Here is a 72,089-nt window from a genome sequence, read left to right on the forward strand (position 1 = left end):
CATCTCCACTTCTCCTACCTTTTACCTTGGCCCTAAAAAACTTTTCCTGGCTAACCTTGACCTCTTTCCCCCCGATGAGCTCCCCCATCCATCTTCAAAGAGTCCCAAGAGCACCGCAGCCACCACCAGCCCAGCTTCGGGTGTCACTGTTGTGCATGGGCTCTGGAGCCCACCCTTTGCCAGCAGTGACACATCCATCAGCAGCAAGGACACGTCCAGCCCCCCCCCCGGCAAGAGGACCCGCAAAAACAAGGGCCGCCGTGCGAGGACCGACAGGGCTGCCCCCAAGGAGCAATGTGCGGCCACTTCACCACCCACACCATCTAGGGGAGGCAAGGGCCCGAGAGCCCCTTCAAAGGAGCGGAAGGGCAGCAGGAGCGCGGAGAAGGTGGACCCCACATGCCACATCCCAGCTGGGAAGGAGGACACTAAGGAGGCCAGGAGTCCGTCCCCGAAGGGTCCAGAAACGTCACGGTCCGAGGGCGACTGAGACGGGAGTCCAGGCCAGGTCTGGCTCCCTTGACCTGCTGGATGAGCACCGCTGAACCGGGCCCGTGGTGCAGAAGAGCACCGCTGAACAGGGCCCGCGGGGCAGAAGAGCACCGCTGAACAGGGCCCGCGGGGCAGAAGAGCACCGCTGAACAGGGCCCCGCCGTGGAGATAGGCACCGCTGAACAGGGCCCGCGGGGCAGAAGAGCACCGCTGAACAGGGCCCCGCCGTGGAGATAGGCACCGCTCAACAGGGCCCGCGGTGCAGAAGAGCACCGCTGAACAGGGCCCGCGGTGCAGAAGAGCACCGCTGAACATGGCCCCGCCGTGGAGATAGGCACCGCTGAACAGGGCCCGCGGTGCAGAAGAGCACCGCTGAACATGGCCCCGCCGTGGAGATAGGCACCGCTGAACAGGGCCCGCGGGGCAGAAGAGCACCGCTGAACAGGGCCCCGCCATCTCAAGCACCGCTCCGCTGGGCCCTTCATCTCAAGCACCGCTCCGCGGGGCCCTTCCTGTCATGCACCGCTCCGCTGGGCACCGCCGTCTCAAGCACCGCTCCGCTGGGCCCTTCATCTCAAGCACCGCTCCGCTGGGCCCTTCCTGTCATGCACCGCTCCGCTGGGCACCGCCGTCTCAAGCACCGCTCCGCTGGGCCCTTCATCTCAAGCACCGCTCCGCTGGGCCCTTCTTCTCAAGCACCGCTCCGCTGGGCCCTTCCTGTCATGCACCGCTCCGCTGGGCACCGCCGTCTCAAGCACCGCTCCGCTGGGCCCTTCATCTCAAGCACCGCTCCGCTGGGCCCTTCTTCTCAAGCACCGCTCCGCTGGGCCCTTCCTGTCATGCACCGCTCCGCTGGGCCCTTCATCTCAAGCACCGCTCCACTGGGCCCTTCCTGTCATGCACCGCTCCGCTGGGCACCGCCGTCTCAAGCACCGCTCCGCTGGGCCCTTCATCTCAAGCACCGCTCCGCTGGGCCCTTCTTCTCAAGCACCGCTCCGCTGGGCACCGCTGTCTCAATCACTGTTTATGGTTCACTGTGCCCACCATGCCTCCTCCTTGACCAGTGGAGACTGTCATCCACCTGATGGACTGTGGCTTTGCACTCCCCAGGATGGTACAGTGGGCAGCCCACCCACTGTAGAGACATTGAGAGACTGTGGCTTTGCACTCCCCAGGATGGTACAGTGGGCATGGTGGCTCCTCGTGGATCTGGCGTCGTGGACTCATGTGGCTGTGGTGCCCCCCCTTCCCTTCCCCCTGAGGTGCCTGTAGTTTTTACATCTGATGCCCCTGCAGTGTTCTCTCCAAAGGACTCAGGTCTCCTGTGTGGGCTTTGCCCTTATTTCTCAAGACTTTGGCCCACGGACATGATGAATTCGTAGGATGTGCAGGACTTGGTACTTCAGTTATACACTGATGTGTATGTCATTAGTTTTCTTGTGAATATCTTTCATGGTTGTACGATAATTTTCTGGAGCTTTTTGGTACATAAAAATTTATTCCAAATTGGATTATGTCCTAGCATTTTTCAGGGGTGTTTGGGTGGTGTCACTGTGACTTGTTGCTCTGCATTGGTGTGTACATAGTTGGGGGGGGGGGGGGGGCACATATGTGTGTGCCCGTAACCTTTCGTCCTCCCCCTCCCGTGTGTCGTAGGTGCAGTACTCACCGTTGTTGTCTGCGCCGGACTTCGTACTCGTGGTAGATGAGAGCAGGTAGGATGTTTAATTCGGCTTCCATGCTGTCCTCCTTCCTCCTGGAGTGCGTAGTGGTGAGCGTTTTCCCGTCCGTAGTCTGTTTCCGCCGTGTTTTTATCGGCGGTGCTCCCGCCCCGGAAAAGGTGGCGGATTGGTGAGTTGGAATAGTGTGGGCGGTACATTGGCTGCCGCCGGGCTGTTGGCGGTGACCGCCGCGCTGTTTGTTTGTACCGCCGTGGCGGTCGGAGTGTTAAAGTGGCTGTCTGTGTTGGCGGTTCCCGCCAGGGTCAGAATCCCATATTTTTTACCGCCAGCCTGTTGGCGGGTTGGCCGCCGCTTTAACACCGACCGCCAGGGTTAGAATCACCCCCTATGTCTTGTAACGTGACCATGTGAAAGTGGTCTGATTTTATGTAGGTATTTAGTGTTCTGAGATCTAGTATTGGTCTCAGAGTTTTGTCCTTTTTGGGTATTAGAAAGTACAGTGAGTAAACTCCTGTGTTTTCCTGTTGAATTGGTACTAATTCTATTGCGTCCTTTTGTAGCAACGCTTGAACTTCTAGTCCTAGAAGATCTATATGTTGTTTTGACATCTTGTGTGTTTTCGGTGGGACGTTTGGAGGGAATTGGCGAAATTCTATGCAATAACCATGCTGGATAATGAAAATGTCACTTACCCAGTGTACATCTGTTTGTGGCATCAGTCGCTGAAGATTCACATGTTGTGCATAGCCCGCCATCTGGTGTTGGGTCGGAGTGTTACAAGTTGTTTTTCTTCGAAGAAGTCTTTCGAGTCACGGGACCGAGGGACTCCTCCTCTTTGTCTCCATTGCGCATGGGCGTCGACTCCATCTTCGATTGTTTTCCCCGCAGAGGGTGAGGTAGGAGTTGTTTGTTAGTAATAGTGCCCATGCAATGGAGGGAATAAGTATGTACCTATTTAAGATTTAATATATTTACAAATGTACAAAGTTGAAGCTAACTTCCAAACGGCTACAGGCTCCCGGGGAGGTGGGTGGGCACATGTGAATCTTCAGCGACTGATGCCACGAACAGATGTACACTGGGTAAGTGACATTTTCAGTTCGATGGCATCTGTCGCTGTAGATACACATGTTGTGCATAGACTAGTAAGCAGTTATCTCCCCAAAAGCGGTGGCTCAGCCTGTAGGAGTGAAAGTAGTCTGAAATAAGGTTTTTAGTACGGCTTGACCTACTGTGGCTTGTTGTGCGGATAGCACGTCTACACAGCAGTGCTTGGTAAATGTGTGAGGCGTAGACCATGTGGCTGCCTTACATATTTCATGCATTGGAATATTCCCTAGGAAGGCCATGGTAGCGCCTTTCTTTCTGGTTGAGTGTGCCCTTGGTGTAATGGGCAGTTGTCTTTTTGCTTTAAGGTAGCAGATTTGGATGCACCTAACTATCCATCTGGCTATACCCTGTTTCAATATTGGGTTTCCTGCGTGAGGTTTTTGAAATGCAATAAACAGTTGTTTAGTTTTTCTGATGTTTTTAGTTGTCGATGTAGTACATTAGTGCTCTTTTGACGTCTAATGTATGTAGTGCCCTTTCAGCTATGGAATCTGGCTGTGGGAAGAACACTGGTAGCTCTACCGTTTGATTTAGGTGGAACGGTGAAATAACCTTTGGCAAAAATTTAGGATTGGTCCTTAGGACTACTTTATTTTTGTGTAGTTGGATAAAAGGTTCTTGTATTGTAAACGCCTGAATTTCAGTTACTCTTCTTAGAGATGTGATGGCGATGAGAAATGCAACTTTCCAGGTTAGGAATTGTATTTCGCAAGAATGCATAGGTTCAAAGGGTGGACCCATGAGTCTTGTTAAGACGATGTTGAGGTTCCATGAAGGAACAGGTGGTGTCCTTGGTGGTATAATTCTTTTGAGGCCTTCTATAAACGCTTTAATGACAGGTATCCTAAATAGTGAAGTTGAATGGGTAATCTGCAGGTATGCAGATATTGCTGCGAGGTGTATTTTAATGGAAGAGAAGGCCAGGTTCGATTTTTGTAAGTGTAGTAAGTAACCCACTACATCCTTTGGAGATGCGTGTAATGGTTGAATTTGATTATGATGGCAGTAGCAAACAAACCTTTTCCATTTGCTTGCATAGCAGTGTCTAGTGGATGGTCTTCTAGCTTGCTTTATGACTTCCATACATTCTTGTGTGAGGTTTAAGTGTCCGAATTCTAGGATTTCAGGAGCCAGATTGCTAGATTCAGCGATGCTGGGTTTGGATGCCTGACCTGTTGTTTGTGTTGTGTTAACAGATCTGGCCTGTTGGGCAACTTGACGTGGGGTACTACTGATAGGTCTAGCAGTGTTGTGTACCATGGTTGCCTTGCCCATGTTGGTGCTATCAGTATGAGTTTGAGTTTGTTTTGGCTCAATTTGTTTACTAGATATGGAAGGAGAGGGAGAGGGGGAAAAGCGTATGCAAATATCCCTGACCAGTTCATCCATAGGGCATTGCCTTGAGACTGCCTGTGTGGGTATCTGGATGCGAAGTTTTGGCATTTTGCGTTCTCCTTTGTTGCAAATAAGTCTATTTGAGGTGTTCCCCAACGTTTGAAGTAAGTGTTTAGAATTTGGGGGTGAATTTCCCACTCGTGGACTTGTTGGTGATCTCGAGAGAGATTGTCTGCAAGTTGATTCTGGATCCCTGGAATAAACTGTGCTATTAGGCGAATGTGGTTGTGAATTGCCCATTGCCATATTTTTTGTGCCAGAAGGCACAGCTGTGTCGAGTGTGTCCCCCCCTGTTTGTTTAGATAATACATTGTTGTCATGTTGTCCGTTTTGACAAGAATGTATTTGTGAGTTATGATTGGTTGAAATGCTTTTAATGCTTGGAAAACTGCTAGTAGTTCGAGGTGATTTATATGCAGCTTTCTTTGATGTACGTCCCATTGTCCTTGTATGCTGTGTTGATTGAAGTGTGCTCCCCACCCTGTCATGGAAGCATCTGTTGTTATCACGTATTGTGGCACTGGGTCTTGGAAAGGCCGCCCTTTGTTTAAATTTATATTGTTCCACCATAGAAGCGAGAGGTATGTTAGGCGGTCTATCAACACCAGATCTAGAAGCTGACCCTGTGCTTGTGACCATTGTGATGCTAGGCACTGTTGTAAGGGCCGCATGTGCAACCTTGCATTTGGGACAATGGCTATGCATGAGGACATCATGCCTAGGAGTTGTAATATCATCTTCGCCTGTATTCTTTGTGTTGGATACATGCGTTGTATAATCTTTTGGAAATTTTGAACCCTTTGTGGACTTGGAGTGGCTATTCCCCTTGTTGTGTCTATTGTCGCTCCTAGGTATTGTTGTACCTTGCACGGCAGAATGTGTGATTTCGCATAGTTGATGGTGAAACCGAGTTTGTAGAGGGTTTGTATGACCTGATCTGTGTGGTGTGAGCACCTTGTCAGTGAGTCGGTCTTGATTAGCCAGTCGTCTAGATACGGGAATACGTGTATTTGCTGCCTTCTGATGTGTGCAGCCACTACTGCTAGGCATTTTGTGAAGACTCTTGGTGCCGTTGTTAAACCGAACTGCAATACTTTGAATTGGTAATGTATTCCTTTGAATACGAACCTTAGGTATTTTCTGTGCGACGGATGTATTGGTATGTGGAAATACGTGTCTTTGAGATCTAAGGTTGTCATGTAATCTTGCTGCTTTAGCAATGGTAACACTTCCTGTAGCGTGACCATGTGAAAGTGTTCTGATTTGATGTATGTATTTAGTGTTCTGAGGTCTAGGATTGGTCTCAGTGTTTTGTCCTTCTTTGGTATTAGAAAGTACAGTGAGTAAACCCCTGTATTTGTTTGAGTATCTGGTACCAGTTCTATTGCGTTCTTTTGCAGTAATGCCTGAACTTCTATTTCTAGGAGGTCCGAATGTTGTTTTGATATATTCTGTGTTTTCGGTGGTATGTTTGGAGGGATTTGTAGAAATTCTATGCAATAACCATGTTGGATAATTGCTAAGACCCAAGTGTCTGTTGTTATTTTCTCCCACGCTTGGTAATACTGACTTATTCTTCCCCCCACTGGTGTTGTGTGGAGGGGATGAGTGATGTGTGAGTCACTGTTTGGTTGTAGGTGTTTTGGGGCTTTGAAATTTTCCCCTGCTTCTAGGGAATTGTCCTCCTCTGTATTGGCCCCGAAAGCCTCCCCTTTGGTACTGTCCCTGGTAGGTGGACGGTGTTGAATGTGAGGTACTGGCTTGTGTGGCTTGACCCCGAAACCCCCCTCTAAAGGTTGACTTGCAGAAGGTGTTGAAAGTGCCTCTGCTCTGCGGGGAGTAGAGCGCGCCCATGGCTTTTGCAGTGTCAGTGTCCTTTTTTAGCTTCTCAATTGCCGTGTCCACTTCAGGTCCGAACAATTGTTGCTCATTGAATGGCATATTGAGCACCGCCTGCTGTATCTCTGGTTTAAAACCAGATGTTCGTAGCCACGCGTGCCTTCGTATGGTTACTGCCGTGTTAATTGTTCTTGCTGCTGTGTCCGCTGCGTCCAAAGAGGAGCGTATCTGGTTATTGGAGATGTTTTGGCCCTCCTCAACCACTTGTTTCGCCCTCTTTTGCAGTTCTGTGGGTAGATGCTCAATGAGGTGTTGCATCTCGTCCCAGTGGGCTCTGTCATATCGCGCTAGGAGCGCTTGAGAGTTAGCGATGCGCCACTGGTTTGCAGCCTGTACTGCGACCCTTTTACCGGCTGCATCGAACTTGCGGCTCTCCTTATCTGGGGGTGGTGCATCGCCCGATGTGTGAGAGTTTGCTCTCTTGCGAGCTGCCCCTACCACAACCGAATCTGGTGGCAGTTGTGAGGTGATGAAAGCTGGGTCTGTGGGAGGTGCTTTATATTTCTTTTCCACCCTCAGTGTTATTGCCCTACTCTTGACAGGCTCTTTGAATATGTCCTTTGCGTGCCTTAGCATTCCTGGGAGCATAGGCAGGCTTTGGTAGGTGCTATGTGTGGAAGAGAGGGTGTTGAAGAGGAAGTCATCCTCGACAGGCTCCGAGTGTAGAGACACGTTGTGGAACTCTGCTGCTCTAGCCACCACTTGTGAATAGGCTGTGCTGTCTTCTGGTGGTGAGGGCTTTGTAGGATACGCCTCTGGACTGTTGTCCGACACTGGGGCGTCGTATAAGTCCCAAGCATCTTGGTCCTGGTCACCTTGGCTTAAGGTGGTGGGAGCCGGTGAATGTGACGGAGTCTGTGCCGGTGAAATGTGAGCTACAGGTGGAGGAGAGGGTAGAGGAGTTACCTTCTTCGCCAGTTTTGTTTGTGGTGCTTGTTCTTGTTGGAATTCAAGTCTCCTCTTCCCTCTAATAGGGGGAAGGGTGCTTATTTTCCCTGTTCCACTCTGTATAAAAATCCGTTTTTGAGTGTGGTCCACCTCGGGCGATTGTAATTCCTCCTCGAATCTATGCTTTCGCATTTGAGAGGACAGTGATTGTTCCTCTGAATAGGAACCGGTAGTTGGCTCGGTTGCGGGTCGTTTTGGCACCGAAACTATGTCCACGCTCTTTTTCGGCTCCGAGGCGACTTTTCTCTTTTTTGGAGTCGAACCCTCTCGGCGTCGATCCTCCTCTGTGCCGCTGTCTCTGCGTCGAGCAGCTTCGGCTCCGCTATCTCGGTGTCGATCTTTGCCGGCAGCACTATCTCGGTCCCGAGATGGCTGGGTGCCTGTGTCTCGACCCGAGTCGGACGATCTCGGCACTATTTCGGCCTTCTTCGGTGCCGATGGTCGGTCACCGATTTTATGGGTTGAGCCATGGCCTGATGGCAGTGGCGTCCCCTGGGCCTTGTCAGTTTTCTTATGTGCTATCTTCGACGTCTTACTCACTGTTTCATGGTCGTCTAATTCGTCCGAGTCCGATTCATGGATCGAGAAGGCTTCTACTTCTTCTTGTTCCTCGAATTCTCGGTGTCCTGTCGGCGTGGACGCCATTTGCAGTCTTCTGGCTCGGCGGTCACGGAGAGTTTTTCGGGACCGGAACGCACGACAGGCCTCACAAGTTTCTTCCCTGTGCTCGGGCGACAGGCACAGGTTACAGACCGAATGTTGGTCTGTATATGGGTATTTGTTGTGGCATTTAGGACAGAATCGGAACGGGGTCCGTTCCATCAGCGTCGATGTCACACGCGGTCGGGCCGACCAGGCCCCGACGGGGGATCGAAAACTACCCCGAAGGGCAACGGAGATGTTATCGTATCGATTCGATGTCGATGCTATCTAATCCGATCCCGAACGCAACAATACCAATGTAATTTTCCGATTTTAAGCTAACTTTCCGTTCCGAAACCCGGAGCGAAAGGAACACGTCCGAACCCGATGGCGGAAAGAAAACAATCGAAGATGGAGTCGACGCCCATGCGCAATGGAGACAAAGAGGAGGAGTCCCTCGGTCCTGTGACTCGAAAGACTTCTTCGAAGAAAAACAACTTGTAACACTCCGACCCAACACCAGATGGCGGGCTATGCACAGCATGTGTATCTACAGCGACAGATGCCATCGAACTTGCTAAGACCCAAGTGTCTGTTGTTATTTCCTCCCAAACTTTGTAAAATTGGCTTAGTCTTCCCCCCACAGGTGTTATGTGATGGGGGTGTGTGACTTGTGAGTCACTGCTTATTTTGAGGGGTTTTGGGGCCTTGGAATTTTCCTCGATTTTTTGGGAATTGGCCCCCTCTAAATTGTCCCCGAAAACCTCCCCTTTGATATTGGCCCTGGTAGGTAGGTCTTGTTTGTGAGGTTGTGGTTTCTGTGGGTTGACCTCGAAACCCTCCCCTAAAAGGTGTTTTCCGAAATGTGCCTCTGCTCTGCGGGGACTAGAGTGCGCCCATGGCTTTGGCTGTATCGGTGTCCTTCTTGAGTTTTTCGATGGCAGTGTCTACCTCCGGCCCAAACAATTGCTGTTCATTAAACGGCATATTGAGCACAGCCTGCTGGATCTCCGGTTTGAACCCAGAAGTGCGCAGCCATGCGTGCCTCCGTATTGTGACTGCAGTGTTTATTGTTCTTGCAGCTGTATCTGCTGCATCCATGGAAGACCGTATCTGATTATTTGAGATACTTTGTCCCTCTTCCACCACCTGTTGCGCTCTTTTTTGGAACTCTTTGGGTAAGTGTTCGATGAAATGTTGCATTTCATCCCAATGAGCCCTGTCGTATCTTGCCAAAAGTGCTTGTGAATTGGCGATACGCCACTGATTTGCTGCTTGTGCTGCAACCCTTTTTCCAGCCGCATCAAATTTGTGGCTCTCCTTGTCTGGAGGTGGTGCGTCGCCTGAGGTATGAGAGTTGGCTCTCTTACGAGCTGCCCCCACAACTACTGAGTCTGGCGTTAGTTGTGTTATAATATATATTGGATCAGTGGGCGGTGGCTTATATTTTTTCTCCACCCTTGGAGTTACGGCTCTGCCTTTAACTGGATCCTGAAATATTTGTTTTGAATGTCTTAGCATTCCTGGGAGCATGGGAAGGCTTTGATATTGGCTATGGGTGGAGGATAGGGTGTTAAAGAGAAATTCATCCTCAATTGGTTCTGAATGTAAGGACACATTGTGGAACTCAGCTGCCCTTGCGACCACCTGTGTATAGGATGTACTGTCCTCAGGTGGTGACGGTTTTGTAGGATAAGAGTCTGGGCTATTGTCAGACACTGGAGCATCGTAGAGGTCCCATGCATCGGGATCATCCTGACTCATCGTGGTATGAGCTGGTGAGTGCATCAGTGGTGGAGTTGTTGCCGGTGATGCATGTATTGATGGTGGTGGAGACGGTGGTGGGGTTGTTTTCTTTGCCACCTTTGCCTGTGGTTGCTTGTCCTTTTGTGGAAAGGCAAGTTTCCTTTTTATTTTGATTGGGGGAAGAGTAGTTATCTTCCCTGTGTCCTCATGAATATGAAGCCTTCTTTGTGTGTAGTCAGGCTCTGCAGATTGAAGCTCCTCTCCAAAGCGATGTAATTGGGAGGTTAATCCTTGTTCCTCTGTATAGGATCTAGTTTTCGGCTCCGAGGCTGGCTGTTTCGGAACCGAAACCTTTTCGGAAGTCTTTTTAGGCTCCGAAGAAACCTTCTTTGTTCTCGGCGTGTCTCGGTGCCGAAATTCTTCGGTGCCGCTGTCTCTGTGCTGAATTTTCTCGGAGCCGCCGTCTCGGCTCCGAGGTTGCTGTGTGGCGGTATCTCGACCAGAGTCGGATGACTTCGACACCAGCATGCCCTTTTTCGGTGCCTTGGATGGGTCACCTATTTTTCGGGTTAAGCCATGGCCTGTTGGCGGTGGCGTCCCCTGGGCTTTTGTAGACTTCTCGTGAGTCTTGATTTTCGACGTCTTACTCACGGTTTTGGTTGTTTCTTCGGCGTCGAGTTCTTCTGAATCCGATTCGCGGACGGAGAAAGCTTCTTCTTCCTCCTCGAAACGATCTTGACCTGTCGGCGTGGACGCCATTTGTAGTCTCCTGGCTCTTCGGTCTCTCAGTGTCTTCCTCGACCGAAACGCTCGACAGGCTTCACAAGTATCCTCCTTGTGCTCGGGGGACAAGCACAAGTTACAGACCAGATGGTGATCCATATACGGATACTTGTGATGGCATTTTGGGCAGAAACGGAATGGGGTCCGTTCCATGAGCCTTGAAGTCGCACGTGGCCGGGCCGACCAGGCCCCGACGGGGGATCGAAAAAACCCCGAAGGGCCACCGGAGCTCTTCAAAATTCGGTGTCGATTTGTTCTAACTAACCCTATACCGAACGCAAACAATACCGACGTTTTTTTCCGAGATTCTAACTAACTTTCCGACCCGAAACACGGAGCGAAAAGGAACACGTCTGAACCCGATGGCGGAAAAAAAACAATCTAAGATGGAGTCGACGCCCATGCGCAATGGAACCAAAGTAGGAGGAGTCCCTCGGTCTCGTGACTCGAAAACACTTCTTCGAAGAAAAACAACTTGTAACACTCCGAGCCCAACACCAGACGGCGGACTGTGCACAGCATGTGTATCTGCAGCTGCACATGCCATCGAACATATATATATAGTGTATTACTTACCTCCTAAGGGTGGGTCACCTGTCTAGTATTTTGTGGTGATTTCTTCCAAAAATAAAGTACCTTTATTTTTTGTCCAACTGAGTCTTTTCTTTCATTTGTGTAAGTGCTGTGTGACTACAGTGGTATTGCATGAGCTTTGCATGTCTCCTAGATAAGCCTCGATTGCTCATCCAAGCTACCTCTAGAGAGCCTAGCTTCTAGACACTGCCTATACCTCACTAAGAGGGGATACCTGGACCTAGTATAAGGTGTAAGTACCATAGGTACCCACCACACACCAGGCCAGCTTTCTACATTGGTGGTATGGCAGAGGGATAAGCACTTGCAATTGCCTTAACACTCTGTCACTTTCCACAGGAAAGACCACTTACTAGCTAGGGACATACACCTAGTGTCAGGACATAGTCTCTAGGGTTTGGGTAAGACAGGGGTCTAGGCAAAGCCCTTCCTCCAAACGTCTGTAAGAGAGACTAGAAGTTAGGGTGGTTAAGCACACCCTATATCACTCTAACATGTCTTCAGTACCTAGCACATCTCAGAACATGGGTTCTCACTATGAGGACCTTACCTTTCAGGAACTGAGGGAAATGTGTAAGAGTACGAAACTGAAGACAGGGAGAACCCTAATAAGTGTCTGCTTTTTGGACTTCTCCTCCAAGATGACCAGGAGGAAGGTAGTAACCAGGAGGAGAGGGATTAGGAGCTAGACTCTAACCGCCCCAGTGTTCGAAAGAGAGGATCTGGACACTGAGGAGGGTCCCTCAGAGGATCGCAGGGTCTCTAGTAAACCCCCAGTGTAGCTGGGAGCACTACAGGTAGATATGAAGGTGGCCATGTTAGTAGGCCCCCCTTTGTTCCCAGGGGACTAGTTCAGAGGATTACCAAACCTAGGGACGGATCCTCATCCTGCCACTCTTATGTCACCTCTGTATCTGAGGGAAAACACTGCTCAACTCCAAAAGATGACTCCTTAGATAGGGAACTTAGGGGGCTGGAGGAGGCCAAGCTGAGGCTGCAGCGGCAACAGCTAGCCATGGAGAGGGAGGCCTCTGCAGTGGGGAGAGAGAGAGGCAGGGATTGGGGTTAACACCCCATGGTGCCGGTAGCTTTGGTTTCAGAGAACATAGGGTCAGGGAGGACTCTTGATTCTATAAACCTTAGCAAAGTTGTTCCCTCCTACAAGGTGGGGGATGACATCCATAAGTGGTTCTCTACTCTGGAAAGGGCCTGCAAATTTCAGCGGGTCCACCAGAGACAGTGGGCTGCTATCCTTTGGCGCTCCTTCTCTGACAAGGGCAGGGGTAGGCTTCCTACTGCCAGAGAGGAGGATGCTGACAATTACACAGTTTTAAAGTCTGCTCTGTTAGATGGCTTTGGTCCTACCACTGAACAGTACAGAATTAAGTTCAGGGAGACCAGTAAAGAGTCCTCCGAAGATGGAGTTGATTTTGTGGACTGCTCTGTGAAGGGCTTTGAGGGCTGATTACATGGCGGCAAAGTCAATGATTATGAGGGCTTCTACAATCTGAATTTAAGAGAGCATATATTGAACAATTGTGTTTCTGATGTGTTGCACCAGTTCTTGGTAGACTCAGATCTGACCTCTCCCCAAGAATTGGGAAAGAAGGCAAACAAGTGGGTCAGAACAAGGGTGAGAAGAAAAGCTCACACTGGGGGTGACAATGACAAGAAAAAGGAAGCAGGTAAGTCTCAGGACAAAAGTGGGGACAAAACAACCAAAATAGTCTTCATCGGGCCCACAAAATTCATCTGTGGGGGGGTCAAAATCTTCTTTCTCTTCCCATAACAAAAAGCCTTGGTGCTATGTCTGTAGGAACAAGGGCCATAGACCAGGCAACAGCTCCTGCCCTAAGAAAAGCACCAAACTACCCACCACTACAACCCCCACCTCTACCACTAGTGCCCCTAGTAACAACAGTAGTGGTGGGTCAGGCAGTAATAGTCTTTCCAAGGGTGTAACTAGGCTCACTTTTGGAAGTATGGTGGGGGCTGGCTTCGGTAAGCTACTGAGGCTGTTTTAGTCTTAGATGGGGGGCATTGATTTTGCCACCCTTGCTGCTTGTCCCCTTAATATGGGCAAGTACAGGCAGCTGCCCTTGATAAATGGTGTTCAGGCAGAGACCTACAGGGACACAGGTGCCAGTGTCACTATGGCGACTGAAAAACTGGTGTACCCTGAGCAACACCTACTTGGTCATCAGTACCAAGTGACTGACGCCCACAACACCACTGTATGCCACCCCATGGCAGGTGTTGATTTCAGCTGGGGGGTGTACTGGCCCTAAGAAGGTAGTATTGTCCACATACTTACCTGTAGAGTGTCTCTTGGGGAATGACTTGGATGGAGACTTCAGCTTGGGCTGAAGTGGAGTTGGAGGCCCATGCAGCAATGCTGGGCATCCCAGGGCATATTTTTGCTTTGCCTTGGCCAGGGCTCAGGCCAAGAAGCAAAAAGAAAAAGGAATCTTGGATCTTGGAAAAATGGCCCAAGAGGCTCCCAAAGCCAAGGGTAGAAAGGGCAAATCGTTGCCACCTACCCCACCCTCCAGTGAGGAATTCCCTTTGAGGAGGAATCCACTCCCTTGGTAGAACCTACACCTGAAGCGTTGAAAGCTGACACAGCTGAACATGAAGGTGCAGGTGGGGCTGCCAGGGAGGAGTTCAGTAGGGCACAGCACACCTGTCCCACACTGGAAGGGGTAAGACAGCAGGCTGGCCTACAGGAAGCAGGGATGTCAGTGACACCCACAAGGTGTATTGGGAAGACAACCTCATACTCTGAAGCAGGGGAAAACAAACCTGATACCACCAGGAGGTTGGTAGTACCTCTGTGGTATAGAGAATTTCTGTTGACCCTTGCACAGGACATACCCCTGACAGGTCACCTGGGGCAAAGCAAAACTTGGGACAGACATGTCCCACACTTTCACTGGCCCCATATGTCTGAAGGTACAAAGGAGTTTTGTCGCTCCTGTGTCACCTGCCAAGCCAGTGTTAAGACAAGTGGCACCCCAAAGGCCCCCCTAATCCCACTACCAGCAGTTGGGGTTAACTTTGAGAGGGTTGGGGTGGATATTGTTGGCTCCCTTGACCCACCCACTGCGTCTGGAAACAGATTCATACTGGTGGTGGTGGACCATGCCATCAGGTATCCAGAGTCTATACCTCTAAGGACCACTACAACTCCTGCAGTGGCAAAGGCCCTCTTGGGAATCTTCTCCAGGGTGGGCTTTCCAAAAGAGGTGATATCAGACAGAGTTACAAACTTCATGTCTGCATACCTTAAAGACATGAGAAAGGAATGTGGTGTTACTTACAAGTTCACCACCCCTTACCAGCCCCAAACCAATGGTTTTGGTTGAGAGATTCAATAAGACTCATCATTATGAGACTCTGAAAAACTCAGGGGATGGGATGTCATATTGCTATGCCTCCTGTTTGCCTACAGGGAGGTTCCTCAGAAGGGAGTGGGCTACAGCCCCATTGAACTTCTGTTTGGTCACCCTGTTAGGTGTCCACTTGTAAGGGAAGGATGGGAGCAACCTCTCAAGCTTAGCGCTATAGTGCTTAGTACTCCTTTGTTGGGCACTGATCACTTACCTACATGGTCAGCAAGCTACATTCTAGAGGGTGTGTTGTTGGAATGGTGTTATCATTGTTTTGTGATCTTATGTGGGAAGTGTTTCTATGTCATGCATGATGATCACTGGGGTGCATTTATCATGTAATGGGGTGTATCATTGTGGTGGATGACCAGATATGAGAGCCAGATGTGCAGTTTATGGTTTTCAGTATGCTGGTAGCTTTGTACAGCTCTGCAGATCCCTAAATTTTCTTATGATTGTAGTCTACTTAGCAGGTGACTGCAGAGGTCAGGATCACACAATTTGTTGAAGAGGGAAACTGGGACTAATGCCAGGTTTTCTGGTTTCATGTTGCGCATTGTATACACTGAGGCCCTGAGTTATACTTTTTGGTGCAAAACTGCACTAATGCAGTTTCACACCAAAACGTTTAGCACCAGCTTGCACCATTTCTATGCACCAGCCGGGCACCATGTTTATGGAATGGTGCAAACCGGTGCAAAGGGTAGGCTAGCATCAATAAAAATGGCGTTAGTCGGGTGGCGCTGGTGGTAGGCAGGTTAGAGTCAAATAAAATGACTAACCAGATTAGCGTCATTTTCTTGCGCTAAACCTACCATGCCACATGACTCCTGCCTTAGAAAAGGCAGGAGTCATGCCCACCACCCCAATGGCCAGCACAGGGGATAAGGGTCCCCTGGGCATGGCCATTGCACCCTGTGCCATGTATGGGGGCCCATTTCATTTTAAATTAAATACCTACCTGTACTTACCTGGAATGGGGTCCCCCATCCTCTGCAATCCATCTGGTGTGGGTGCATTGTGGATTATGTATTTGGCCTCAGATCCAGGATGGCTGGGTACATGAAAAAGGCCACTAAAAACCTTCATGCCAGCTAAGAACTGCAAAAGCAGTGGCATGATCAGAAGACTGTCCTAACTTTGTACCAGCCAGGACAGAAAGTGTGAGCCCTGGAGCCTGTGGCTCCCAGGGCACTCCAAGACAAATGGAGTGGTCCCCACACTTTAGTGTAGAAAAAGGGTGAGGTCACCTATTTTGTGGACCATGGCACTCCCAGAAGCCCCCTCAGGGTGCTTCATGTGAACCGCCTTAAGCCCTACTATGACGGGGCTAATCTCACCCTGCTCATAGCAACTGATAAGGGACAAGAAGAAGAGGGTGACCCTCTCCCGGATCTCTTCATCACCACTGCAGCTGATGGCTCAGTGGATGGAGTGGTCCTAGCAGACTGCCTTTCTGAGTCTCAGAAAAAGGACTGCAGGAACCTCCTAGGCCATTTCTCTGAACTCTTTTCTCTGAAACCTGGTCAGACACCACGGTGTGAACACACCATTGACACAGGGGACAGTTTGCCTGTTAAAAGTAAAATTTACAGGCAAACTGATCATGTTACGGATTGCATCAAAGCTGAAGTGCAAAAGATGCTTGACCTAGGAGTGAATGAACACTGACAGCTTCTGGGCTAGCCCAGTGGTGCTGGTACCAAAACCTCACTCCCAAAATGGGAAAAAGGAGATGAGGTTCTGTGTAGATTACGAAGGGCTCAATACAGTCACAAAGACTGATGCTTGCCCTATACATAGGGCAGATGAGCTGACAGATACTTGGCAGATGCCAGTGTATCTAAGCACCTTTGACTTGACTGAGGGATATTGGCAGATAAAATTGTCACAGGATGCAAAACCAAAAACTGCATTCTCAACCATTGGAGGGCATTATCAATTTACTGTTATGCCCTTTTGTTTGAAGAATACACCTGCCACTTTCCATAGGTTGGTGAATACAGCCCTCCAAGGTTTTGAAGTCTATAGTGCAGCCTATCTCGATGACATAGATGTCTTTAGCGCCACCTGGGATGACCACCTGGTCCACCTATGGATTGATTTGGAGGCCCTACAGAAGGCAGGCCTCACTATCAAGGCCTCTAAATACCAGATAGGGCAAGGGAATTTTGTATATATGGGTGACCTGGTAGGTAGAGGCCAGATTCAACCATTGCAGGTGAAGAGCCAGACTGTCTTTGAATGGACTGCCCTCAACAACACAAACCCAAGTGAGAGCCTTTCTAGACCTCACTGGGTACTACAGGAGGTTCATAAAGACTTATGGCTCCATTGTAGCCCCTCTTAATCACCTCACATCTAAAAAGATGCCAAAAAAGTTTTATGGACAGCTAGCTGTCTGAAACTTTTGAGGACCTTAAACAGGCCATGTCCTCTGCACCAGTGTTAAAAAGCCCCGAGTACTCCAAGACATGCATTGTCCAAACTGATGCTTCAGAGGTAGGGGTGGGGGCAGTTCTTTCTCAGCTCAACACTGAGGGCCAGGATCAACCAGTTGCTTTTATCCACAGAATGTTGACCGCTAGAGAGAAGTGTTGGTCAGCATAAAAAGGGAGACCTTTGCTGTGGTCTGGGCCTTGAAGAAGCTGAGGCCACCCCTGTTTAGCACTCACTTCATAGTTCAAACAGAGCACAAGCCCCTTTGATGGCTCAAACTGATGATGGGGGAGAAACCCCCAATTTGTTGAGGTGGTCAATATCCCTACAGGGAATGGACTATACAGTGGAACATAGACCTGGCAGTAACCACTCCAATGCAGATGGACTCTCAAGATATTTCCACTTAGACAATGAAGACACGTCTGGGCAAGGTTAGCCTTCTTGTCCTTCATTTGTGGGGGTTAGGTTATGCAAGAAAGTACCCTCTTTCTTGGCATGGTTACCCCCCTTTTTCTGCCTGTTGTTAAGTATGTTTGACTGTCTCTACTGGGTTCCTGCTAACCAGAATCCCAGTAGTTTTGCTCTCCTCTAAATTGTACCTTTTTCTACCCACAATTGGCATACTGCCCCCCCCCCCCCCCCCATGTAACTACCTAGTATATGGTGCATAGGGGGTTCCAGGGGATCCCCATGGGCTGCAGCATGTATTATGCCATCCATGGGGAGCCCATGCAAAGGGTTCTGCAGGCCTACCATTGCAGCCTGTGTGAAATGGGTGCATGCAGCCATTTTCACTACAGGTCACTTTGAGTCACCCCTATGGTAGGCCCTCCAAGCCCAGAGGGCAGGGTACAAGTACCGGTCTGTGAAGGCTCCAATGCACTAGCAGAGGTGCCCCCCACAAACTCCAGACCAATTTTCCTGGACTTGGAGTGCGGGGATGCCTATGTCCAGCTACATAATGGTAACTCCGAACCTTGGCATGTTTGGTATCAAACATGTCAGAATCATACCCCTATACTGTTACAGGTTTTGGAAGTATGATTCCATGCACTCTGGGGGCTCCTTAGAGGACCCCCAGCAGTGCTACCACCAGTCTTACAGGATTTTCCTGGCAGCTGCCATCCATCAGACAGGTTTCCGCCCCCCTGCTGCTCGATCTGATCAAGCCCAAGAAGGCAGAACAAAGGATTTCCTTTGGGTTAGGGAGTTAACACCCTTTCCCTTTAGAAATAGGTTTGACTGGCTTGGGAGGGGTAGCCCCCTCCAAGCCACTGGCTGGCTTTGAAGGGCACACTTGGTTCCCTATGTGCATAAACCAGTCCACCCCAGTTCAGGGACCCAGCCCCTCCCCTTCTCTAGAGAGTCCCTGGGTTCTGCCATCTTGTTTCCAAGGTTGGCAGGGAAGTCTGGGAGCATCTGAGTGGCCAGGCAGGTGACGTCAGAGACCCCTCCTGATAGGTGCTTACCTGGTTAGGTGACCAATCTCCCATTCAGGGCTATTTAAGGTATTTCTCTTGCATGGGTCCTCAGATTCGGCTTGCAGGATTCCAGCAGGACTCCTCTGCAATCTCTGCTTTGACTTCTTTAGTGCTGCGTGGGCTTCTGCGAAAGGCCGAATACATGAAGAGGGCTTCCAAAAATCTTCAGGTCAACCAAGAATTGCAAAAGCAATGGCATGAGCAGAAGGCTGTGTTGACTGTGCCAGCCAGGACAGAAGATGTGTATACTGGTGCCTGTGGCTCCCAGGGCACACCAAGACAAATGGAGTGGTCCACACACTATTGTGAAGAAAAAGGTGTGTCACCTATTTGGTTGACATAGGCACTCTTAGAAGCCCCCACAGGGTGCTTCATGTGAACCACCTGGAGCCGTTATCATGATAGTGCTGACATGACCTTGCACATGGCAACTGATTGACAGGAAGATGCGGGACCCTCTTCTTGACCGTTTCTCCCATAATGCAGTGGATGGCTCAGTAGATTGGTTTGTACTTACAGACTGCCTCAGTCACACACAAAAATAAATGATTGCAGAAATCTCCTAGGACAGTTCTTGGAACTGTTCTCTCTGAACCCTGGTCAAATTACATGGTGTTAACACACCATTGACAGTGACAGACTGCCTGTCAAAAGTAAAATTTACAGGCAGACTGGTCATGTCAGAGTGCGTCAAAACTGAGGTGCAAAAGATGTTACTCCTAATAGTTATTGAGCCTTCAGCCCCTGGGCTAATCCTGTAGTGCTGATCACCAAGCCCCACTCTCAAAATGGGGAAATAGATGAGGTTTTGTGTAGACTACAGAGGCTTCAATACTGTAACTAAAACAGATGGTCATCCTATCCCTAGGACAGATGAGCTAATGGATGCACTGAAGTCTGCCAAGTATCTGAGCACCTTTGACCTGACTGCAGGATATCGACGGATCAAGTTGTCTGATGCTGCAAAACCGCATTCTCCATTCCTAGTGGGCACTACTACTTTACAGTGATGCCCTTTGGACTGAAGAATGCCCCTGCAACATGCCAAAGGCTGGTGAATAAAGTTCTCCAAGGCCTGGAAAGCTTCAGTGCAGCTTATCTTGATATAGCTGTCTTTAGCTCCACCTGGGATGATCACCTGATTCACCTTGGGAGAGTACTGTATGCCCTGCAAAAGGCAGGCCTCACTATCAAAGCCTCAAAGTGCCAGATAGGGCAGGGAAAAGTTGTTTAGCTTGGTCACCTGGTAGGTGGAAGCCAGATTCAACCGCTACAGGGTAACATCCAGACCATTTTGGATTGGACTGCCCCTAAAACTCAAACCCATGTCAGAGCCTTCCTAGGCCTGACAGGGTACCCTAGGATGTTCATTAAGAACTATGGCTCCATTGTAGCCCCCTTAAATAACTACATCTAAAAGGATGCTGTAAGGAAATGCCTCCTTGGCATTGTTTCCCCCTAACGTTTTGCCTTTGCTGATGCTAAGTTTTGATTGAAAGTGTGCTGGGACCCTGCTAACCGGGCCCCAGCACCAGCGTTCTTTCCCTAAACTGTACCTTTGTCTCCACAATTGGCACAGCCCTGGCACTCAGATTAAGTCCCTTGTAACTGGTACCCCTGGTACCAAGGGCCCTGATGCCAGGGAAGGTCTCTAAGGGCTGCAGCATGTGTTATGCCACCCCTCACTCAGCACATGCACACTGCCTCACAGCTTGTGTGTGCTGGTGGGGAGAAAATGACTAAGTCGACATAGCACACCCCTCAGAGTGCCATGCCAACCTCACACTGCCTGTGGTATAGGTAAGTCACCCCTCTAGCAGGCCTTACAGCCCTAAGGCAGGGTGCACTATACCACAGGTGAGGGTATATGTGCATGAGCACTATGCCCCTACAGTGTCTAAGCAAAACCTTAGACATTGTAAGTGCAGGGTAGCCATAAGAGTATATGGTCTGGGAGTTTGTCAAACACAAACTCCACAGTTCCATAATGGCTACACTGAAAACTGGGAAGTTTGGTATCATGAGGAGAGTGTCTTTGTCACTCTGTGGCCAGGAACAAAGCCTGTACTGGGTGAAGGTGCTTCTCACCTCCCCCTGCAGGAACTGTAACACCTGGCGGTGAGCCTCAAAGGCTCACCCCTTTTGTTACAGCGCCCTGGGGCATCCCAGCTAGTGGAGATGCCTGCCCCTCTGGCCACTGCCCCCACTTTTGGCAGCAAGGCTGGAGGAGATAATGAGGAAAAACAAGGAGTCACCCACCAGTCAGGACAGCCCCTGAGGTGTCCTGAGCTTAGGTGACCTCTGCCTTTATAAATCCTCCATCTTAGTTTGAGGATTACCCTAATAGGATTAGGGATGTGCCCCCCTTACCACAGGGAGGAAGCACAAAGAGGGTGTAGCCACCCTCCAGGACAGTTGCCATTGGCTACTGCCCTCCCAGACCTAAACACACCCCTAAATTTAGTATTTAGGGGCACCCCAGATCCCAGGAAAGCAGATTCCTGCAACCTGAAGAAACAAGGACTGCTGACCTACAAGCCTGTAGAGAAGACCGACGATGACAACTGCTTTGGCCCCAGCCCTACCGGCCTGTCTCCGACTTTGAAAACCTGCAACCAGCGACACATCAGACAGGGACCAGCGACCTCGGAAGCCTCAGAGGACTGCCCTGGACTAAAGGACCAAGAAACTCCTGTGAGCAGCGGCTCTGCATAAAACCAGCAACTTCTTTGCACCAAAGAAGCAACTTTCTTAAACTGCACGTTTCCCGCCGGAAGCGTGAGACTCCACACTCTGCACCAGACGCCCCCGGCTTGAGATCCAGAGAACAAACACCACAGGGAGGACGCCCCGTGACAGCGAGCCTGTGAGTAGCCAGAGACGACCCCCCTGAACTCCCACAGCGATGCCTGCATACAGAATCCAGAGGCTCCCCATCACCGCGACTGCCTGTAACAAGTGACCCCGACACATGGAACCAGCACTGCACCCACAGCCCCCAGGACCTGAAGGAACCGAACCTCTGTGCAGGAGTGACCCCCAGGGGACCCTCTGCCTAGCCCAGGTGGTGGCTGTCCCAAGAAGCCCCCACCTGTTACTGCCTGCACCGCTAGCGTGACCCCCCCGGGTCCCTTCATGGATTCCTATCTGAAACCTGACACTTGCTTTGCACACTGCACCCGGCAGCCCCTGTGCAGCTGAGGGTGTGTTTTGTGTGCCTACTTGTGTCCTCCTGTGTACAACAAATGCTTAACACTACCCTCTGATAAGCCTACCACTCGACCACACTACCATAAAATAGAGCATTGGAATTATCTAATTTTGCCACTATCTTACCTCTAAGGGAAACCCTTGGGCTGTGCACACTAATTCTTACTTTGAATTAGTATATACAGAGCCAAACCCTACAGATGCCCACAAACATTTTATGGACAGTTAGCTGCCAAAAGGCTTTAGATGACCTCTAACACGCCATATGCTCTGCTCCTATACCAAGGAGCCCTGATATGGGCGTTATTGTCTCAACTTAATAAAGAGGGCCAGGACCAACCTGTTGCTTTCATAAGCAGAAGGTTGACCTCCAGTGAAAAGCGTTGGTCAGCGATAGAGGGGGGCCTTGGCTGTGGTCTGTGCTTTGAAGACGCTAAGGCCATACTTGTTTGGCACTCACTTCTTTGTTCAAACATACCACAAGCCCTCCCATGGTTAAAGCTCATGAAAGGTAAAAATCTGAGACTTTTGAGGTGGTCCATAGCCCTACAGGGAATAGACTATACAGTGGAACATAGACCTGGATGTAACCATTCCAATGCAGATGGACTCTCCAGATAGTTCCACTTAGACAATGAAAACTCAACTGGGCAAGGTTAGTCTTGTATGTGGGGGGGAGGAGGGCTGGAAGGGGGAGTTATGTAGGAAAGTACCCTCTTTTTTGGCATGGTTACCACCACGTTGTCTGCTGTCAGTATGCTTTGGCTGTTTCACTAAGATCCTGCTAACCAGGACTCCAGTGATTGTGCTCTCCATCTAAATTTGGTTGCTTAGGACTTGCACATCCCTCAATTGGCATTCTGGTGCCCTATTCAAGTCCCTAGTATATTGCACTTGGGTACCCAGGGCATTGGAGCATCAGGGCTTACCCATGGGCTGCAGCATGAATTGTGCCACCCATGGGAGTCCATGCAAAATGTGTCTGCAGCCCTGCCACTGCAGCCACCTGAAGCTACATAGTTTTATCTTCGAACCCAGGCATGTTTGGTATCAAACATGTTTGACTCATACACCAAAACTGTTGCCAGTATTGGTTGTATGATTCAACATTGCTCCTACCAGTCTTCTGGGGTTTTCCGGACAGTCTGTACTACCACCCCCTCAGACAGGTTTCTGCCCTCCTGCTGCTTGACGAGCTCAGGCAGGGAAAAGCAGAACAAAGGATTTCCTGTGGGAGAGCAAGGTAAAACCCTCTGCCTTGGAAATAGGTCTTACATAGCTAGAAAGGGCTAGCCTCCCAAGCAATCGGTATGTTTTGAAGGGCACATTTGGTGCCCTCTTTGCATAAACCAGTTTGCACCAGTCCAAGGACCTCTGGTCCCTGATCTGGCACAAAACTGGACAAAGTAAAGGGGAGTGACCACTCCCCTGTCCATTACCACCCCAGTAGTGCCCAGAGCTCCTCCAGGTGGCCACTTGATTCTGCCATCTTAAATCCAGCATGGGCAGAGGCCCCCAGGAGCATCTGAGTGGCCATGTCAGGAAGGTGACAACACAGCCCCTTCGTGATAGGTGGTCCTCCTGCTAGGTGACAAATCCCCCTTCCTGGGCTATTTATGGTCTCCCTCTTGGGTGGGTCCTCAGATTGGACATGCAAAATTCCAGCAGGACTCCTCTGCATTGTTTACTTCATCTTTTGCCACCTGGGACTGCAATTGGACCCTCCAGGAACCGACAATCAGCAACTTCAGTGAAGCCTCCATTCTGCAACATTGTTCCTCCGGCTCCTTCAAGCAACAGTATCATATCCACACTTGTGCATCCTCTGAGGGCGGCAAGTCTTCAGCCTGCACATGAAGTAAGAAGGAATCTCCCTTGGAGTGAAGGAATTGCTGACCTGCATCCGCAGGCACTAACTGCAACGACAACCAGCTGCATGGATCTTCTCACCTCCTGAACTGCATGGTTCCTGCATCACAGGTGGTCTGGAGTGGTACCCTTGATCCTCTCTACCAGCTGTCCAATGAGACAGTAAGGCCTTGCCTCTTCTTGCAGGACAGTACCCCCTGTGCACTGCGACTCATGCAGCTACCAAGGCTTGTTTGCACCTCCAAGGGATCTTCAGGCTTCCTGCAGCCCCAGCCCTCCTTCCTGCAAAGCACAGTCTCTTGGCTGCTGCTCCAGCAACATGGGACTCCCCTCCAAGTGTGCTGTGTGGGCCTCACCAGGACTGCTGTGCCTGCTGCCAGTGGGTTGACTGTGGGGGCTGCCTCCTCTTCTTGCGACTCTCCCAGCTGCTGAGGGTCAACCCAGGACTCCTCTTCTTGGGTTGAGCCCCCTGGACATTGCTGGTCCTCTTCAGCCTTGCAAACCTCTTCTCTGTCTATCACATTTGCCAAGGCTTGTTGGTGGTTTTCCAGCATCACTAACCAACTGCATTGCGACTGCCAACGTGGGACATCACTAGCATCACTTCTGGGACTTCTCTTTATCTCTTGTGCTGCACTGCTGGCCTTTGTCCAACATCAACCTGGTCCTGCATTCACAGAGCAGTGGGTAGTGGCTCCTGCCACTACCGGACACTCCAACACAAACTGGACTCAGTCCTCTTCCTTTGCAGACCATTTTATGTCAGGATCCTCCTTTGGGTTCTCCCGGTCTTGTATAATCCTTTTCTAAAGTCCTCCTATTGGTTTTTAAGTAAACCAGGTACTTACCTCTGCTGTCCTGGTGGAGTCACTGTGGTACTCACACCTCTTGGGGTTCCTAGTTCCTCCAGCTCCTCTTATTTACTTCTTTAGGAGGGGGATTGCCTTTCACATTCCACTTTTTTGTATATGGTATGGCCCTCTCCTAGGCCCCTCACTGTTTACTTATACTTTTGCCAATGCGTTTTGTTTGCTATGCTCTACTGATTACTAATGTGTATATAAGTGTGTTTTCTTACCTCCAGTTGGAGGACTGCCTATTAGTATTCTAGTATTTGTTACCCTTCTAAAGTACCTTTAGATTGGTAACAATATTTGGTTATTTCATGTGTTATAGTGCTGTGTGACTACAGTGGTATTACATAAGCTTTGCATGTCTCCAAGATGAGTCTCGTCTGCACATCCACAGCTACCGCTAGAGAGCCCTGGCTTTCTAGACACCGCCTACACTTCACCAATAAGGGATTATCTGGACCTGGTATAAAGGTGATAACACCATAGGTGCTTACCACACACCAGGTCAGCTTCCTATAGGGCCAAATAATGCAGCGTGGTGAAGTAAATTATGCTGCACATTTTGTGATATTACATCATCTTTGTCATTTCCAAACTTATCACTTTGTTGGTTCCAGTTTAACACTTCGCATTAGGCTACAAAAAGGTGACCAATCATCCTTTGCAAAGTCCTTCCACTGCGAGGCAATAAGTGTCCCTTCGTTCTTATTAACTCTTGAACCATTTGAGCTAGAAATATTTGTTATAATCTGCAGATTATGAGGCAAGGGATTGATTACGTGAAAAATCGTTGTGGCCGCACAATCGAATAATTTCAGCGACCCTGCCTATAAGGCGATGTGCTTCCAGTTCTATAAGGCACATATACTAAGCCAGGCCACCTCCTTTGTAGAACAGGGCCACGGACAACAGATGGTAATCCGCCTGCTAGTCCTGAAGAGTAGAAAACAATTCTGCTATTCCTGGGCATCATGGTGGGGAGAAAAGAATCTAGCACTATCGCTATATTGTCACTACGCTAATGGGAAAACCTCATCTGACGTGCTTTTAAGCCCTCACAAAAGGGGAATCCCTGTGTACTGTATCCTTGGATACTGCATTTGAATAGCTCCATATTATAAATACTACACCATTGTTATATCTATGACAGAACAATCAGACTGGTTGCAAAATACCTGTTGTGAATTTACCAAGAACTCGACAGGGATTACAGATCCATCTCGATATAAGAAATAAGACAATTTCGTAGGTGCACGAGTTATGACACAGGCCCACGTACATCACTTAAACATTAATCTCCAAAATTACCTTTACTACTTTTGGCCACACTGCACCGCATTTTGCTGATGGTGTACAGCATGACTAACAGGCCTTGGTAGAGACAATAGGTCCCTACGGCGAGACATACTGGCTTTGCTAATGCAAGCTACAAAGAAGAAATTTGCATTAGGCAGAACATTAGATTGACTTCCACAGCAACATAAAATGGCGGTAGTTGTCCACTTTAAGTTCCTACAAAGTCCTTTCACAGATCAGACACAACACAGAAAGAGTGGACATTAATTTAATAGAAATTTTTTTTCTGGCGTTTGTACATTCAAAATTCATTCATACGGTCACGTAATGGGGCAAGGATAGAGGAAGGAACAGATTCCTTCAAAACCCTCGTGTACTGCTAAGAGGCATATTTTTTAAATTGACAGAATACTAGGGTTGTCACAAGATTTTGTTTTGGCTTTGCATGAATGGTTTCTCATGGTCCGGCAAAAGGTACTCATTTCCTATCCAACAGAATGCCAAAATACGACGTACAGAGTCAAAGTAGACAAAGCAGCAGTCACTTGATGCCCAGTGTACACACAAAACGTTGTACTGCCGCCCGCCTTTTAATGTCAAAATAGACTACTATATAAATGGCACTCAAAGGGATCCGCCCCAAATACTGTGGTATGGGCATACCGCTGGTGTGAAATAAACACTGGTGAGAAATGTAATGTGCATCTCAAAAAGATACTGTGTGCCAAGGTATAAGGAACTCGAACAAATGGTGTATTCTCTTGCTCAAAAAGAAACCAAGAAACTCTGAGAACAAAAATCAGCCCCCCGTAATAACTGTACAGTTTGTCTTCCTTGAAAACGCCCCAAGTGGCCAGGTATTAAAGCAATGGCACCTCACTTGATAGGAGAAAAGATGGATCGGGATTACAGTGCAGGGAAAATAAACCAATTGGCTTTTCCAGTAGGTGTAGATGTTTGCTACAAACAAGAATCCTTTTTTGAGCTCTTTTAAGTGGGGACATCACAGTCACCTGATTAAGCACCAGAGAGTGACAGCCTCTCCTAGCCAAGTGGGAAGGAAGCAAAGGAACACAACATTTTAACCTGGTAAAAAGAAAAAGGGGGGCATGCAGCTGCTGGGGAATAGGGTTAAAACAGACAAAGGGAAAAGTAAAAAATATATGTTCTTTTGTCTCATAGAGACATTTACTAGTTCTTCCCCATCGCTTTTCTCCGTTTAGCCAAGCTTTGCAGGGTGGCGACTGCTTTCTGGGGCCACTGACGTGTCCTATAGCTCATCCTTGCTAGGGATTTCGTTGTCATCGTCGTCTTCCTCCTCTTCGTCTTTATCCACCTTGTCTGCCTCATCCTCGTCGTCCTCATCCTCGTCCTCCTCCGGCTCGTCACCGCCTTCATCTTTGCGCTTTTTGTCTTCCTCTTCCTGCTTCTTGCGTTCCTCTTCTTCCTGCTGCTCTTTCATCTTCTTCTCCGCATCCTTTTTTGTGGGGGAGGGGGGGGGGGAGGAAAAGGAAGCAGAATGAATTAGGTACAGACAACTCCTTATAGTAGCGCACAATTGATAGGCGACATGCACAAACTAGAGTATTTAACAGCCCGAAGACAACCGCCTTTTCCCGACACTTAAAGCTTCCTGGCATCCTGCATTGGTTTTGAGAACTCGTTACAGGGCTAACTACATATATTTATTTTCTGCAACTATTTGCATGGCCTTATATAAAGCAAGCCCAATGTGACGAGGTTGGGGTAAAGTACAAGACTTTATCTCTGGGCATTTTTATTCTATTTGAAAACCACTTCAAAGAGTCAGATTTTGCAGTACCTTCCGCAGTGAAACTGATATTTCAATATATCACCCTTTGTTACTGACTAGTACGTCAATGCAACTACTTTTTCGCAATTTGTCATTTTGTAATGTTTTAAATGCCTTTAAACCTAACGCTGTTATTTATCCCAACTCTTACCCTGAACTTGGATTCTAAACATGCCTAAATATAAAAGGCATCCCTACACCCGTACCATGACCTCGCCTAATCCCTCAAATGACCCCAATTTAGACCACACTCTAGTCTCTTTACAAACTAGAAGCCTGCACCTAACCTCAAACACAATTTCGCTCCATTTGTCGCGCCATATTCTAGCTTTCACAAAGTGCATTTTTCCAAATGTAGCAGGACTTTTAAATTGGTTTTCTTATATATGCGGACAGGACAGGACGACATATTAAAACTGTTTTTTAGGACATTCTCTCAAGTCTGGAATAGTCAAAGCCATAAGCTTTCAATGCGATACTCCTTAATATTTAAAAATAATCCATTGCTTTTGACTTTTGACTAGCTACATGCTGGGAGAAAAATACCTAACAGCTTGAGTTCTGTACAGTGAAATACTGCCTAAAACTAACACTCCGGTCATGCATGCTCTCCGTACCTTCGGTATTACCAAGCAAAGGGAGCGGGCGTTCCACCTTAACAGTCTGCTTCAGTTGTCAAGGCTAGCCGCGTTGTTCAAAAAGGACATTTTGATATGATAGCAAGCGATCCAGCTACCCTTAAGCTTCATGAAAAGCAAAAGGAATTCCAGCATCTGCCTTACACGGTTGTGTTTTCACATGGCCAGTGTATCATTTAGTCATAAAAGAAAAGCAGATTGGGGTTTGTAGGGGGGAGCGCTTCAGGTTTTCTTTATTAACCAGTACTGCTTGTAGTACCTACAAGCAGTAAGTGCATGCCTGCATGCCCAGGTCACCTTACTTTTAGACCTGTTCAATGCTTCTCCACCAGGGGCCAGGGCCATGGCCGATTTAGCGGGGCCATTCACAAAACGTACATATTACGAATATAAACGGGAGTCATTTACGTACTTCGTGGCTATACTGAAAATATATACTACAGTCGCTGCATCTAGACAACTTTTTTAAATTAATGTATGTTCTATTTACGTTACACATCAAATTTCAGCACAAAATCTATGTCTTCTAGAAAACGATAACCAAACATTTAACAGCCAGTGATGGAGGACCACTAAGACAGACTGCGGTAAGCTTTTACCTCAGTGATGGAAAAACAGTTGATATGTAAATTTCTACTTCTAGTGGTAAATAAGTAGTAAAGATGCCAAAGACAATGGACTGTGTTCCGACTAGACGCCATGAACACGAGCCTTAAGGATAACCAATATAGAAAACGAAATAATATGTTGGACATTGTCGACAATGAGGAATATATCAATCTACTGAATTTTTTATCAAAACTCGCTCTCCGACTGAACAGACCTAACATATACCTGCTCTGTCACTACTGAGGTCAGAGTTGAAGGTTGCAAGTCATCCGCTTGGCTCAGCTTCAGAAAGCAACCTACAGGTCATGCGAGGAAAAAAAAAAAAGGCGGGGAAAGGTGCAATGTTGCTTCGGGTATGCCCGTATTAACTGTGCTGCTGATGTTTTCTTTTAGGTATACTGGAAGGATCAGACAACCGGGATAGAATAATTTGTTTAGAACTCCCGGGGTACATGATGGCAAATTAGTCTAAAACTGCAAAGCTACCACAATCGCTCCCACCCCCACAAGTGGAGTTTTGCCCTTAACCTTAGGGAAAGACTAACACAATATAGAAGCAGGCGATTCGAGGCCACTGAAGTAGTGATACGACACCTTTTCCCATTTGAGGCCTGCCCATAACCACCCTTAAACACCTCACCTTGAGACTAAGTGCGTTGCATTTTAAAGTTAAACTTTTTTTTTTTTCTTGGTCTCTGCTTCAGAGACTTAGTTCATGCCCCTCTCTCACTTCTGAGATTGATGTTATTCGCATTTATATGTCTTTCAAACCACTCACCTGGTTGTGATCTGGTAGTCTGCAAGTCACTGTTTAATTTTGTGAGACTGCTCAAGTACTTCACACCTTGGCCATTTGCTTTCATTATGTGAAACGCTAACATTTTTAAAAAAGTAGGATTATTACCTTGGTTGCCCCCCATGTTTCGTTGCCATATTCCTCAGCATGCTTTTCGCAGTCAGTTATCAGGAAGTTATCAAAGATGGTGCCAGACTTGACCTGAAGAGACATAACACAGTGGGCAGGCTGATGAGACTGGACTACGAATGGCATACTATTGCGGGTAAAGATTGTCAAAGACAAGCATCTAGACAGAGCAAGCAATACGCATCTATAAATTAGTCATAAGTACGTTGTGGTTATTTCGTTATTCAGAAAGGTGGTGTACTGGTCAAATCGCGTTGTCTTAAGTGAAATAAGAGGTGCAGCAGAGTAGGATCGAGGTGCACTTAAAGTTGAGTACGAGTCAAAGTACTGAAACGGTAACAGGTTCTGTCTGTACTGGAAGGAATGAGATGCTTTGGTAGGAGAGTACAGAAAAGGTGGAGGGATGCATAGAACGTTCATGAGACTGACAGCATCTTGTGCGTTACGATACTGGAATACAGCATTAGATGATAGTTCGGGATTAAATGTATTCGGGTTGCCGTTCACGGATTGCTGTTTTCTGAACCTTGTGGTGGACAGCTTGAATCATAGCAGCTTTGAAGGACTAGTTTTAGCACGGACATGGACTTCGATGCTGGAGTAGCAGTGCTGCTAATGCTGGGAACTGGATGCGTTGCTCAGCTACTGAGGGAGCAGAAATTAGTCGTCCACTAAGGCTAATGCAGTCAAAAGGTACATGCGTTCTCACCTGCCACAATTCAAGGCCGATGGCAGCAAAGCTGTCATACAGGTACAAGCTGGGGTCCTCTGTGTACTCTGGGTTGTCGATCTCAGGGTGCACCCACTTCCCTTTATAATCAGGGTTGTCGATTTGCTTTGGTTTCCATTCACCCTGAGGAGAAAAAAAGCACACAGGTCTGCATTAACACACGAACAAACCACAAGGTGTGTGATCCACACACCTTAAGTAATGCCAGTTCTGATCAAGGCTTCTGGAACACTAGAGCCCTCTATCTTTCTATAGAAATTACATATGGGTAATAATTCAAAAAGGTGTCCAGAGCAACGTATTAAGGCCCGGGGTGAACTATGCACGTTAAGAGGTGGGCTCACCTTGTACTCTGGGTTTTGAATCACAGGAGGCTCCCATTCGCCATCCATCTCCTCGTCCCAATCTTCTGGTTTCACTGCATCAGGATCAGGAATGTGCTCTGGCTTTTCCCAATCCTAAGTAGAAATCAGAGGCAATAATGTCAACTCCACTTTCCGGTCACGTATCCCCATTCTGTCATGAACAGATTTAGCTATGCTTTAGCAGTTTTCACTACATTAGAACCACACCCTCAGATTGTTTTAAGGATAGCACATTTAGAATACATTTGCGGTCCGTATCAGTGCAGATATAAACAAGTGTTAAAAAGCTCCAAACGGTTAGCAAGTTTTGCAACAGCAGTTCGGCAAACTACAGCTCAGTACAGGAGAAGCTACTGGAGGAAGCTCGCATGGGAAGACGAACCAAACCGTATGAGCAGAAAGGTTTAGAGGATTTGGGTGGGGTGGCAGGAAGAGCAACTTCATTTGTAAACTAAGCAGGTTATTAAATTAACTAACCTCTGGCTTGGTGTCTTCTGGGTCATCAATCTTGGGACGCTCATCCCAGTCATCAGGTTTCTTGGCCTCTGGGTCCTTGATTTTCTTGGGGGGAAGGAAGTCCCAATCCTCCTCCAGGCTTCCGGACTCTACCTTGCTGTTATCAATCTTTACTTCGTAGGTGTTGTCGGGGCGCACAATGAGAGTGTAAAGATGTGTGTACTGATCGTCCTGCGGTAGAGAGGTAACAAACAGGTGAGTGATCAGCAACGGATGTTTAACCTCGTTGAGTACGATGCCTGGAACCAGTGTCCCATGAGGCAGGGGCAATAAAAGTTCTAGACAGCCACTAACATCCGGCACAACACCATAGATGAAATCATGTATTTTACAAGCCACTATCCTAAAGCTTTGGCCCAACTAATCCAAAAGCAACGAACCAGAACAAATATTCTATGATTTCTGTTTCGAAATAAGATCAGGACTAGAAAATCCTTCCCTAGTAACAGAGTGATCGGGTAAGGCTGGTCAACTAGGGGCAGTATGTTAAGAGAAGCCACTAACATTGGCCTCGACAAGTTCTAGTTTCAATTGAGAGCCTCCGACACTAGCAGGGAGCCCATCATTTTCACTTAACTGAGCAAGCAAGGTGTAAGCGCACAGGAACACGAAGCAAGGGTTAGCTTAGCCTCCAGCAGCCAGTCACCTTTTTAGAAACTCAGTTTGTAGCGCCTAGAAGACTCTGCCTTGTGTCTAAACACGCTGTAACTGGCTGTGCAGGAGCTCAATATGTCAGATAGCCCAGTGACGCCTCTAGTTGAGAATAGTGCTGATTTAAAACAAGCACTGGCAAAGCCAACAGAACTGTCACTATCCGTCAGTTATGCTTTTGTAAAACTTTGCTGTTGGGTGCCCGCACTAATATTAAAAAACAAGTCCCAAAACAATATTTTGGCTCAAAAAACATGCTAGTACTTAATTAAACATTGTTTGTGAGTAATTCCTCTTACTGAAACAGCAGAACCACTTAAGTTATCCAAAGGCTGAAATGGACTGTTCACCCACCAAAGTCCAGGACCCCCGCTATGGTGGGTAGAAAACCGTGAAGGTCATAACAGAGCACTTAATGTATTATAATTGTAAATTCAAAATGTCATGGATAACGCGTGGCCAACACATGTTAATGACCAGGCTGCCCACATTCCCTTACCCCTCTGACACCCCATATATGCATCCCGGTCCATTACCCTTGATCTCTACAGCACTCCCAAAGCACCTTTGAGCGCAGCCCAAAATAAATTTAAAACAAGCATTTGCATTGCAACAGGTCTCGCATTTACTTAAGTTAGAGCTACTGGCAATGTAAATGCTTAACTGAATTTTTTTTGCCATATTAATTTGTCAACCCTGCTGCATATTTTGGTCCTATCTTCTACATAATTCCAGTGGCCAGTAAACAAATAAAAGGCTAGTAGACCTACTGAAATATATATATTTTTTTATTTCAAACAAGGCCCTTAAAACACAAACTAATCCCAGGTGCAAAACATTTACTTGGCAGTTGGTACAGGTGACATTGGCCGCAGGGGAAAACAAATATTTCTACTCCAAGAAATTCTAGTCAGGTTTCTGCTTTGTATTCGCAGCTTGTATAGACAAATCACAAAGTGCATATAATGTAACAATGTCAAAACAGCTGGCGATTTATGTTTTTCTGGAGAGAGAACATACGTTTGTCTAGCGGAAGCTTGGAGTCATCTTAAGGTAGCACAGACGGTTAGAAAATGCCTCCTACAAAGAACGTGCACTAAGCAGATCCGAGTGCTTATAATATTAAAACGATACCGCTGATCACGTTTGCGCTATGATAATCAACATTATGTATATTGTTTTTACAATAAGATCTAAATAAAAAAATATTGTGACTCATTATAGAGTTCATGCTTCGACTACCCCCAGGTCTCAAGGCTCTATACCCACAGTATTGCAAGAATTTGGCTTTTAGCTGTACCCTCACCGCAGTAGGTGTCGGGATTGCATGGCACGCTAAAATTTAAAGTTTAAATATAGTTTACAACATTTGGTGAAAGTTAAAGTATCCACATAATAATCTGAAGCAGTATTTCCAATAATTAGCCTTTCCACAATCTTTGGTCCTGAATGTGAAACTTATGGAAAACAATGGGACAGCCCACAAGGAAACAGTTTCCAAAAAAATAATGCGTTGCAAAAATGTGGAACAAAACGTTACCTACCTATTCTGTTCACAGCTTTCATAGATGTGCTCGGTTTTAACTACCTCCAAAATTCAAAGTGCCCCACGCCTTTAGAAATTTTCCAAAAACATGCGAATCCCTGAAAAGTGCAAGAACTTCAAGCCCATTGCTGGTTGTCAAACCTCTCTGAAAGGTAGATGCGGTACCGAGCACACTCCCAGACACTCACCTTGCAGCGAATGTCCTTGTTGATCTGCACGTTCTTGCCTTTGTAGTTGAAGATCACATGTACTTTCTTGGTCGGGGGTCCACAGATGTCCGGCCCTGAAGCAAGGGAAGACATTTTGAAAACGTTACAAACCTGAGCTAAACAGTAATATATGAATTTAAATACACCCGCAGCCTGGGTTTGTAACTTCAGGGACGCACTGCTGATCCAGCCTCACGCCCATGAGTGTGCTAAGAAGCTAACCACAAACCAAAAGCAGACAGAAAAGGAAAGGCAACATCCAAAGGCTAACTAGATTCCGCTCAACAGACATCCTGGAACTCTCAAAACTGGAGAGGCCACCTCAGTAGGCAAGACCCAAAGCCTTACCTATAGAAGTTCAAAGTACTAGCCAAAGGAATGAACCCCAAGGCAAATGCATGGTTGTATGGAGATGGTTTGTAAGTTTGACTTATGTTGAAAAGACTACTTTTAATACCACCTACGCACAGCCGATAGACCAGAACACAAGGTAACTCACCGAACATGATGTTGTACTGCGAGTCACCGTTCATCTCAGTTTGGTCCAGGCTAGCGGGGAAGACCTTGACATAGGCTCCACCACAGTCAATATTTTGTTCATGTTTCACGGTGAACTGTATCACAAGCGTCTTGTCCTTGTTGCTGAAAGGCTCGAAATTTGCCGACAGCGCATAAAAGCGGGCATCCTGGCTTGTCTGGAGTCCTGAGGAAGAAAAATATGCATTACGTTTGGTGGTAAAGGGGAGGGTTACAAATGACAACAGTACAGCTTAGTCAAATTGAGACTAACATGGATAAACGCTTAAGACGCACTAATAAAGCACGGTGTCTTACCAAGTGAATCATGGCATTGAATTTACTTACTGGAGAACAAACGTACTGCCTGCAAGGAATGGAGGGGCAATGGAAAAGACGTGTCAACGTGTCCTGCAAGCTATTTTTGGGTTATAACAGAGGAGCTGTGCAAGTCTTAAAATGTAGGTGCAATGGTAGAAGTGTGTGTGGGTGCAAGAACTTGAGTACCAGCTAGTGATACAGGTCAGAATTTAAGTGCACAAAGACAGCTCGGTAGGTGCCCAAGTAGCAGAATAGGAGGGTGTGCTAAAAGACCAGAGTAAGGTTCACTACTGTAGTTCCAAGAAGTGGAAAAGCAAAACGTACTGCGATGTCATATGGAGGAGGAAGGTAGAAGTGTGATAGTCGAACTATTACAAAGGGAGCTTCATATGAAGTTCACGAGTCAAATGCCTGCAACTTCTGTATTCATGGTGGTAAATACAGTAGGGTATCTACAAATGCTATTCGGAAATCATAACCGCCCCTTGCTTTGCCTCCATCTACTGCCACATAGGTTTGATTTAAAACACTAACACCCATCTTTGGCTGAAAACTACAGATTCACTCTTCTTAGCCATCTATATGGGGCAATTGTAATCGTGCCTTTCTCCGGGTAAATTCAGGCACAACTAGATGCTTACTGCCAGTGCTCACCTTTATCTTTCTCAGCATCCCCGTAGAACTTGCCAGCACTCAGCTTGAATTTGCCATAATCTGATTTGTGTTTCGACTCCACCCATCTTGACGTCCAGGCATCTGCAGGAAGAAAGGGGTATTTAAAGATCAGGGAAAATGTGCCCTCGCACAAAGAAAATCATATTCTGGAAAATGAACACCTAAATTCCCCGATCAATTCTGTGGTAGCACTTGCTTCAAATAATCGTACTAAGATATCAAAAAGGACATAACCAAGTTTGAAAGAAATAATTTCACCCAGTTCACCTAAATTCAGCTAACAGGCGTTTGTAATGAGCATGTGAAACCTGAAATGTTGCCCTCGTGGAAATACTGCTCCGCCTAATTATACTGCTGCCATTAAGAAAATGCGTTGTCGGCAACAAACTGGCAGCTTCTTCAAGTGAAGAAAAATGTTTAGATATGAGCCTTATTCAAATTGAGGATGCTAGGAGTTCAGCCTGAAAGGTGAAAGTATAACTTTGAAGAAGGCAGCTATGTTAAATATAACAGCACCTGAAAATACAGACCATTAGAATTTGTGACAAAATGCACTACTTACTGGGCGTGATTAGTAACGCCAGCAAAATGTGCCGTTTCATTTTCAAAGGGCAGCGTGGAGGCTTATCAAACACTCGATGAAACATCCTTGCAACCAGAGGGAGAGATCGCAGTATTGGTCATCGGTTCAAGCCATGTCTCGATTACTGTACTTTGACAACCTCCGCGTCCAGCATGGAAAGCATTCAGTGTGATAGGACATCAAGCAAACCATAATACAGTCATTTGCTCATGCTATCAATGTTTTGGGCCAGATACACCCTGCACAGCCACGCTGGCAAGAGCATACTTGCGAACTGCACATGCCATAGCTAGGCTATGACTAGATTGTGGTTACATGGTCAAATACAAAACATACCCGAAATAAGGACGGCCATCTGTTGGCAAACAAAATTGCAGATGTGAAACATTAGTTTTTTTAAAGGACGTCCTCGTTTTTAACATAATTAGCAGTTGGTCTTCATAATATGCAATAGACTCCTGTAATTATCAGAGCAGGCACTAAATAGCAGGGATATTCACATCATGTGAATCCATAGTAGGCCTACTACAAACAGGGGCAACTGGGGGTTTTGGAGGAATCAGGATGCCACCCCCTAATTGATCTGTAACAGAACGAAACTTCGTTTGTTGCATTACTTCATGCTAGGCGTCCACAGAGAAGTAGCAACTTTCCAAATGCTCCCTAAAGAACGTCATCAAAAAAATCTTTCTGGGGGTGGACAAGTATCCAGGCAGCTGGACCGGGCTCAATGTACATTCATGAGGAGGGGGCGGTTCATCCTCTTAACGCTCCAACAGCCAGGACCACACCTTTACTAATTATATCACAAGGAAATAGAAAGTTAATACTCATAAGAAAAAGAAAAAAACACATGCTGCCTCCCACTTCAATGTTTTGCACAAAACCCCACCCACGACCTTCATAACAACTTAACCCAGTCGCTTCTGCTGAGACTGGCAATTCTGCTTTCGGTTTAATTCCCCGTATTCTTCCATCCCACATCCACAGCTTTTCCGGTCCATATGCCCTTCCCGAACTTCCGTCCCCATTAAGTCTCCTGCTTGGGTCGGTAGCAGCTCCATTTACAGCTCTTGGGCAACCTTGTCGTTTACTTTCAATTTCCCAGGTAACACGTCTACTACTGCAGACGCCCCAATAATTGCGCCTATCACGATCTCCTCCTCCACGTATGTCAACCATGAGCCCCTCACTATAATTTACCCCAGAACTCTACTCGGTAAAAATGGCCTCGGGAAACTACTTTGTTACCATCACACGCGACCTCGTCTGCTCAAACCCCTCCAGCCCCCTGTTCTGCGCGATAACCCTACACCCGAATTCTGTTAAGGTACCCGCTGGTTCCCACATAAGCATCCCATCACTGCTTAAAAATATTTTTCAGCAACATACATCTTTCTCTTCACTCCTCTCACCCCTTCTAAACAGTCAGTGGTGAAATTCTCATACACAGCTATGTATATCCTTATTGTAGTCTCAACTAGACTAAACTGCTGCTTAAGTACCCCCAGCTCTCACCTTGGCCGGATGCCTTCTCAGACACCCAGGGAACATCCCTAACATACTTAAACTTAAGACAACCTTCCTTCCCCTCAATCAGACTCCTCCATCCTATGTAACGCCCAAATATCTAACCTCAATCTACTCAGATAATCACCAGTTTCTTCAACATTTTTAAACTTCTAAAGATTGATAGCACTCGCATTATTTTATTACTCACATTGCCTTTTTATTTTCAGTTCTCAGAAACCTCTTTGTCTTTGCTACACATAACGTTATCCTTACCCATATACTTTACTAGACAGTCTTTCTGTCCAGATACCTTTCACACCGTCTTTCACCTAGGAACACATTCATATTCAGACATACCTCCCACAACAGTTCAACAGTACGCCTCACTTGTCAACTCTCGGTCCCACACCCAATACCCTCCTCACAGTCGTCACTCGAAGGCCCTCCATCAGCCTTAAGAAACATCCCTTTCTTTCTCACCTCCGTCACTGAACTCTTCTTTGAAATAAACTGCGGGGTCCGCGTAAGCCAAGGCCAGCAGTGCGCACAGCCAGGCTACAGTCTTCATAGCTGGGTGGTGTCTTGAGTTGCGGCTTCACCCGGTGGAAAGTGCACACACCTGCCCCTTTAAGAGAATGAGCATAGGGGCCTACCCGAACCAGTCTTATATAACTTCCTACAGTGCAACTAAACCCATCCAAAGGCGATACGCCCTAGACGGACAGCTTCATTGGTCTTTTACAGCAGTTTACCCGTTGATTGGCTTAATGTAGCATCAGTCATAAACAGCAAGGTAGGTATACCCTGACGCCGCGCAGGCGTCCTTTTCTAGTCCACAGATGGCTGTTTGCCATTGGCTGCTGAATGGAAGACTAGAAAGCCAATGGAAACCGACCACGCAGGGGCCTCCTACCAGGCGCGCGATGATTGGCTGACGGGAGCGGTCCCTTCTCCCTCTGCTGACTGGAGACAGTTGAAGATCACGTGATACAGTTGGTCATTAGACTAGAGAGGTTTCTGAATTGGCATGCGCAGAGGCAACCGCAGCAGCATGAAGGCGCGCGCATGCGGTTAGCTCACATCGTGACGATTCAGAACCAGGAGTGAGAAAGGAAATGCACGCTTTTTTTCTCGACTTCTATATTTTGAAATAATAATTAAAAGGAAAAAAACGAGAAAAGAAATCTAAGTATTAAATCAACGGACATTTCCATTTGGTAACCTGTAGTGACTTTTCCCCTTAAACACATACAATATAAAAATACATTAATTGGGTTTACTTTGCTGTGAAGAGTTTACTGTAATGTTTTTGTGTACATTCTACTCCAGAACCAGAGGTGATGTTTATCCCCTTTGCTGCCAGGCCTTTTTTTGGCTATTTGGGGCAGTTCGAGCTTAGGCCCTCATAACCTTTTGTTCACATAAGCTACCCACGCCAAATTTGCGTCCTTTTTTTTCCAACGCCCTAGGGATTCTAGAGGTACCCAGACTTTGGGGGTTCCCATGAAGGAGACCAAGAAATTAGCCAAAATACAGTGAAAATGTTGTTTTTTGAAAAAGAAGGGGAAAAAAGGGCTGCAGAAGGCAGCTCGTGTTTTTTCCCCTGAAAATGGCATCAACAAAGGGTTTGCGGTAGCAAGATTACCATCTTCACAGCTTTCAGGAACAGGCAGACTTGAATTGGAAAACCCAATTTTTCAATACAATTTTGACATTTTACTGGGACATACCCCATTTTTACTATTTTTTGTGCTTTCAGCCTCCTTCCAGTTAGTGACCAAAATGGGTGAGAAACCAATGCTGGATCCCAGAAAGCTAAACCTTTCTGAAAAGTAGACAAAATTCTGAATTCAGCAAGGGTTCATTTGTGTACATCCTACAAGTGTTTCCTACAGAAAATACCAGCTGAAATAAAAAAATATTGAAATTGAGTTGAAAAAAACAGCCATTTTTCTCCACGTTTTACTCTGTAACTTTTTCCTGTGATGTCAGATTTTTGAAAGCAATATACCGTTACGTCAGCTGGGCTCTTCTGGTTGCAGGAATATATAGGGCTTGTAGGTTCATAAAGAACTCTAGGTACCCAGAGCCAATAAATGGCTGCACCTTGCAATGGGTTTTTATTCTATACCGGGTATACAGCAATTAATTTGCTGAAATATAAAAAGTGAAAAATAGGTATCAAGAAAACCGTTGTATTTCCAAAATGGCCACAAGATAAGGTGTTGAGAAGCAGTGGTTATTTGCACATCTCTGAATTCCGGGGTGCCCATACTAGCATGTGAATTACAGGGCATTTCTCAAATAGACGTCTTTTTTACACACTGCCTTACATTTGGAAGGAAAAAATGTAGAAAAAGACAAGGGGCAATAACACTTGTTTTGCTATTCTGTGTTCCCCCAAGTCTCCCGATACAAATGGTACCTCACTTGTGTGGGTAGGCCTAGCGCCCACGAAAGGAAATGGCTCAAAACACAACGTGGACACATCACATTTTTTCACAGAAAACAGAGGTGTTTTTTGCAAAGTGCCTACCTGTGGATTTTGGCCTCTAGGTCAGCCGGCACCTGGGGAAACCTAGCAAACCAGCACAGTTTTGAAAACTAGACACCTAGGGGAATCCAAGATGGGGTGACTTGTGGGGCTCTGAACAGGTTCTGTTACCCAGAATCCTTTGCAAACCTCAAAATTTGACCAAAAAAACACTTTTTCCTCTCATTTTGGTGATAGAAAGTTCTGGAATCTAAGAGGAGCCACAAATTTCCTTCCACCCAGCGTTCCCCCAAGTCTCCCGATAAAAATGGTACTCACTGGTGTGGGTAGGCCTAGCGCCCACGAAAGGAAATGGCCCAAAACACAACGTGGACACATCACATTTTTTCACAGAAAACAGAGGTGTTTTTTATAAAGTGCCTACCTGTGGATTTTGGCCTCTAGCTCAGCCGGCACCTGGGGAAATCTAGCAAACCAGCGCCTTTCTGAAAACTAGACACCTAGGGCAATCCAAGATGGGGTGACTTGTGGGGCTCTGACCAGGTTCTGTTACCCAGAATCCTTTGCAAACCTCAAAATTTGGCCCAAAAAACACTTTTTCCTCTCATTTCGGTGACAGAAAGTTCTGGAATCTGAGAGGAGCCACAAATTTCCTTCCACCCAGCGTTCCCCCAAGTCTCCCGATAAAAACGGTAGCTCACTTGTGTGGGTAGGCCTAGTGCCCACGAAAGGAAATGTCCCAAAACACAACGTGGATACATCAAATGTTTTCACAGAAAACAGAGGTGTTTTTTGCAAAGTGCCTACCTGTGGATTTTGGCCTCTAGCTAAGCCGGCCCCGGGGGGCGGCAGAAGTGGCCTAAAATAAATTTGCCCCCCAGTCCCCTGGGGAGTGACCCTTGCCTACGGGGTCGCTCCCCCTGCGTGACATTGGCGCAAAAAAAAAAGATCCCCAGTGCCTAGTTGTTTGTGCCTCCCTTGGGGGCAGATTGACCTAAAATCAGCTGATTTGCCCCCAAGGGGGACAGAAATGGTCTAAATACAATTTGCCCCCAAGGGGAGCGATCCTTGCCTAATGGGTCGCTCCCCATCTCTAAAAAACAAACGAAAAAAATAATTAAAAAAAAATAATTAGCCCTGGCACCTAGAGGTTTCTGACCCCGTGGGGGCAAATCGGCCTAATAACAATAGGCCGATAGAAATGGCCTAAAATAAATTTGCCCCCCGCCCCCCAAACCCCTCCGGGGAGCGACCCTTGCCTACGGGGTCGCTCCCATTGCGTGACATTGCCGCAAAAAAAATAATCCCCGGTGCCTAGTTGCTTCTGCCCCTTTTGGGGGCAGATTGACCTAAAATCCGCCAATCTGCCCCCAAGGGGGGCAGAAATGGTCTAAATACAATTTGCCCCCCAGGGGAGCGACCCTTGCCTAATTGGTTGCTCCCCATCTCTAAAAAAACAAACAAACAAAAAAAAAACACATTTTTTTTTTGCCTTGGCGCCTAGAGGTTTCTGCCCCCCCTGGCAGCAGATCGGCCTAATAACAATAGGCTGATCTGTCCCCAGGGGGTGCAGAAATGGCCTAAAATAAATTTGCACCCCCACCCCCCTGGGGAGCTACCCTTGCCTACGGGGTCGCTCCCCTTGCGTGACGTTAGCGCAAAAAAAAAGATCCCTGGTGCCTAGTGGTTTCTGCCCCCTTGGGGGCAGATTGACCCAAAATCCGCCGATAGAAATGGTCTAAATACAATTTGCCCCCCAGGGGAGCGACCCTTGCCTAATGGGTCGCTCCCCATCTCTAAAAAGCAAACAAACAAAAAAAAAACACAAAAAATAATTTGCCCTGGCGCCTAGAGGTTTCTGCCCCCCCTGGGGGCAGATCGGCCTAATAATAATAGGCCGATCTGCCCCCAGGGGGGCAGAAATGGCCTAAATACAATTTGCCCCTCCAGGGGAGCGACCCTTGCCTAAGGGGTCGCACCCCTTGCGTGAAATTCACGAAAAAAAAAAAAAACTCCCTGGTGTGTAGTGGTTTCTGTCCCCCTTGGGGGCAGATTGGCCTCATAAAAATAGGCCAATCTGTCCCCAAGGGGGACAGAAATGGCCTAAATAAAATTTGCCCCCTAGGGGAGCGACCCTTGCCTAAGGGGTCGCTCCCCACCTCAAAAAAACAAAAAACAAAACAAAAACAAAACAAAAAAATTATCCCTGGTGCCTAGAGGTTTCTGCCCCCCCCTCCCCTGGGGGCAGAAAAGGCCTTAAAAAAAAATGCCCCCCCGGGAGCGACCCTTGCCCAAGTGGTCGCTACCTTATGCCAATTACTTAAAAAATTGAAATCCCTTGTGTCTAGTGGGCGTTTTAGCAGCCGGATTGCTTGCAATCCGGCTGCTAAAACGCTGAGAGAGACTTCAAAGGGAAGGAAATTCATTTCCTTCCCTTTGAAGTCTCTCCGGCCTCCTCCACGTGATTGGAAGAGAAATGCTTTGCATTTCTCTTCCAGCGCGATGGGAGGAGGCCTTGTGACAATCAGCGCGCGATCGCACGCTGAAGTCACTGGGGGGCTGGGGGGTCGGGCTTCCCCTTCCATCCCTGCCTTGCGGGGGTGGGGGGGAACCCCACAGAGGAAGCGTTAGCGCTCCCTCTGGGCTCTGTGCCCAGGACGTAATGGTTACGTCCTGGGCATAGGAGCACTGTGCCTTAGGACGTAACCATTACGTCCTGGGCACAGAAGGGGTTATGCGTCATTGCCCTTCACTTTTATTACCCATCAGCAGTTCCCACGTTCACTTTTTTTATCATTATCAAAACTGCAAATCCTAGAAACAAAAGAAAAAAAGTATCAACATTTTATAACACAGTCTATCATTTAGCTGAGCATAACAGAATCTTGAAGACCGTTTTTGATAGGTTTAAAAAGTTTGGTATTACATTACCTGCCGACAAATGCAGGATTAATGTTAATTTTTTTGAATATTTAGGAAACACAATTAGTCCTGATGGTATTTCTCCTAAGTATTATTTAGTTAAAGCTATCCAGGATGCAGAAGCCCCTAGAGACAAAGACACTCGTAGGTCCCTTTTAGGCCTTAGTGAATATTATTCTAGGTTCATTAAGGGGTATGCATACATTGTACAGCCTTCAAGAAATTTGTTGAAGAAAGGCACTAAATATATTTGGTCTGAGGAAATTGATAAAGCTTTCAAGAATGTAAAAAACATGATTGTTTCAGCCCCTGCCTTATCACCTTTCATTGCTGGTGAGAGATGTTTAATTTCGGTAGACGCAAGTCAATTAGGCCTGGGTGCTGTACTTTCTCAATGGGTTCAGGGGCAAGAAAACACCATTGCTTTTGCCTCGCGTTCTTTAAGTTCTGCGGAGTCTTGTTACAGCACAATTGAACGTGAGGTATTAGCATGTTCTTGGGCAGTGGAAAAAATTAAGAACTACATATGGGGAAATGAATTTGACATGTACACTGATCATAAACCACGTATTCATCTGCTGAAAGGTACTGGTGCGGGTAAGGCTTCAGCGAGGCTAGTCAGGCTACTTTCTAAATTGCAAGAGTAGGATTTTATTCTCAAATATATTCAAGGAGGTAAAAATGTCAGAGCAGACTGTCTTTCTAGGTTGCCTGTTAATGAAGAGAAATACATGGGTGGTGAAAGTGAATGTGTGGTTGCGATGACTGAAGATGTTTTACTTGACCAAGGTGTTCTGTCCCACAAAAACTGGGTGGAAGCTTTAGGCAAGGATTCTACTTTGACTAAAGTCACCTCATTTTTGCATTCTGGTTGGCCTCATGAAAGTGGTGTGGAAGGTTCACTTCGTCCCTATATTCAAGTTGCTGATGCCCTCTCATTAGTGGATGGTGTTTTGGTACTTGCTGACCAATTGGTTCCTCCTATTTTCGGTAAGGAAGATGTTAATTGAAGAAGCACATAAAGGGCACTTAGGAATAAATAGCACCTGCAAGTCCCTTAAACAATTCTATTGGTGGCCTGGTATGGACTCACAAGTATCTAATTTTATAGGTAATTGCACTACTTGCTTAGTTTCTGACAAACATTGGAAAATTCATGAAACACCTCTTCAGAATGTTTCTTCTCCAGACAGTGCCTGGCATAAATTAGCACTAGATTTTGCTGGCCCTTTTGATTTACTTCCATGTTCATTGAAGTTTATGATTGTGCTAATAGATTATTTTTCAAAATGGGTGTTCGTTGGTTTCACATCAAAACCTGACACTGATTCTGTAATCAAAATTTTGGAGGATATTTTTGCTATTGAAGGTACTCCTAAAGAAATTGTTACAGATAATGGAACACACTTCACGTCCAAAAAGATGGTGGATTACTTGAGTCAACATAGTATTACACAGGTCAAAATTGCTCTTTATTCTCCATATTCAAATGGTCTAGTTGAACCAATCAACAGATTTTTGAAGGAAGGAATTCAATCTGCCTTAGCAATGGGTCAAGATATTAAACTTTTTCTGAGAAACAAAATATGGTCATATTTATTGACTACACATAGCCCTACTGGCGTTTGTCCATTTGTGTTATTGCGTAAACGTCTGCCCAGATGTAGCACATTACCAGATTGGGTGAGGGAAATGAATAACAAGAAATTTGAAGATATATCAGAAGTTAAGTCCACTGTTCTAAGTAATCAAAGTAAATCCAAAAACAATTTTGACGGAAAACACAAGGTGAAAATGGTGGATGTGCAAGTTGGGGATTGGGTTTTAGTCAGAATTCCCAACCGAATTAAAAAAGGTGACTCAAAATATTTTAGACCTTGTCTAGTAGATAAAGTATCCAAGGGAGTGGTTCTTCTTCACAACAACGGATGGTGGAGCAAAAGAAATATAGTAAAAATTACAGAAACACAAGGAAGAAAAAATATTTTATAGAAGGGTGCTGAAAGCAGCCAGGATTATGATTTTCTTGGTGATATACAATTTCATAGTTCAACTGGCCAGGATTCGTATATTGAGGTGAATGAGGCATCTACCTCTTTAAATTGTCCAGAAATTGTGTTACTGGAAGAGGTATCAGAAGACTTTGAAACTAATATAAAGCAGCAAAGGCTACAAAGGAATGTGGGTATGCCCAGAAAATTTCAGGATTTTTATATGTAAAATGTATTAGTGTTATGTTTCAATTTTACCTTTATTTGATTTAGCTTGTTTTTATATGCTTATTTTTTTTTTTTTGTTTGATTGAAGGGGGGGGGCGGATGTTGTATATACCTGTGTTAATAAATGTTTAAACTCAGTGCATGCTTTAGGTTGTTAGGTGATGCACGTGCCATTAGGTTCTATAAGAACTTGTGTTTATACAAGCTGTGTTCTGGAACTGGCTCTGCGAGCCCTTAAGGATTGTTATGATTTAAGGTCAACCGAGTTGCTCTGGCTGGTTCAGCTTGGCTGTTACAGCAGTTGACTTATGACCTCCAGAGCATTGGTGTTTATCTTTGTGGGCTCTTGTATGTATGCAGCAATAAATATCTTTACAGCAACAGACATTTCGTGTAGTTGAACAACTTATTGGAGAAGAGGCATACAACAAATGTTTTTGTGTACATTCTACTCCAGAACCGTAGGTGATGTTTATGCATCATTGCCCTTCACTTTTATTACCCATTAGCAGTTCCCACGTTCACGTTTTTATCATTATCAAAACTGCAAATCCTAGAAACAAAAGGAATAAAGTATCAACATGTTACAACACAGTCTATCAATTACACTTCTCCGTCCCTTGTAAGGCTGCCAGTAAACTGACCCTTCTCTTTGCTGTTAAGTAAGAAGTTATGTATCTATCCCAGTGTTTCTTGATATGATCAAAGGTTACAGACAAATGCTAGAATGCCATAGGGGACCCTCAGACACTCCTAGATGGGCCGGTATAGGCACCCATATTTAGGCTATTTCATCTTTTTTTGGTCCAGTGACAGTGTAAAAATCCCATGAAGCAAGGTGAGTTTCCATAGAAGGTTGAATGCTTGCCATCATCCTCTGATTTTTCATAGAATGATTTCCACCGGTAACCGCCACTCTCTCCCTGCCTCCTAGATTATTTTACACACACAGAGACAGGAAGAGTAAAGGAAGACTGAACGTACATCAGATAACTTCAGTTGAGCCACTACTGTTTACAACATCAACAGACCAATGGAATACCATGGAATATTGCATCTCCTCCCTTCTTATGGAAAAGTTAGTCCATTGAGCAATCCTTGAACTTTGCTGCCAGTCCCACATTGTGAGTTGTAAGGCAATCTACTCTGTTGTCATCGAACCCTCACGTTCCAGTATGCACACTGTTCACAGACTTCACAAGTCAGGCACTAGCAGACAAGCTGATCTTAGCACTGTTGTTAACAACTGTGTTCCACAATGTCAAAGCAGACCTTATCACACTGAGTTATGAAAAGCACAATCCACCAGAATTTTTCACCTTCTGACGTGTGTGCATGGCACTCAGAGGTAATATAAGCCCAGCCAGACAATCATTCCACCAATGACCATTATCCAGTAACTGCTGATCCATTCCTCATTACTTGTAAAGGCTTGGTGAACATATCTCTGTCATGCCTTGTATGTGGATGCTTGATCCTCACAAAATTACCCACCCTAATTGTGTCACCGACCACAGCTTTCTGCCTTTCATGGTGAAACCTCATCACTTTTTGTTTTAACGCAACATTCTTGAGCACAATTACTATTGATTTATGCACAGTACACAACCCATCATTTTTCCTGCTTTTAGAACCAACGGGTATGTCATTTAATGACTGCTACCCTGTCCTGTTCAAAAGATGCTTTACCAGTAATGACACAGGGTGTATAAAGGCATGCCTAAAGCATGTTTTCATAACATTAGTCACAGACAGACTACTGTTAAATGCTAGTTGTAGTTTGTAGGAAGTTGGCTCTGTCTATACTATCTCAAAGTAAGAGATAGTGTGCACAGAGTCCAAGGGTTCCCCTTAGAGGTAAGATAGTGGCATAATTCGATAATTCTAATGCTCTATTTTATGGTAGTGTGGTTGAGCAGTAGGATTATCAGAGGGTAGTGGTAAGCATTTGTTGTACACACACAGGCAATAAATGAGGAACACACACTCAAATACTTAACTCCAGGCCAATAGTTTTTATATAGAAAAATATTTTTTCTTAATTTATTTTAGAACCAGAAGATTCAAGATTTGAAGTAAATACATACAATGCAAGGTACTCCACACAGGTAAGTAAGGAACTTTGAATTAGAGCAGTAAAATACACAGTTTTAGTTAAAATGGTAATAAGCTATTTTAAAAGTGGACACTGCAAAAATCAACAGTTCCTGGGGGAGGTAAGTATTGGTTAGTTTTTCAGGTAAGTAAGTTCAAGTTCCTGGGCATAGGCAGCCCACTGTTGGGGGTTCAAGGCAACCCCAAAGTCATCGCACCAGCAACACAGTGCCAGTCAGGTGCAGAGGTCAAAGGAGGGCCCAAAACACATAGGCACCTATGAAGAACAGGGGTGCTCTGGTTCCAGTCTGTCAACAGGTAAGTACCTGCATCTTCGGAGGGCAGACCAGGGGGGTTTTGTAGAGCACTGGGGGGGGGACACAAGTAGGCACACAAAACACACCCTCAGCGGCACAGGGGCGGCCAGGTGCAGTGTGCTTAGCAGGCGTCGGGTTTTCAGTAGGAATCAATGGAGGGACCTGGGGGTCACTCTAGCGGTGCAGGCAGGGCACAGGGGGACTTCTCGGACCAGACACCGACTGGGCTAGGCAGAGGGTCGCCTGATGGTCACTCCTGCACTGGAGTTCGGTTCCTTATGGTCCTGGGGGCTGCGGGTGCAGGGCTTGGTCCAGGCATCGGGTTCTTTGTTCCAGGCAGTAGCGGTCAGGGAGAGCCTCTGGATCCTCTCTGCATGCGTCGCTGTGGGAGTGCATGGGGGGTCATCTCAGATTACTCACAGAGTTGCAGTCGCCTGCGAGTCCTCTCTGCGGTGTTGGTTTTCTGGGGCTCGAGCCCGGGGCTTCGGGTGCAGAGTGTTAAGTCTCACGTTTCCGGGGGGAAGAGTGAGTTCTTTGTACGTTGTTAGAAAGTTGCAAAGTTGTTGCTGTTTTTGAACAGTGCCCCTGCTCTCAGGAGTTTCTTGGTCCTTCGGGTTCAGGGCAGTCCTCTGAGGCTTCAGAGGTCGCTGGTCCCTGTCAGATGTGTCCCTGTGCAGGTTCTTTGATTCTGGAGACAGGCCAGTAGGGCTGGGGCCAAGTCAGGTTTCGTCTCCGTCGTCTCTGCAGGGCTTTCAGATCAGCAGTCCTTCTTGTTGTTGTAGGTTGCAGGAATCTGGGTTCTGGGTCACCCCTAAATACTAGATTTAGGGGTGTGTTTAGGTCAGGAGGGCAGTAGCCAATGGCTACTGTCCTGGAGGGTGGCTATACCCTCTTTGTGCCTCCTCCCTGAGGGGGGGGGGGCACATCCCTAATCCTATTGGGGGAATCCTCCAAAACCAAGATGGAGGATTTCTTAAGGAAGGGGTCACCTCAGCTCAGGGCACCTTAGGGGCTGTCCTGACTGGTGGGTGACTCCTCCTTGTTTTTCTCATCATCCTCCCCTGCCTTGCCGCCAAAAGTGTTTCTATCCTCAGAGAACACAAAGGCTCTCACCCCAGGGGGTCAGAAACTCGTCTCTGTGGCAGGCTGGCACTGACCAGTCAGTCCTGCACTGAAGGATTGGGTAAATTACAGGGGGCATATTCTAAGATGCCCTCTGTGTGCATTTTGTAATGAATCCAACACTGGCATCAGTGTGGGTTCATTATTCTGAGAAGTTTGATACAAAACTTCCCAGTATTCAGTGTAGCCATTATGGAGCTGTGGAGTTCAGTTTTGACAAACTGCCAGACTATATACTTTGTATGGCCACACTGTACTTACAATGTCTAAGAATAGACTTAGACATTGTAGGGGCATATTGCTCATGCAGCTATGCCCTCACCTGTGGTATAGTGCACCCTGCCTTAGGGCTGTAAGGCCTGCTAGAGGGGTGACTTACCTATGCCACAGGCAGTATTTTGTGGGCATGGCATCCTGAGGGGGATGTCATGTCGACTTTGCCTTTTTCTCCCCACCAACACACACAATCTGCAATGGCAATGTTCATGTGTTAGGTGAGGTGTCCCTTAGGGTGGCACAACACATGCTGCAGCCCTTAGGGACCTTCCCTGATCACTGGGCCCTTGATACCACTGGTACCTTTTACAAGGGACTTATCTGTGTGCCAGGGGTGTGCCAATTGTGGAAACAATAGTACATTTTTAGTGAAAGAACACTGGTGCTGGGGCCTGGTTAGCAGGGTCCCAGCATACTTCTCAGTCAAGTCAGCATCAATATCAGACAAAAAGTGGGGGGTAGCTGCAACAGGGAACCATTTTCCTACATAGTCTCTTTAATCAATCAGTTGGCTCGTTGAACTTGCCTATTACACTGGTGGCGGTACAAAGATGCTTAACTATGAGAAATTCCATTGGCAGTCAAAAAGGTGCTTAATTTAAAATTAATTGGGTACCATTATTGCTGAGCAGTTGTTCTGGAAAACATTCCATGGAGAACATTTCCTTAAAATTTCGGACTTCTTCTGATGTGGAATGCTCAAAAAATGTAATTTCAGTCCACTTGCTATTGTAGTTAATCATGACTATAGAATAATGGGTGGAAACAGGCAACTTATTCATGGGTTTAATTAATATCACACCCAGCCTTTGCTATTGACCTTAAGGTAGGTTTGTGGATATAACATGACTAGCTCTGGTCATGTATATTTTATCTGCCTTGTTACACGTCTGGCACCCCCTTCATACATATCTATGTCCTGATCCATAGATAGCCACCATTAATCTATTCTACTTCTATTTGTACTTATCATCCAAGATGCCCTTCGACTGTGAGGGCAATGGTACAAGGTCTAAGTTCAATACACACCACTCGGACATCTTGTCTAAGCACAAAATCATTTTCTATTGAGAACACATCCTTGACCTTCCGGCAGATGTAAATTACTTTCCAGGCAGTTTTCTTTTTGCCACCCCTTCACTACGAGCAGAAATAACTTAATGAATGATGTTGAATTACTTCCAGCAATCAGCATTCTCCTCGACTAGTTCATCCCACAAATATGCCATTGACATCTCCTCATCCTCAGCATTCCATTCACTACCACATACAGATTACAAGGCGTACATAACAAGAACTCAACAGTGATGTTAGACTATCCAGGAATATACTCTATAGTGTACATGCAATTTACATGCCATTTTCACTATTCAAGGAGATGCCTTCTCTAAGTCCCTTTTTCTAGTATGTTCACCAGTGGTTTATGATGAGCGCAAATGAGGAAATCTATGTCCTACAGAAAAACTCTTAAACATGGTCACAGGCCACATGCATGCAAAAGCATCATACTACTGTTATTATTTAGTATTTAGCCTTAGGCATCATACTACTGTTATTATTTAGTATGTAGTCTTATGATCTCTCTGTTTACATGAAGCAAAGGCAGTTGGTCTTTCCTCATCTCTACCAACTTGACTCAGAACGGCACCTAGTCCGATGTCACTCACATCAACTGTGACCACAGACTTCAGTGTCTCATTGAGGGATATCAGAAAGGTAGTTTACTGCAGTTGTTCCTTGATGTCCTACATGCTTTCTTTACAGTCCAGTCCCTTTCACACACAACAATTGTACCTTTTTTGGTCAATCTTCTCATTATCTCTACCATATCAGCCCAATTCTTTATGAATCTAGTTTATAATTCACATAATCCCAGGAATGAGGCAGGCCCCTCCTTATTGCTCAGTCTAGGTGTGTCTGTGATTACAGAAATCAAAGTTGGCTTTAATGGCACTCCATCAGGTTTGATAACATGCCCAAGTTATTCCACACTTAGTAGCATGAACTTGTATTTCTCTCTTCTGAGTATGAGCACTCAATAATTATTTGCAGTCCTTTGCACAAAATGGGCAGGTATACTACTTCAAGTGTTAAATAAAGGACATAGGCCCTCATTACAACCCTGGCGGTCGGTGTTAAAGCGGCGGTAATACCGCCAACAGACCGGCAGAAAAGAAAATGTGATTACGACCGTGGTGGAAACCGCCAACATAGACAGCCACTTTAACACTCCGACCGCCACGGCGGTGGAAACAAACAGCGCGGCGGACACCGCCAACAGACAGGCGGGAGACAAAGTACTGCCCACTGTATTACATGAGGCCTATCCGCCACCTTTTCCAGGGTGGAACCAATGACATCAAAAGCACGGCAGAGACAATACACAGAAGGGAAAACACTCACCTCTCGACACCCAACAAGGAACCAGGATGCCATGGAGCCCGAACTTCATGTGTTACCCATGTTGGTTTACCTCCTCTTCTACCAGGAGTACGAACGGCGGCGGCGACTATGGTGAGTACTGCACCTACAACACAGGGGAGAGGGGGAGGAAAGAGAGTGACACACACACACAACATGCAACACCCCCACCCTCACCCACACACAACAACATACACACAAATACATGCATCAACATTACATATACACCCCCACCCCACCTGGAAGAACGCAAGGACAAAAGGAAATGATTGTAATGATTGTAATCAAGGAAAATCCATTAGTCAAAAGTAAAAATTCAGTATATACAAATATGTACACCAACTACACAAGTTCGGATAGTGTACTAATCATTGTCCGTGGACCACTGGGCCCAAAATGCATGGGCGAGGTCCACACATGATACCTGACTGGAAACGGAGAGAACACTGCTGGGGCATCAGATCGAAAATAAACAGGCACCTCAGGGGGAGGGGGGCACCTCAGCCTGATGAACGCACGACACCACTGCTGCACGAGGGGGTTCCATGCCCATTGATGTATTCTGGGGAGTGCAAAGCCGCAGTCTCTCAAGTCTCTCCAGTGGGTGGTTTGCCTACTGCTTTATCCTGGGGAGAGCAAAGCCACAGTCTCTCCAGTGGGTGGGTTTCCCACTGCTTTATCCTGGGGAGTGCAAAGCCACAGTCTCTCCAGTGAGTGGGTTGCCCACTGCTTTATCCTGGGGAGTGCAAAGTCACAGTCTCTCAAGTCTCTCCAGTGGGTGGGTTGCCCACTGCTTTATCCTGGGGAGTGCAAAGCCACAGTCTCTCAAGTCTCTCCAGAGGGTGGTTTGCCCACTGCTTTATCCTGGGGAGTGCAAAGCCACAGTCTCTCAAGTCTCTCCAGCGGGTGGTTTGACCACTGCTTTATCCTGGAGAGTGCAAAGCTACAATCGCTCAAGTCTCTCCAGTGGGTGGGTTGCCCACTGCTTTATCCTGGTGAGTGCAAAGCCACAGTCTCTCAAGTGGATGCCTTTCTCCACTGGTTCTGGAGGGGCCTTGGTTCCCAGAGTGCTTCATCCTGCCAAGGACTGAGATAGTGGATGCCTTTCTCCACAGGTTCTGGAGGGGGCTTTGTGCCCAGAGTGCTTCATCCTGCCAAGGACTGAGGTAGTGGATGTGATTCTCCACTGGTTCTGGAAGGGGCTTTGTGCCCAGAGTGCTTCATCCTGCCAAGGACTGAGGTAGTGGATGTGATTCTCCACTGGTTCTGGAGGGGGCTTTGTGCCCAGAGTGCTTCATCCTGCCAAGGACTGAGGTAGTGGATGTGATACTCCACTGGTTCTGGAGGGGGCTTTGTGCCCAGAGTGCTTCATCCTGCCAAGGACTGAGGTAGTGGATGCCTTTCTCCACTAGTTCTGGAGGGGGCTTTGTGCCCAGAGAGCTTCATCCTGCCAAGGACTGAGGTAGTGGATGTGATACTCCACTGGTTCTGGAGTGGGCTTTGTGCCCAGAGTGCTTCATCCTGCCAAGGACTGAGGTAGTGGATGTGGTACTCCACTGGTTCTGGAGGGGTCTTGGTGCCCAGAGTGCTTTATCCTGCCAAGGACTGAGGTAGTGGATGTGATACTCCACTGGTTCTGGAGGGGGCTTTGTGCCCAGAGTGCTTCATCCTGCCAAGGACTGAGGTAGTGGATGCCTTTCTCCACTGGTTCTGGAGGGGGCTTTGTGCCCAGAGAGCTTCATCCTGCCAAGGACTGAGGTAGTGGATGTGATACTCCACTGGTCCTGAAGGGGGCTTGGTGCCCAGAGTGCTCCACGTGCAGTGTGGCCGGTACAATTCCCTCACCTGGGTGTGCGTGCCACGAGATTTGCGAGGTTCAGGTAGCATGATACGCCATGGAGGCAGCGACATACCCCACACTGCTGCGGCTGCACCTTCCACCTGCAGGTGCAAACAGCAATGGAAGAAATGCCTCATGGAAGCTGCCCAGGGTCCAGGAACTCTCCTCCAGCCTCAGACTACTGACCGCTGGGGATGGTAGCCATGTCAGCGGTGGTGCCTGTGTCCAAGGACGCCGCAGGGCCAGTGGCGGTGCTTGCGGCGGTGTCTGTTGCGGCAGTGCATGGCTCAGCACCTGCTGAGGGACACAGCAGGACGTCTCTTGCAGCCTCGGACGGCTGCCCACTGGGGAAGAGGCTGGGGACTGTCGCTGAGGCTGTAGACGTGCCGGTGGCGGTGCAGGTGGCGGTGCTTGTGGCGGTGTCTGTCGGAGCGGTGTGTGTTGCGTCAGTGCTGGTGGTGGTGCATGGCTCAGCACCTGCTGAGGGACGCAGCAGGACGTCTCCTGCAGCCTCGGACAGCTGCCCACTGGGGAAGAGGCTGGGGACTGTCGTCGAGGCTGTAGACGTGCCGGGGGTGGTGCTGGTGGCGGTGCAAGTGGCGGTGCAGGTGACGGTTGTGGTGGTGGGGCAGCTAGCGGTGTTCGCTGCCATACAGGTTGGCGTGGTCGTGGACAGAAAGTGTGACACTGGCCCCTCAGTAGGTGCCACCATGCCCTCTCCTGACCTGCTCTTCATCTTTTGGCCCTTCCCCAGCTTTGATGGTGCCGCAGTTGTCTTGCCACTATCCCCTTTGTTTTTTGCTGAGCCCTTGGTGGCTGGTACTTTCTGCTTCTCCCTCCGGGTTGTGGGCACCTTTTTCACCTTGGCAGGTGGCAGAATGTCCTTGCCCTTGCTACGTGGCACACTGGCAGCCCTGATGGGTGGCGCACTCAATGACCCCTTAGTTGCTGGCACCACTGTGCCTGGGGATTTTGTGGCTGAGGTGCTGGACTGGGACCTGGAAAGCCTGGCCCTAGGGGCAGGATGGGGGGGAGGTGAAGGGAAGAGGTCAAGGTTTGCCAGGAAAAGTTTTTTTGACACACTGGGACGGGAAGATGGAGGGGGTTTGGGAGTGGAGGTAGAGGTAGTGGTTGTAGGAGGTGTACGTCTGCTGAATTTGGGTGAAGGTGCATGGGCCGTAGGCTGTTGGGAGGTGGATGGCTGTTGGGTGGGTGTGTGCCTGCGTTTGTGTACTTTGGGAGGAGGGCTTACTGACACACTGGTAGAGGACACTGTGGCTGTGTGAATGGTAGTGGGGGTGGTGAGTGCACGTGAGCGGTGTGTGGTGATGGGCGTGCTGGTGATGGAGGCAGTGGCTGAGGATGTAGTGCATGCAGGTGTGAGTGGAGACGAGACAGGGAGGGAGGAGGAGGACGTGGAGGCGGGAGACACAGTGGAGGCAGTGGATGTTGCTGTGTCTGCATGGGGATGGTGCTTGTGTGAGTACCGGTGGGATGTGTGGTGCTTATGTTTGCCTGAGCCACTCTTGTGTGTTGATGAGTGTGCATGCTGGTCTGATGGTGTACTTGGGATAGGCTGAGGTACAGGGTTTAGGTCTGGGTGGAGGAAGTTGAAGGGGGGAGGCTGGACACAGGGACAATGGCTGCCATCAGTGCTGAGGCCAGAGCCTGAAATGCTCTGTGTTGGGCTGCCTGCCCAGAATGAATGCCCTCCAGGTATGCATTTTTTGTTGTTGCAAATGCCTCTCAACACCATGGATGGCATTCACAATGGTAGATTGCCCAACAGTGAGGGATCTCAAGAGGTCAATAGCCTCCTCACTTAGGGCAGCAGGGCTCACAGGGGCAGGGCCTGAGGTGCCTGGGGCGAAGGAGATGCCCACACACGCTGGGGGGCAGGTGGGAGGGCAGTGCTGGTAGGGGGGGTGGTGGCTGTACCTGTTGATGCGGTGGGCACAGAGGTGCCCCCCACCGCAAGGGAGCTCCCATCAGAGGAGGAGTCGCTGTCACTGCTGTCTGCTCCTGTCCTCGCCGTGGAGCTCCCCTCGCACTCCGTCCCACTGGTGGTTTTAGACTCCGTTGTTTCGCCCTCCAGGGCCAAGTGGGTTGCAGCTCCCTCCTGCTCCGGTGCCAATGCTCCTCCGCCTGATGATGCTATTGCACACAAGAACAGGGAGACCACAAAAAGGTGGGGGGGAGTCAGAAGAAAGACATGTTCAGTGCATGCAACACCACTACCCTTAACGGACACAACACACAGGGAGCAGCCCTCTGCACTACGCCATGCACTTACAGTTCCTAGAAATTTCAGCTGACCATGGGGTACGAGGCCTAAGACCAATTGCTGCACACCTGGAAGTCACAGGGGCCTGACTAGGTGTTGATGGCTATTACCACTGGTGGGTTTCGGAAGCCACATGGGTTGCCTCACAAGGGACCTTGCCTACCAAGTTCACCCTGGCCTAGGGGAACCCACTGCCCACCTCCCCCACCCAGACACCTCGTAATGGGCGCAGAGTCAGCTGAATGAGAGTGTATTCAACCCCTTGCAGCTGTGATGTCCTCAAGCGCCCATCCAACTCCGGATACGCCACCGCCAGGATCCGGAACATCAGAGGGGTCATGGTGCGACGGGCACCCCTCCCACGTTGGGAGGCCATCCCCAGCTGGGCCTCCGCCGTCTTCTTGCTCCAGCGGCGCAGGGCCTCCCATGTTTTGCGGCAGTGGGTGCTCCATCTGTGGTAGACCCCCAGGGTCCGATCGTCCTTGGCGATGGCACGCCAAATGCCCTTCTTCTGGTGGGTGCTGACCTAGAGGAATGGTACAGGGGGAAAGGAAATTACTTACCCATCCGGACCGTCATACTCATTGCCCCCCAGTTCCCACCCTTGCCCTGACACACATACACTCCCCATCCGCACATGCAGGCCTCAGTCCCCTCCCCATGTATCTTCCATCCACACCACTCCAAACAGGCATTGCCCACGCAGCATGCTCACATGGTCAGGGAGACCAGATCCTCAGGGTCTGCGCATGTTCCCAACATGTCCACCACTAGACAGCTCCAAGACTCTGATAGATAAAACACAGAGACTGAGAGAGTCCAAGCGGGGAAAAAGTTTATTAGGATGGGAACAGCTGGGAAGTAGACCTGTAGGAAACAAAAGGTTAAAACACACAATATCAAGATTATATCACATTGACGTTTACTAGACTATGATTATAAGCATTGTCATACTGTAACCATGGATAACTTAAGAAAGGACTAATAACTAGGCCTCAAGACTTCTGGCTACCTGGGAAGGAGTCAAGAATGATTAATACAACTTCTCAATGAAAATTTTCATGAAATGGTACACATTGACTAGGAATATAAGAACCTTCTAGAATTATGTTTTCAAAATCAAACATGGTCTTTTGTATGAGGACAAAAAATATTCTGAACGTTTCCGGGAACACAATAGGAATTGTATTAAGGACTTATTATGCACATATAATGTAACATCTAGAATTTTAACACCTAGTTTTATATGGAGAAAAAATGAATCGCGCACACTGCTGATTTCAACAAGAATATGCAAAATGCCATGAAATAATTGCGCACTCTGCAAGCGATCTGAAACATCAAGTTTTAAATGCGGGAATGAATCGCGCGTCTTGCCGATTCGAATGCCACCATGTAAATGCCAAGAAATTGTCACGCACAATGATTATCAAAGTTTTAATTGCAAGGAATGAATCGCACGTCTTTCCGATTCGAATGCCACCATGTAAATGCCAAGAAATGGTTGTGCACAATACTTATCAAGAGTTAAATGTAAGGAATGAATCGCGCATCTTGCTGATTCGAATGCCACCATGTAAATGCCAAGAAATGGTTGTGCACAATACTTATCAAGAGTTAAATGTAAGGAATGAATCGCGCATCTTGCCGATTCGAATGCCACCATGTAAATGCCAAGAAATGGTAGCGCACAATGAGTATCAAAGGTTAAACACAAGGAATGAATCGCGCATCTTGCCGATTCGAATGCCACCATGTAAATGCCAAGAAATGGTTGCGCACAATGAGTATCAAGGGTTAAACACAAGGAATGAATCGAGCGTACTGCCGATTTGAATACCACCATGTAAATGCCAAGAAATGGTAGCGCACAATGAGTATCAAGAGTTAAATGCACGGAAATGAATTGCGCGCCTTGCCAATTCGAATGCCACCATGTAAATGCCAAGAAATGGTAGCACACAATTAGTATCAAGAGTTAAATACAAGGAATGAATCGCTAGACTTGCCGATTCGTATGCCAATATGCAAATGTCTAGAAATGGTCGCGCACACTGTTGCCGACCCGAATCTCAAAAGTCAAATGCCAAGAATGAATCGCGCGTCTTGCCGATTCAAATATCAACATGTAAATGCCAGAAACCAAGAGCACATTCACACGCACAACGAAAAATCTTCCAATATGAAAACTAGGCCCAAGAACGCGAATGCCTTCGAAAACGGGATCAGGGGCCCAGCCCGACCTCCGTCTTACCGCCCTGATCAAGGATCACCAATACAATGAAGGGCAAGGCCTGGAAAATCAAGGTAGGCCTCTGGAACAGGAGCTCAGGAAATTGCTGCTGCTCTGCACTAGGACCTCTGAATAGTGAGCACGTGGAGCTGGGCTGGCTCCCTTATATAGAGTCTGGCCCAGCCCACAAACCACACCCAGTCATGCTGCAGCGAAAGCTTCTAGAAGGCCCTGGAAAGGGACCACACCCTGACACACTCTGAAAGCCTGCAGCAATACATTGCAAATGAACAGTATTTACAAGCACCTTGAATATAAGTCTTCAGGATTAAACTCTGCAATGCAAAAGGTTAAACAGCAGCATATCAACATAATGCATGAATTATGTTATCTGATAAGTGTTGGGTTTTTGCATTCCATTCGCCCGTATAGCGCGCACTGCCCTGATGTTGACAGTACTCCCCTCTCCCAAACGCGCTCTTGGGCCTGGCTTGCCTGGATTGAGACGATGAAAACGCCCCACAAGTAGTGGAGCATGAATATCAGCTGTGGAAACCCATGAGTTACTTTCAGGGCCATAACCTTTCCACGAAATAAAGTACCATAGGTTACGCCCTCTCAGTTTGGAATCCAACACCTTCTTGACTTCGTATTCCATTTCCCCCTGTACTAGAACTGGAGCTGGATGTGGACGGACCTTCTGGACTGCCTTTTTTAGGAGGGAAGTGTGAAACACTGGATGAATACGTAATGACCTTGGTAATTGCAGTTTATAGGTCACAGGATTGATTTGCTGAAGGACAGTGTAGGGACCTATGAATTTGGGATTAAACATGTGCTTTTTCTTGAAGTCTATGGGGGTCATTCTGACCCCGGCGGTCTAAGACCGCCGGGGCCAGGGTCGGCGGGAGCACCGCCGACAGGCCGGCGGTGCCCCGCAGGGCATTCTGACCGCGGCGGTTCGGCCGCGGTCAGAAGAGGCAAACCGGCGGTCTCCCGCCGGTTTACCGCTGCCCTTAGAATCCCCCATGGCGGCGCAGCTTGCTGCGCCGCCATGGGGGATTCTGACACCCCCTACCGCCATCCTGTTCCTGGCGGTTCGCCCGCCAGGAACAGGATGGCGGTAGGGGGTGCTGCGGGGCCCCCGTAAGAGGGCCCCGAAAAGTATTTCAGTGTCTGCTAAGCAGACACTGAAATACGCGACGGGTGCAACTGCACCCGTCGCACCCCTGCAACCACGCCGGCTCAATTCTGAGCCGCCGTCCTCGTTGCAGGGTCATTTCCTCTGGGCCGGCGGGCGCTCTTTTGGAGAGCGCCCGCCGGCCCAGAGGAAATGTCTGAATGGCCGCCGCGGTCTTTTGACCGCAGTGCGGTCATTCAGCGGCGGTACCCTGGCGGACGGCCTCCGCCGTCCGCCAGGGTCAGAATGAGGCCCTATATGTCTTGTAGAAAGCCACACTTTATCACCTGGTTGATACTGAGGTCCCTCACAATGTTTCTTGTCGTAATGCTTTTTGTATTTTTGTTTGGCTTTTTCTAAATGTTGTTATATCAATTTCTGGGTTTGGTGAAGGTGTCGATTGGTTTCCGACACAGCTGGTTTAAGAGAACTTTCTTGAGGGATCGTCATGGGCAAGGTGTTAGGATGATAGCCAAACAAGCCAAAAAAGGGTGTAACACCAGTGGAGGTGTGAAATGAGTTATTGTAAACTAACTCAGCTAACCAGAGCATTGATGTCCAAGAATAAAGTGCTTTCTCAGCGTAAGCACGCAGGTATTGCTTCAATGTCTGATTTAGTCTCTCAGTTTGACCGTCTGTTTGAGGATGATGGCTCGTAGATAGTGTGGACGTGACTTGAAGTGTTCTGCACCATGTTTTCCAGAAATTGGAGGCAAATTGCGACCGTCGATCAGAGAGAATCCTTTTTGGCAGCCCGTGATAACGAACCACTCTATTCAGTAAGATGGTTGCTAGTTCGCTGGAGGTGGGCAATTTCTTACAGGCAATGAAATGTCCATATTTCGTGAGACTATCTACTACCACAAGGATTACTGAATGTTGTTGAACCATTGGTAGTCCTGTAATGAATTCTAAAGAGATGTGTTCTCAAGGTCGCCATGGAGTTGGGAGCGGATGCAACAACTCTTTCGGTTTTGAATGACTTATCTTGATGCGAGCACAGACTTCGCAGTTGTTTACCATTGTTTTGATGTCTTTTGTCAGAGTAGACCACCAAAAGTAGCATTGGATTAATTCAAGAGTTTTAGGAGTACCTGGATGACCTGCCGTAGGTATAACATGCAACCAATGAAATATTAGCTTGGGAAGCTTGATAGTGGGCACGAACAAGCGAGCGTCATGGAAAGGTAGTCCTTGCTTTATTGACCTTTTGGGATCTGCTTGAGCCCATGTGTGCCATTTTTCAATGGTGACGGAATTACGGATGTCTTCAAAGAAATCTTCAGTTTTTATGATGCATAGGACTTTGTCTGGAGCAATGATAGCTCTGGAGGGTTGGACTGTAGGCAACGTGGTAGACTCTTGGCGGGACAAGGCATCTGCTTTGCGATTGTCTTTACCACGACGGAAAGTTACCACAAAATCAAATTCAGCAAAAAACAACATCCAGCGTAATTGCCGAGGAGTCAAAAGTCTGGCTGAACTCATGAACTGGAGATTGCGATGATCAGTATATACTGTAACAGTGTACTTGGCACCCAACAAATGATGTCTCCATTCTTTAAAGGCGTCACAAATCGCCAGAAGCTCTTTTTCAGCAATGACATAGTTCTGTGCAGCTTCGTTCAGCTTTCGAGACATGTAAGCTACAGGATGAAGTTGGCCAGTGTCTTTGCTTCATTGTGACAAAAATGCACCAATTGCCACATCTGAGGCATATGCTTCCACTATGAATGGATGAGCCACATCAGGGTGAGTCAAGACTGGGGCAGTGGAAAAAGCTTCTTTCAAAGTTGAAAAGGCTTGATCAGCTTCTGGGGACCAAAAAACTTTTCTTTCTGTCTCAATAACTTAGTGATTGGGGCCACTGTTTGAGAGAAATGGTTTATAAACCTGTGGTAAAAGTTTGCAAACCCCAGGAAACATTGTACATCTCGAACAGTCTTTGGAGTGGGCCAATCAGATACAGCTTGCACTTTCTTTTTTGCCATGACCATACCTTGAGGGGTAAGGATAACCCGTAAAAACTCAACTGTGGTAACATGAAACTCACACTTGGTCAGTTTGCAATATAAATGGGGCTTTCGAATAGCTGTGAGAATTTTCTTGACATGTTGCACATGTTCGGTTTCATTGTCAGAGTAGATCAAAATGTCATCGATGTAGACTATTGCAAATATGTCGAGATACTCTCTAAGAACGTCATTCAGGAAAAATTGAAATGCTGCTGGAGCATTACACAGACCAAAAGGCATGACGGTGTATTCAAAGAGACCATATCTTGTCTTGCATGCCGTTATCCATTCGTCGCCCTTTCTCATTCTGACTAAATGGTAAGCACCTCGTAGATCGAGCTTAGTGTAGACTTTAGCTTCTTTTACTTGTTCCAGCAAGACAGGAATCAGGGGCAAGGGGTATTTATTCTTGATGGTGACCTTGTTCAAACCCCTATAGTCAATACAAGTTTGAAGATCTCCATTCGCCTTAGGGACAAAAAACAAAGGAGAGGCTGCAGTAGACTTAGAAGGGCGGATGACACCATTCTCCAAGAATTGATCTAGATACTTTCGTAAATGTTGATTTTCATGTTCTGACAGGGCATATACACGACAGCTGGGGAGGATCGCTCCTGGGATTAGATCAATTTGACAGTCATAAGGTCAATGAGGAGGCAAGGTTTCTGCTTCTTTTTCATCGAATACATCTCCATAGGATGAATATTGTCTCAGCAACTTTATTTCTTTCTCCGCTGCAGTGGCTATGTAAGAGTTGCAATCTTTGGTTACTTGAGACGTCTGGAAGCGTTTTTCTTTACATTGAGCTGAAGAGAACACGACCTTCCGTTCTGCCCAATTAATCTCAGGATGGTGATGAGTTAACCAGGGTAAGCCAAGGATAATTTCACACTGAGGAGCATGGATCATGTCAAGGATGAGTTTCTCTTTATGTTTGGTTCTTTGGTTCTTCCCCTCACAGATCACCGACAAGGGGACAGTCTGAAGAGTTACTGGGCCTCCAGTCAAGAGTTTTACATCTACTGCTTGTATTATTTCTGGAGTCTTCTTCTTGATACATGGGATCCCCCATGCGCGAACCAATTGGGCGTCAACAAGTTCCCGGTAGCCCCAGAATCTACGAGGGCCTTCTTGAAATAGTTATTTTTCTTTACTTGAACTTTTATGCCCAGCTTGAGATGTCTAGACTGTGAAGGGTCCACAGTGACACCCAAGAGCAACCCTTCTTTACATCTTGGGTGATTTAGTTTTCCGGCTCGACTTGTGCATTGGCTGCAAGTTTTCTTGACAGGACCTAATTTGCTCTTTGGTTTGATTGGACATTCTTTGGCGAAATTACCCTTGCGCCCGCAATAAAGACATTGTCCATTCTTTCTATGTAGGCCCTTTTCGTCTTTGGTCAAAGGCCTCCTGATTGTTCAGATTTCCGTAGGTTCTGGAGTTCTTTCTTTCTGGGTTCTTGATTCTCCATTATCGTGAACACGCCAGGAATATTTCTCAGTCTTTTTGCATGTTCCCCTTCGTTCTGCTAAACGATGATCCAGTCTCAAAACAAGGTTTATTAGATCTTGACAGTCTGTAGGCTGCGGGTCTATTTGAGCAAGGATGTCTTTTAACTCCTCCTTGAGTCCTTTGTAGAACAAGGCCTCTTGCTTTTCTTCAGGCCAGGATGTCTCGGCTACCAGCCGATTAAAGTTAGCTAAGTAGGACACTAAGGGGGTCATTATACCGAGGTTGCGGGAGCCAGAATACCGCCAGTGCTGGCGGTATGGCTGGCTCCGTATTTTGACTTTTCCGCTGGGCCAGCGGACGGTAACAGAGTTACCGTCCGCTGGCCCAGCGGAAAAGTCACATCAACATTGCCGCTGGCTCGTAATTGACTCGGCGGCAATGCTGATGTGCAGCGGGTGCAGTAGCACCCGTCGCGCATTTCACTGCCCGAAATTTGGGCAGTGAAATGCGCGACGGGGCTCTGCCTGGGGGCCCCCTAAGTCCCCTTACCGCCAGCCTCTTCCTGGCGGTGCAAACTGCCAGAAACAGGCTGGCGGTAGGGGAGTCATAATCCCCAGGACAGCGCTGCTTGCAGCGCTGCCCTGGCGGATTATCACCGCCGGGGCAAAAATGGCGGAATACCGCCGGCCCCGGCGGTGCGACCGCGGCGATACCGCTGCGGTCAAAATATGGGTTTTTGTACCGCCAGCCTGTTGGCGGTACGAACGCCACTTTAACCCTGGCGGTCACCGACCGCCAGGGTTGTAATGACCCCCTAAATCCTGGTTACCTTGTCGCAAGTCTAATAATTCACGATCTGCCGACAATGTCACAATTCTACAATCAAATGCTCGTTCAAACTCACAAACAACATTTCTCCAATTATAAAGCAGGGGACTGTCTTTACGCACAAGAGGAATTGCCCAGGTAGCTGCGTCCCCAGTCAGATATGATAAAAAGAAAGCCACCCTGGATTGGGCATCAGGGAAAGTGTGTGGTCGGCAGGTAAAATGTAATTCCACTTGAACCAGGGAAGATTGCGCTTTCAAGGGATTGCCTATGAAACGTTCTGAAGGAGCTAGGGGAATGGCCAAAGGAATGTTGAGGGAAATGTTAGTAGGAGGATTACCTCCAGAAGCCTGAGAAGAAGGACCAGGCCAAGACACACCTAAGGGATTTTGTTCCTTCTTCTCTACCTTTTCCTGTAACTGACTCACTCTCTCAGCTAGTCTGGCTGCTATATCTTTTGATGACACTACCTCTGCTTTGAGCTGCGTGATAACATTGACTAGCTCGTCCAATGTGGCCATGCTGAGAACACACGCAAACCAGGAGGATAATTAATTTGTGGGCTCACTATTCTGTCAGGGAGTCCAGATCCTCGGGTCTGCGCACGTTCCCAACATGTCCACCACTAGACAGCTCCAAGACTCTGATAGATAAAACACAGAGACTGAGAGAGTCCAAGCGGGGGAAAAGGGGATTAGGATGGGAACAGCAGGGAAGGAGACCTGTAGGAAACAAAAGGTTAAAACACACAATATCAAGATTATATCACATTGACATTTACTAGACTATGATTCTAAGCATTGTCATACTGTAACCATGGATAATTTAAGAAAGGACAAATAACTAGGCCTCAAGACTGGAAAGGAATCAAGAATGATTAATACAACTTCTCAATTAAACTTTTCATGAAATGTTACACATTGACTAGGAATATAAGAAGCTTCTAGAATTATGTTTTCAAAATCAAACATGGTCTTTTGCATGAGGACAAAAAATAATCTGAAGGATTCCGGTAACACAATAGGAATTGTATTAAGGACTTATTATGCACATATAATGTAACATCTAGAATTTTAACACCTAGTTTTAAATGCAGAAAAAATTAATTGCGCACACTGCTGATTTCAACAAGAATATGCAAAATGCCATGAAATGATTGCGCACTCTGCAAGCGATCTGAAACATCAAGTTTTAAATGCGGGAATGAAACGCGCGTCTTGCCGATTCGAATGCCACCATGTAAATGCCAAGAAATTGTCACGCACAATGATGATCAAAGTTTTAATTGCAAGTAATGAATCGCGCGTCTTGCCGATTCGAATGCCACCATGTAAATGCTAATAAATGGTAGCGCACAATGAGTATCAAGGGTTAAACACAAGGAATAAATCATGCTTCTTGCCGATTCTAATGCCACCATGTAAATGCCAAGAAATGGTATCGCACAATGAGTGTCAAGGGTTAAACACAAGGAATGAATTGCGTGTCTTGCCGATTCGAATGCCACAATGTAAATGCCAAGAAATGGTAGCGCACAATGAGTATCAAGGGTTAAACACAAGGAATGAATCGCGCGTCTTGCCGATTCGAATGCCACCATGTAAATGCCAAGAAATGGTAGCGCACAATGAGTATCAAGAGTTAAATGCACGGAAATGAATCGTGCGCCTTGATGATTCGAATGCCATCATGTAAATGCCAAGAAATGGTAGCACACAATGAGTATTAAGAGTTAAATACAAGGAATGAATCGCGTGACTTGCCGATTCGTATGCCAATATGCAAATGTCTAGAAATGGTCGCGCACACTGTTGCCGACCCGAATCTCAAAAGTCAAGTGCCAAGAATGAGTCGCGCATTTTGCCGATTCAAATATCAACATGTAAATGCCAGAAACCAAGAGCACATTCACACGCACAAGGAAAAATCTCCCAGTATGAAAACTAGGCCCAAGAACTCAAATGCCTTTGAAAACGGGATCGGGGGCCTAGCCCGACCTCCGTCTTACCGCCCTGATCAAGGATCGCCAATACAATGAAGGGCAAGGCCTGGAAGATCAAGGTAGGCCTCCAGAACAGGAGCTCAGGAAATTGCTGCTGCTCTGCACCGGGACCTCTGAATAGTGAGCACGTGGAGCTGGGCTGGCTCCCTTATATAGAGTCTGGCCCAGCCCACAAACCACACCCAGTCATGCTGCAGAGAAAGCTTCTAGAAGGCCCTGGAAAGGGACCACACCCTGACACACTCTGAAAGCCTGCAGCAGTACATTGCAAATGAACAATATTTACAAGCATCTTGAATATAAGTCTTCAGGATTAAACTCTGCAATGCAAAAGGTTAAACAACAGCATATCAACATAATGCATGAATTACGTTATCTCATAAGTGTTGGGTTTTTGCATTCTAGTCGCCCGTAGCGCGCGCACTGCCCTGATGGTGACACACAGTGTACTCACCTGTTTGTCTGGAGGACCGTACAGTTGCGTGTAGTGGGGGAGGACCCCATCCACTAGTTTCTCCAACTCCTCCGAAGTGAAGGCAGGGGCCCTTTCCCCAGACACATGAGCCATCGTCGCTTCTAGACTCAGGTCACAGCAGCACTTGCAGTGTAGGTCTTCTCCTGTTGAAGGTCAGGTATCAAGTGAGTGAACAGACAGAAAATGGCAGTCACGTCCGCGGTGGTGCGTACCGTCACCGCTGGCGTACATCGTCATTGGCTCCTGGGACCCATAGAGCCCAATGTTAACCAATGCAGAATTGCGCTGCGGTCTTCGACTGCCCACCGCAACGGTGTACAATGCCAGCGCAGTTAACTCATATCCCCTTGTCCCACCTTACAGGTCAGGCAGCCGCCATTTCAGGAGGCCACATGGGAGGGATGTTAACTGCGTCACACCTATCTAGGCCGGGAATATAGACAGATATCGACACATTGCGGATTAATAACGTTTCTGCAAATAACAGATTGTGATACCTCAGTGTTGGATGACTCTCTGCTTGCTGTTCTCCTCCATAGGGCACGTCCGCTGGGGCAGGTGATAAGATGGCGGCATCCTCTGGTGTACAGACCCCTGGTGGACCTGTCGACAATGGAAGAGAGACACATCCTAGTCACATACAGACTTGATCGTGCAACAATCCAGGAACTGTGTGCCCAGTTGGAGCCGGACCTGATGTCAGCTATCCGCCATCTCACAGGAATCCCCCCTCTAGTACAGGTCCTGTCTGTACTCCATTTCCTGGCCAGTGGCTCTTTTCAAACAACAGTGGCCATGGCATCAAGGGTCCCGGCCAATGTTCTCTAACGTGTTATCCAGAGTGTTGTCTGCCCTGCTGAAACACATGCGCAGCTACATCGTGTTCCCTTAGGTGGAGGATTTGCCCACAGTGAAAGGTGACTTTTATGCCCTGGGACATATCCCCAACATCATTGGTGCCATTGATGGTACACATGTGGCATTTGTCCCCCCCCCGCAGGAATGAACAGGTGTATAGAAACCAGAAGAGCTACCATTCTATGAATGTGCAGATGGTGTGTTTGGCAGACCAGTACATCTCCCATGTCAATGCCAAGTATCCTGGCTCAGTGCATGATGCTTACATTTTGAGGAATAGCAGCATCCCTTATGTGATGGGGCAACTCCAGAGGCACCGTGTGTGGCTAATAGGTGAGCCTAAAGTTCCCACACAGTTTAATTTGCTGTCTGGGTATGGGGCTGTCCCTAAGGGTTAGTGTGTGTCTAACAGTTGTCCCTCGACATTTGCAGGTGACTCTGGTTACCCCAACCTGTCGTGGCTACTGACCCCAGTGAGGAATCCCAGGACAAGGGCAGAGGAACGCTACAATGAGGCACATGGGCAAACTAGGAGGGTGATCGAACGCACCTTCGGCCTCCTGAAGGCCAGGTTCCGGTGCCTCCATCTGACAGGTGGCTCCCTATACTACTCACCGAAGAAGGTGTGCCAGATAATCGTGCCTGCTGTATGCTGCACAACCTGGCTTTGCGACGGCAGGTGCCTTTTCTGCAGGAGGATGGGCCAGATGGTGGTCTTGTGGCAGCTGTGGAGCCTGTGGACAGTGAAGAAGAGGAGGCAGAAGAAGAGGATATCGACAACCGAAACAACATCATCATGCAATACTTCCAGTGAGACACAGGTAAGAAGATGCCACTGCTTCCCACATCTCATTCTATTGTTGGCACTAGCATAAGTCTGTCATTTTCATTTAGCGTATGAACCCTGACTTGTCACTTTGACTTTCCATTTTACAGATCTGGGTCCCACTTTGTGCCCTCTGCTATGTTTACTGCTGGCCTACAGCTGTGTTACATTGGTATGTGAACAAGTAAATTGACATTGCTATATTCCATATGGGCTGGGGGGATGGTGGAGGTATGTCCATGTCAGAGTCCAGTCTATTTGTTTCACAGGTGCATTGTCCAAAGGGGCATAGGAAGTGGAGCAATGGCAGTTTAAGGATGGACAGGGTGACATAGCTGGACAGAAGGGTGACATTCAGGGGGGTCTCATTTCCTGGCGGGATCTTGGCAATGTTCTCTGTCTTGTTCCTGGATCTCAGGGACGGTTTGCGGGGTGGTTCTCCATCTGCAGTGGGTGGGGTGCTGGGGGCCTGTTGTTCCTGTGGCGGTGCCTCCTGTCCACTAGCGCCGGCGGAGGTGGAGGGCTGTTCATCGTTCCGGCTAGTGTCAGGGGCCCCTTGTTGTACCACTGTGTCCCTCCTGGTGTTGAGAAGGTCTGCCAGCACCCCTGCAATGGTGACCAGGTTGGTGTTAATGGACTTCAAGTCCTCCCTGATCCCAAGGTAGTAATCCTCCTGCAGCCGCTGGGTCTCCTGAAACTTGGCCAGTACCGTTGCCATCGTCTCCTGGGAATGATGGTAAGCTCCCATGATGTTAGACAGTGCCTCGTGGAGAGTGGGTTCCCTGGGCCTGTCCTCCCCCTTTTGCACAGCAGTCCTCCCAGTTTCCCTGCTATCCTGTGCCTCTATCCCCTGAACCGTGGCCCACTGCCACTACCCCCAGGTCCCTGATTTTCTTGGGTTGGTGGGTTTGCCTGGGTTCCCTGTAGTGGTGGACACACTGCTGATTGACATGTCCTGGGGACAGAGGGATGGGCCTGCTGGGTGGGTGCTGTGCTGGTGTTTCCTGAGGGGGAGGCTCTGTAGTGGCTTGTGACAGTGTCAGGGGAACCGACTGTCCCGAGGTCCCTGATGGGCCGGGCTGGTCATCTTGATCCAGTTGTGCAGAGCTGCAGTCATCACTGTGGGCCTCTTCTGTGGGGGGGACTGGATATGTCTGGCACCTCCTGTCCGGTGACGATGGGTAGGGGTCCTGTTGGGGTGTAAATGCATATTTATTGTATCTGTGTGTGCCATCTTGTGCAATGGGTGGTTGACCCTCTACTGCAGTGCTTGCATTATTGGCTTGGTCCTTGTGTGATTGGTGATTTTGGGGCATGAGTGAGTCTCTGTAGTGGACATGCTTGGGTGATGGGTGTCCATGCATTGGTGTTACATGCAGGGCTTGGTTTTGGGATGTATGGGTTGTGTTGGTGGGGTATCTGTGGGTTGTTGGGGTGATGGGTGTGAGGGTAAGGGTGGGAGTATGTGATGGCATGCAGGTGGGGTGGGGGTTAAGGTAGTAAAGATTTGCCTTACCAGAGTCCAGTCCTCCTGCTACTCCTGCAAGGTCCTCAGGATGCAGTATTGCCAAGACTTGCTCCTCCCATGTTGTTAGTTGTGGGGGAAGAGGTGGGGGTCCACCGCCAGTGCTCTGTACAGCAATCTGGTGTCTGGAGACCACGGAACGCACCTTTCCCCGTAGGTCGTTCCACCCCTTTCTGATGTCATCCCGTGTTCTTGGATGCTGTCCCACTGCGTTGACCCTGTCGACAATTCTGCGCCATAGCTCCATCTTCCTAGCAATGGATGTCTGCTGCACCTGTGATCGGAATAGCTGTGGCTCTACCCGGACGATTTCCTCCACCATGGCCCTGAGCTCCTCCTCAGAGAACCTGGGGTGTCGTTGAGGTGCCATGATGTGGTGTGGGTGATGTGTGAGGTGGTGTCTGTTGTGATGTGTGAGGGTGTTTGTTGGTCTGTGTTGTTTGAGGTGCGTGGATGTTGTGTAAGTGATGGTGCTGTGTGTCTGTGGATGCTGGTGTAGTTTTAGGTAGTGTCTCTCTCTGGCCTGCTTTCAAATTTTTGGTAGTAAGGGTTTGTGGGTAATGTGGGTGTGTGCTTTATATTGGATTGGGTGTGTGGGTGTGGTGTGTGTATGTGTATCAGGTGTGTGTATTTCAAATTGTCCAATGTGGTTGTGTTTTGTAAGTGTGTGTGTATTTTGAGCGCAGCGGTGTGTTCCTCCAATGGATTACCGCAGTGGAAAGACCGCCACATTGATTCGTGGGTCGTGACAGTGTGGGTGTATTCTTGTTGGCGTGACGGTGTCGGTTTTGCTATCGCCAGTTTATCACTGATCTTTGGTGTGGCGGACTTGTGTGGGTGTCTGTATTGTGGCGGATTCCAGGCTGTGGGTCGTAATACCTGTAGCGGAATTCTGCGGCCGCAGCAATATGTTGGCGGTCTTCTGCACGGCGGTAAGCGGGATTTACCGCCAGGGTTGTAATGAGGGCCATAGTCATGAAATGAAGAAAGAATATTGTCCATGCCTTTAAAGAGCTGATTCATTATCCTTTGGAAGACTGATTATGCAGAGTACAGGCCAGAATGCATGCAGCACAACTGGAATGCCTCTTGAAATGTGATAAACGCAGTGAGTCTTTGTGCAAGCCTTCATGGTGATATTCAGCCATGAAATTGAGAATGGTGAAAACCATGTCATAACTGAGGGTGGCCACCATATTGTCAGTAAGTGGCAAGAGTTGGTTCTCTCCCACCATTGGTGATTCACTTAGCATAAGTCTATGCATAGTTTCACTTCACCAGTGCTATTTTTAGCAACGGCCACAGGTGGTAACCGCTGGAGTGCTGTAATAAGTTGAGTGATACCATCAGCTTGCCAAAAGGCTTCCTATTTTTCATTCCTTATTGGCAATGGAATATTGTACACATTTTGTTTGTCAGGCTCCTCTTCATCTTTCAGAGCTACCTCATGCTGGAAATCCTTTCAGGCATCCCAAATCCTTTCTAAAAATGTTTTCTTCTACGACATCATCTAGCACATTCTTCATGACACCGAACATGTATGGTTCTTTACAAGGGTAAATTATCACCGAAAGACTCTGTTGATTCGACCAACTCAAAATGTTCACACCATGGTCAACTACATACTCCCTTGCAGTTGGGTGCCTTCCACCAAAGCTTAATTCTGCCTTAAATATGTCTTCCAGCTTGATTTGTTGCCCATCGTAGGCAACATACTAAAGAATACTTTTATATACTGTACGCACCTGGCATGGTGCGGCTGTGGCACAGTTTATCCTTGCCAGGAAATTGCTATAAATTTCCACAGTGGTAATGGTTATATTTAAGTCAGAGTCTACCACTACTTCCATATCTGACTCAGTGATTTGCACTGAACATCTGGATTGGCTTTCATCAATACTCCCTCCCGGGATTACCACTAATAGAACAGGATCCTAGAGTCATCTCTCCCCGTGCCGCCCAACAGTTCCGCTGCTTCATCACTTTCTCTCGTGCCTTTGATTGCATCTTGACAGTGCTTGCTTATTGCCTCCCTGATTGTGCTGTTTTCCGCTTGTTCTTCCTTGACTTTCATCTTTTATTTTGCTTTTCTTTTTCTGACTGTCTCTTTATTCTGCTTTTTCCTCCTGACTTTCATCTTTCTACTGCTTTTTTCTGCTTTTCCTCTTGACTTTCATCTCTTACTACTGCTTTTTCTTCTTGACTTTGATCTCTTTATTCTGCTTTTTTCTTCCGTCTCTCCTGTTTCCCTTCTTATCTTGTAAATTTATACTGTTGCTTTGCTTTCCCCTCCTGCTTTGACTGCTTCGGCTCGTTTTTGTCAGATATCTAACGTCTCAGGAGCAGAATCACAGATAGCTCCTAATGCCCAACCCTAGGCTCTCCAACTCCCAGAGAGACTAATCTGAGGTGTAGAGCAGTCCAGGGGGAGCAAATGGTATGTGGATAAAGAAGAGGTTGCCAAAGTCTTTGTTATTTCCAGATTCTTCCTCTTCAATCTGTTCTGACAATTTGTTGAATTGTTTCTCAGGACTGTAATAAATAAAATCTCATAAATACACTTATTCAACGTTTCCATTTCTCTATTCAATTATTTAACAGTTCGTACAGTATATGAGATATAGCCACGTACTCTTAATAGACCTAGCATTAGCTTCTCTTCTGGAATTTCCTGTTGACTAATCTTTTGTCATTCTTATACCTCTAATATGATAGGATTGTATTAACTTTTGACTTAAATAGCTCTAAACATACACACACATTATCTATCTATCTATCTATCTATCTATCTATCTATCTATCTATCTATCTATCTATCTATCTATACACACACACACACACACACATTAATACTCTTTTTGTCTTTTAATAGGTACTTGCGTGAATACTGCTGCTGAAGACTTGCTTGTGATGCAGAATGAAGGCAAGATAATTTGTTTCCTATTTTCAACTGAGAACGGAATTTATGTTCATCAACAATACCGAGCTAAGCGTTAATTTTCTAGAGACCATGACCCAAGTGAGGAATTCTTACTAGTTATAACTGGTTAGTTCCTGTCTCAGTTTATACAGTACTAGAAAATGACCACTATCTAAATGCCACTTGGTGCACCTGAATTAGTATGAAACAAAATTGCCGTCTCCACCTTAAGGAAAGCTCTACTCCACGAAAAACCAAATGTGCCAGTGTGAATACACTAACTGAATTATTCTCCTGAAAAGGGACCGCTACTCAAATAAGCGCATGGGCAAGCACGATACATTA

The 72,089-nt window shown here is 47.4% G+C and overlaps 1 protein-coding gene across 1 annotated transcript; it reads right to left on the bottom strand.

Annotated features, from left to right (window-relative positions):
• Positions 1 to 26,086: 26,086 nt before the first annotated feature.
• On the bottom strand, positions 26,087 to 38,094 carry CALR (calreticulin). The gene is made up of 9 exons (XM_069231966.1): positions 37,922 to 38,094; positions 35,326 to 35,427; positions 34,334 to 34,537; positions 33,814 to 33,908; positions 31,390 to 31,599; positions 30,892 to 31,005; positions 30,527 to 30,670; positions 29,797 to 29,889; positions 26,087 to 27,309 (listed from the first exon to the last, which is right to left on the bottom strand). The coding sequence occupies exons 1-9, from the start codon at positions 38,007 to 38,009 to the stop codon at positions 27,103 to 27,105; spliced, it is 1,257 nt and encodes a 418-aa protein (XP_069088067.1). The 5' UTR covers positions 38,010 to 38,094; the 3' UTR covers positions 26,087 to 27,102.
• Positions 38,095 to 72,089: the final 33,995 nt, after the last annotated feature.

This window comes from Pleurodeles waltl, chromosome 4_2 (assembly GCF_031143425.1).
Source record: "Pleurodeles waltl isolate 20211129_DDA chromosome 4_2, aPleWal1.hap1.20221129, whole genome shotgun sequence".
Classification (NCBI taxonomy): Eukaryota; Metazoa; Chordata; class Amphibia; order Caudata; family Salamandridae; genus Pleurodeles; species Pleurodeles waltl.

Bases quoted from the DNA above. Each gene is read 5' to 3' on its own strand.
- CALR (XM_069231966.1), bottom strand. From the start codon at position 38,009: ATGAAGACTGTAGCCTGGCTGTGCGCACTGCTGGCCTTGGCTTACGCG. The intron at 34,538-35,325 runs GTGAGCACTGGC...TTTCTTCCTCAG, and splicing joins GGATGCTGAGAAAGATAAAG to GACTCCAGACAAGCCAGGAT. The intron at 30,671-30,891 runs GTGAGCCCACCT...TTTTCTCCTCAG, and splicing joins TTCAAAACCCAGAGTACAAG to GGTGAATGGAAACCAAAGCA.